We start from the raw sequence: 70,084 nt of genomic DNA, 5'->3' as shown, positions 1-70,084 counted from the left end.
TTTTGTGTATATGGTATGTGTGGTGCATGTGATGTATGCGTGTGTGTGTTGTGTGGAATGATGTATGTATGTGGTGTTGTGTGTTTTGTGTGTGTACAGAGTTGTGTAGTTTTATGTGTGTTTGGCACGTTTTATATGGAACTGTGTGTGTTGTGTAGTGTATGGAAATGTGTGGGTTTTGTGGGGTGTGCGTGTGCCTATGTGCCTGAGTCTACAAGTCTGAGGTCTCCAAGGAGCCCAGGTCTCTTGTCCCTCCCTTCTCTACAGGAGTCCAGTCCTCCCAGCCCTGCACCCTCGTCCTTGTGGTTCTACTGGCCCTCTTCAGGCTGTCCCCTCAGCTCTGCGGTCCTGAGCCGGGCTGGCGAGGGAGGCCAGGGGTCATGAGGATGGAGCCAGCTTGGAGCACTGAGGTCAAAATCACCACGCGCCAGCTTGGAGTTTGTTCCAGTCACTGGGTTCACAAGCTCTGAGTGCCAGCTCATAAAGCTTGTAAAGGCCCCGGTGACAGATCAGTGGGTCACACACCCAGCACAGCACCGCCCTGGGCCGGGGTGTGCAGCAGCACACTGCTGGGGTACCTGCTGGGAGCCGCCGAGCTGGGCTGCAGTGCCGGCTGTTGCTCCCTGAATGGTGCTGTGTGCAGAAACCCTCCAACCTTCAACAAAAACACCTGAGAGTCTGAAGAAATAGGAGCGTCAAGTGGCTCCAAGTGTACACAGCCACTGTAGCACCCGCGGTCAGGAGTCTGAGTTCTGCAGCGCGGCCACGAGCTTTTCCCCAAATGTGACTTCAGTCCCTCACCCGCCTTGCTCGTCCCACTTGACAGTTACAGATTTGTCCCCTCCGACCTGAGTCCTCATTTCCTGCACCCTCTCCACCAGGTTCCACTAAGCCTGCATACCATGGGGTCATCGTATGACGAGCTTCAGACCCTATTCGGCGCCCTAGAAAAGTTCTAGGGAAAGGCCAAGGGGAAGAGGGTTCACAGGTGGAGCTGGTGGTGGGAATGGGACCTGGGGCGGGGGCGGGGAGGCAGAGGCCACGCCAAACAGCACCATGCAGCCAGCTGCACCTTCTCAGATATGCACCTGCCTGGTGCTTGACACGCATTGATGCGTGCTGCATTTTATGTCAGAGTGAATCAGTAAGTTCTAGCAATGTTTTAGAAAGTGTGTGTGTGTGTGTGTGTGTGTGTGTGTGGACTTCCTCACAGATGGTCTGCAGGCATTTAGTCTTCCTGAGCCTGATCCCCTTCCCGAATGTTCCCAAAGGCCACAGATGCACACATGGATGGGAACATCTCCTTTCCTCTCATGCGTTCCCCTGCACTGTCTGCGTCCTCACTCCTCGCCCTCCCCATCCACCTCTGCAGCCGGTGACTGTGCCCACCTTGAGAGAGCTCACAGAGCTTGGGGCCCCTCTCTCACTCTCTCCTTGACTTGAGCATCTTATTCCTAGGTCCCCTACTCAGAAGACATCAGGATAGTGACTGAGGACTGGGCAGGGGAGAACGGATGTAGACTCTTACGGGTTTGTGAGAGAGGTCCCAAAGCTTTCAAGGAAGCCCATGAGCCCCAGGGGCCCCACGGAGCTCTGACCTCATCCACCCAGCCCCAGGCTGGAGTGCTGGCTTAGAGCCCGGATGAGGCCCCTGAGAGATACGATGTGTGAAGGAGGTGTCAAAGTCCACAGCCTTCCACTGGGCCGAGCTCGGTCCTGCAGTGCCTTGCTTTCCCCAAGCTTCCTATGGTCTCTATGTTTCTCTCCCTTGCAGACCCCAATCCTTTTCACCCGCATTGTCCCTGGCCTCATCTCTTCTCTTGCAGGTGCCATAGTGGCCCAGAATGAGAGTCCATGGCAGGTCACACAGCCCACTGAGGAGCTCAACTCTGCTGGATATGCATAGGAAGACTGGCTTCCTGGGGGCAATTGCGATCAGGACAGCTGTATTCTGGCCCCAATCCACCAGGAACTCCTCCGCTGGACTTGGCCAGGTCAGTTACCTTTCAGCCTCCTGATCCGCAAACCGAGGTCGGCACGTCTTCAGCTCCCCCGTTCCTCTCTCCACTCTGTTCCCCAGGCAGTCTCCTCTCAGCCTCCGCGTGCAGGATGGCTCAGACCATCATCCCGTCAGAGAGCCTGGAAGCTGCTCAGACCATCATCCCGTCAGAGAGCCTGGACACTGTCCATGGCTGCTCTGGTGTCTGAACCTCCCTGGGAGTTGCTCTTCTGGGTGGAGGGGAGAGAGAGAAGACCAGCAGGACACAGGCACACAAGGCTTCCAATCATCTTCCAGCTCTGGGTGGAGAGAGAGTGAGGCTCCCCGACATGGCGATTCCTAGAGCTAAAGCCACAGACAGGAGAGGGGACAGGGTGGATGTGGGCTGGCTCTGCATTCCAGGCCAGCGGGCCCAGACTCACAGTTCCAATGCCACTGTTTCTACATTGCAAGAACCATGTGGTCTCAGCCACGGGGTGCAAGGGACCACTAAGCTCAGAATAAACAATATTATTGGGGTTCAGGAGATAGGACGTGGCTGTTGTGCCAAATCGCATTATGTCTGCCAAAACCTGCAAGTGAAGTCCTTTCCCAAAAGCACGCGCTCGTCCGGGAACAAGAGCCTTCCGGAGCAGCAGGCCTGCTGCGGCAGCACCTTATCGTCCATCTCCCCACAGCTTGTCCCCACCTGTACTTCCTATTCTTTTTCTCTCCCCACCCCAACAAGGTCAGTGAAAGGGTAGCAGGTGATCAGAATCTTTCAAACTCTACTAACGTGAGCAGGCACCCAAACACCCCACCAGCTCCGTCATAAAAACCAAGCCAAACGGAGACTTGTTGGAGAGAGGGGTGAACTGTGCCATGTGCATGGACACATACAAGCCATGGGAGGGACTCTCCCTAAATGTCTGGGGCTGAGGGGTCCAGGACAGAGACGCAGGACAGGAAAGGCCAGAACAGAGGTGGACGGAACACACTGAGGGGGTGGGCCACAGGGTGCTAGCCTCCTCTCCCTGCCCACGGCTCTCTGATGGAGCAGTGGCAGGGAGGAGGTGACTGGGCCCCATGCCCCTGGACTGTCTGGCAGCTCCAAACTGGGGCATGAGGGGCTGGGCAGATGCCGTGGCAGATACCTGAGCAGGGTGCGGTGGGAGGCTGAGACTCCTGACGGTGGAGAGGCAGGGGCCAGTGGGGGCAGGTGATAATTTCTAGCTGGGTACAAAGGAGGGACTGAAGCCAAACAGTATGTTCCCCCAGCTGACTTCTGGGCAATTCTGGATCTACGTAGGCACCCAGAGCATGAGGTCCCTTGCCAGCCGCTTAAATAACAGGAACTAGGACATTTAAAACAAATCTTAGCCCCCACCTCCCCTGCCCCCAGTGTACACTAGGTTCCTGGGCCGGGGACACGATGACCTTCTGGGTGCCCCATCCACGTGGAGTGTGGACGTCAGCAGGCGCCATTGGGATGTGTTTCTACATACATGCACGGGGCCGCGTGAGGTGCGGTAGGGCACAGGGTGTGGGCATTCGCTGGAGTAGACAACAATCTCTGGGTAGGGATCTTCTCACCCAATCATCTCATGGTCACAGAGCTGCACACTGTGCCCCCTCACGCCTTCCCTTTGTTGCTTTGCTGAAACTCCCAACTCCAGGAGCTGACTTTGGAGCGTCTGAGGGCCCTGTGAGTCTCCCGGCTGCCAGGAAGTGCAGGCGCTCTTTTGCAGTGAGATGTGGCCTAAAATCCTTGCACACGGAGCAGAGTCCAGAAAGAAACCATCAGAGCACAGAGCTGCCTGGCAGAGTCAACCTTGAAGGAGCTGGAGTGTGCTTCCTGTCGCGGCAGGTGGCTGGGGCAGTGAGGAAAACACACGCTGGCCAGACGTACTCAAGCGTGCGTGAGCTTAGCGTTGCACTGAGCTGCCTCTGAGTTCCCCTCTCCATGTCTGCCTCTGTTGCAGACTTCGTGAGAAGGGTGGCCCCTCCCACACCTGGCTCTGGATCTATCCACCTGTCCACATGCTTGATGGAGCCCTTGTGGATCGGCTAGTCTTGGTCACCATCCTGCTCTGTACTGGTAAGATCTGTGGTTGCAATCAGATAATCTGAGAATCAATTTCCTTGTCTGCAAATGGAACACTGACCTTGCTCTGTTTACCGTATGGGGCTCATGTAAGGATGAAAAAGATAATGGGCATGAAAAAACTTTATTTACTAAAAGTGGAATGGAATGCAGGGCTTGTTTGCCCTCACCTTCGCTTGGGTGGGAGTATTTGAAATGGAACACATCTAGGAAACAGCTTTGTGGTGGAGACACCAGAACTGCTGTATATCAGGGGCTGCAAATCTTGTGGTGTAAGCGCAGGCCCTGGGGCCAAGTAAGTGCAGGTTCACAGCCAGACTGCTAGTTACCGCCTGAGTGATCCCGCGCAAATCCGTCCACCTCTCTGAGCCCGTTTCCTAGTCTCCAACATGAGCACAGGAATAGTCGCTTGACCTTAGGCAAGGACCTCACCCTCTGGGCCTTAGTTGTCCGCAAAGTGAGGATAAACACAACTAACTTACAGGTTCCAGGGAATTAGGTGACAGGTGTGCAGAGCACCTGGTCTATAGTGAAGGTAGAGTCACGGTCTCTGGTCTTCTCTTTGGCTGTTTTTCTGTCCTGGGGGGCCTTCCAGTGATCCACTTACCCTCCTGTGAGCAAACCATCCATCCCCTACTCCACGCACCTCAGGCTGCTGCCCCCACTGCAAGGTGAGCTTCTGCATCATCCACCTCGGAGACCTCACCTTCTTGCTCCTGGAGAGACTGTGTAAATCTAAATCACTTCTTCATTTTTCAATTGAGTAGGGAAGAAATGGTGTCCCCCTACACCAGGCTCCCTAACCAGGTCCATCCTGCTCTAGCTTGGAAGATGCTCCAGACGGCCTGGCTCGTAAACCCCAGGTATCCCTTGCAGCTCAGCTCAGTGCTTGACCCGAGCCAGCTGGGCTGGTCCCTTGGTGCTCCCACCTGTCTCCCTCCTGCCTGAATGTGAAGCATCCCTCCCACAGTGTCAGCATCTTCCTTGCATTTGCCGGCTTCCTTCACTTGCACGGTCTCAGCCACATCATAATCTTCTTTCTCCCCCATCAGAGCACCTGGCCAAGAGTGTATGTTACACAGTGCTTTGAGAAGAGTAAGCTGTGCCAAAGAAATTGCAAGTCATTTAGTAGATGTATTTCCTTTCAGAGGCCCCAAGGGCAAAGGTAGGACGGTGTGCAACAGAGGGGCCCAGAGGGTGATAGGCTCAAAACAAGGTGCCAGGAGGTGAGTGTATGGGTGTGAGCACCCGCTGGGTGTGGGGGGTGTTGGTCAACCCCCAGCCCACACACAGGGAAATGGCCATCCAGAGACCATCTGCTCTTGAAGGATTTATTGGCCTGGAGACAAGGAGGAACGGAGCAGCAGCTGGGATGAAGTGTGGGCTGTGGTGTGTGCAGCAAAGGCACCTGTGTCCCCAGCCACACCCACCCGCGTGTCCTGAGCTCCCCCAGTCCTGGCTGCTGGGGACACGGGGTGGGGTGAGCCATCACCAAAGGGAGACCCAGACGCCATGGCACCTGCCATTCGCTTCCCTCTTGCCCACCAGATTTGTGCAAAGAGGGACAGAGAACGGGAAGAGACAGATGTCTCCCTTGGGAAAGGCAGCTGTCTTTCTGGATGTGGACTCTGTGGGGAGCAGGGAGGGGCCCGAGGGCCTATAGCAAGAGGGACTGCTTTCTGAGAGGGCCTGGGAGAAGGAACTTGCTATGGGGAAGGGGAGGGGGTGAACCTCTCCACAGCAGAGACATAAGATGGCCAAGGAGGACTGTGCCAGGTCACCTTCATGGGGCCAAAGCTTTTTTTTTAAGAGTTTACGTATTTATTTGAGATGTTGAGAGGTAGAGTTACAGACAGTGAGAGAGAGAGAGAGTCAGGTCTTCCATCTGCTGGTTTACTCACCAAATGGCCGCAATGGTTGGAGCTGGCCCGATCCAAAGCCATGAGCTCTTCCTGGTCAGGACCCTGGGCCATCTTCCACTGCTTTCCCAGGCCTTAGCAGAGAGCTGGATTGGAAGAGGAGCAGCCGGGACTAGAACTGGCACCCATGTGGGGTGCTGGTGCTGCAGGAGGAGGATTAACCTACTGTGCCACAGCACCAGCCGCAGAAGCTTTGAGTATTTTGGCTCTCTCTGTCTCACCTTCTCATGCCTGAGCTGGAAAGCAACACCTGCACAGGGCTGGGGGAAAGCAAGAGGAGCAAGAGCACAAGAAAAGCAGCCCGGGGCAGGCTAGGAGAGTGCAGTGACCCCTAACATCAGTCAAATGGCAGCCACCTGAGTGCTTTCACAGGTGTGCTGCTGTTTTACTGTCACAGTCGAGTCAGGCAGCCAGGTCGGGGATTCTTGTCATCGAATCCTAATGTACAATTCCCTCAGCCAACACCATCGCAGAGCTGGGGACTGAAACAAGGTGTGCACAGACACCTTAGCCGCCAAGGGCCCTGGATCTCGGGGGTGGCACGCAAAGGGCTGAGGAAGGAAGCAGCCGCTAGCTGAGGTGGCCTCAGGTTAACCCAGAATGCACCAGGGCCACTTGTCATGGAAGCCCACGGGTGTGGCTGGAGCGAGGATGGCAGTGGCACTGCATCTTGGAGGCACGGCCTGCCAGGCCGCTCAGCTGACTCCAAGGCTTGATCAGGAGGGAGACAGGAACGCAGCTTAAGCAGAAGGAAGGAGAGAAAGCTTCGCTGATGAGAGAGTAGGTCTCAAGAATCCTTAAACAGAAGCCCTGTCTTGGATACCTGGCCTTGCTCTGGTTGAGTGCAGACACACACGCTCAGTGTTTGCAGCTGAGGCTTGGCCTTGCATAAGCCCCCGTTCCCTCGGGCCCAATGGGCCATAATTGCTGCCGCCTCCAGCCCAGGGATAACAAAGAAGAGGTACAAGCAAAATTAAGGTGTGTCCAGTCTTTCCCCAGGTGGCTCCTGCCTGGCTGCCATCCCAGGGCACGGGTTGGGGGGTGGGGTACACTGGCCCAGCCTCTCCCTGTCACTGTGACACCATAAGGCATTACCTGGTCAAAGTATTTCTTTCCTTGCTCATTTCTCATATTTTCCTCATTAACCTTTAAGAAACAAGTAGGCCTGGCTCAGAGGAATAAATGATCCTTGATCCCGCGTCAAAGTTTTCTCAGCTTTTCCCTGAGTGATCTCAGGTGTGCCAAGGGGCCAGGGTTTGCCCTTCCTTCTCCAGCTCCATTGCTCTGCCCCGTGTTGGCCATGCCATCCTGCCCCAGGGACCACCCAGCCTTTCCTCCCACCAATCCCTTCTCCCTCGCCCTCAACTCCAGTACCCCAGACCTTATCTTGCATTTCTGCAGGTGCAAAACAGGGGGAGGGGCACTGACCTCTGCCCTCTTTCCCAAGGCTACAAGCAGACGCATTCCTCAGGTGCAACTCCACCATTCTGACCAGGATCCCGAACCTTGTCAATACATACTTTGTGAACACCTGGAAGGGGACCTGTTTTTAAAGGCCAGTGGGGCTGGTGAGAACAAACCATCAGTCCCATCATTCCCTTGTCTCTGGCCACTGAACGGACTGAAGTGACAGGCACATGGTGACTTTAGAAATTCGGGGAACACTCCTAAGGCAGGAATATGAGTGCTTCTTTCACTCCCAGCCTCAGGAGCCCTGTACAGGAGCCTGGCAGCTGCCTGCTGGGACAAGAGCTACCATCAGGTCTAAGCCTTGGGCCCCCACTTTGAGGACCACAGCTGCCTGCGGCACCGCGATGTCTGTGTGTTCTCTCTTCCCTCCTACTTGGGCTCCTGCGGGCAGGGGTGGAATCTTGCAGATCACCTCTCACGGAGGGTACTGCACACACCCAGTGACTTCAGTAAGCCCTATTCGGTGGATTTGCTGCTGGCAAGCAATCTCCCTCTCTTCCTCCTTTTTTCACCTTCTTGTCCCCCCTTCCTGTCCCTTCTCCTCTTTTGTCCTCTTTTTCTTTCTCTCCCTGACTCTCTCATATACCTATAAGTATATTTTAGCTGGAAAATTGATCAATAATTGCATTTGCATTGGTTTTTAGCCTTTTCATGCATGTTATGTGCTCGTCTTTATTACAATGCCAGTCAAAAACAGGTACTTTTACTACCTTTAGGAGGTAGAAAAAATAAGTGAGGTATGTGTGTTCAGTGGTAGAAGTTAGATTAAAAACAGGTCAATCATTCATAGAATCAGTTAATGAGTATATACCTCACAATAGATTGTACCAGGAATTGTGCCAGCTACTGGGAATACAATAGTCAATAAGATGGACACTATCTTTGTCTTTGTGGACCTTACTAACACGAAGGAAAACAGAAGCTTCAAGAAGTAAATGTAGGGTGTGTAGCAAAACAGAAAATACAGGTACTCTGGAAACACAGCAAGAGATCTATAATCCAGCTCTGGGGTCAGAGACCTCCCTAAAGCATACACGCACACGAGCACCCACGCACAATAATTGTGGAATCTTTAAGTGCAGGCCAATAGGGTAGACAAAATGTTACAAAGCTGGAAGGCAGAAAAGGAGAGGTGGAAAGTCCAGAAAAAGATTATTTTGGTAAGAAACCTTACTTTTCTGTTGTTTTTCAAAGGAGATGTTTTAGGGAATAGGACTTGATATACACTTGTTATGAGGAGGGGGACAGAAGTGTTGAGCATGACGCCTAGAACCCTGGTCCAGGCCACTTTGCTTACTGAGCTGCCATCTACTTGGCTGAGAACGCTGCCAGAGGAGCAGGTTTGGTGGGGGGAAGAAAAGATGTTTGATTTAGGACATGCCGACTTTGGGCTGCCTATGAAATACCCAGGGAGTGCAGGCCAACAGATAGGTGTCCAAGCTGTTCACACCTGGTGCTCAGAAGACAAATCACAACAGAAGACAGGGGGCGCAGAATCGTGAACTTCCATGTGGTACTCTGTGAAGGCAAGTGGGACTACCCAGGTGCTGAGGAAAACAACGAGGCTTTTGGACCAAAAATGTGTAGGGATTGGTAGAAGAGAAGCAGCCAGGGACACAGGAATTTGTAGCACTAGACATGTTCAGAAGTGGTGAATAGTCTGAATGCTATAGAGTCCAAGCAAAACTAAGATTGTTCAGTGGGTTTACCTGCAGGTAGGTAACCTTGACAAGAGGAGCATCAGCAGCGTGGAGCAGAAAGGTTAGACCACAAGGGCCTGAGGAATCAGTCGGCAGCCAGTAGACAGTGAAGTCCAGCACTAGGACTTAGGAGCCTGAACAGGGAGTAAAACTGGAAGTATAACAGCGACAGGGTTGAGGGACAGTGTTCTCAGCTTCTTTGAGAATGGAAAAGAGCAGAGCATGTTTCTCTGCTAACAGGGGTAGTGCAGACAGACTGGAGGTCTGGAGGAGACACTGCAGAGCGCTGGGGTCTGAAAAGGCAGAAAGAGAAATGGATCTGGAGCGCAGATGGGCCATTCCCTTGACATAGGTGTGGGAGCACTTCCCCTGGGGAAGAGGAGGAAGAGAAATCATAATGACTGAGCACTTAACAACAACATGTCACCAACATCTACCAGCACGTGTGAGTGTGCATGTCGGTGTCATCCCCACTGTTCAACACTCAGTTCTGCATCGTGCATCTGAATGAACCTGCCTATGGTTTCACAAATCCCACTGATCACTGGGATTCAGGACCACAGACCTCTTAAAAGTTGTTAGGACTTTTTCATGGGGATATAATGGGCAGGAAAGGGTCAGGGACAAGAGAAAGGTTGCGCATGAGACCCTATAATGTGTGCTTGGACACACGGTTCTAACTTTCCTTCTTACTGAGGGATGGCCTGTATTCTATTGTTGCTGTTCACAAGTCACCATAGGAGCAAAGGGAAATGGCAGTGGAGGATGGCGACTGCAGGACACAAAACAACAACCTGTTGCCTCCAGGCCCAAGGACAATTAGAGGCCACGAAGCACTTGCGGGATCAAGCAGGGAAGAGATGATGGAAGAAATGACTGAGCCATTCAAACACAGGACACACAATTTATCACACATACTTAAAAAACACACCAGGAGATGCAAACACTTCAGACTCTGAATCTCACAAAGATGAGGCAACTCAACAACAACAACAAAGCCACCCGATTCAAAACTGGGCAAAGAACTTGAATAGACATTTTTCAGAAGAAGATACACACATGTCTATTAAATCAGCATATGAAAAGATACTCAATATCCTTAGACTTTAGGAAAAGACAATCAAAACTACAGTGAGATATGACGTCAGACTCAATAGGAGGGAATGTAGAATAATACACATTTTTCATGAACTTTTCATAAAGGAGTCATCTTCAAAAAGGTCAAAGAAAAAGCTATGCATGGATTTTGAGATTTTTTACATTAAATAAGCTTATCCTTTAATTCCAATTCCCCTGAACTTTTTGAAGTACCCTTGTATAATAAAATATTCAGCCTTAAGAAAGACTGAAATCTGAATAAGTACTACAACATGGATGACTCCTTCAACACTATGCTAAGTGCCATAAGCCAGACTCAACAGGACTATCATGGCCTCACTTATATGAGTTACCTAGTGCAGTGAAATTCATAGAAAGGAATTAGGATATCGGTTATCAGGGGCTGGAGACAGGGGTCAGTGGGGAGCTATTGTTTAATGGCTATAAGAGGAGTTTCAGTCTTGGATCATGACCAAATTCTGTAAATGAACAATGGTGATGATTATACAATATGAATGTTCTTAACGCCACCAGATGGTACATCTACAAATGATTTAAACAGTATATTTTATCTGTATTTTCCTACAATAAAAGAAAATGTGAATAAAGTAAGAATATAGAATCTTTCTTCTGGAGGTTTTGTAGTTGAGGTTTGATTGCTAGTATGGAGAAAAATCCTACAAGATGCCAGGAAGACGGGAAAGTCCACAACCTCTATATCATGCTTGGCTCTTCTCACAGTAAGCCCTGTGGAACCAGGCAGGGCTTTCTACTTCCCAGTGCCCACATAAGACAGAAAAAAAGATGGTCCAGACATTAATCTAGCATCCCTACCTCATGTCTTTAGTTACCAAGTCCAACTATGTTCAAAAAGATACCCCTTTTTCACAAACTGTGGAACTCCCAACAGTGCAGATGTGTGGACAATAGGTGAACATGCCTATCTCCAGACATGCTGATGTGAAGGGTGAGATGAGTCAGGTCAAGAGTAACAGGGATCCTGATCAGAAATGGTAGACTTCCTCTCCATCTCCTTCACCAAGGTCCAGTCCAAGATTCAAGTGTCCCAAGGTGTTTCGACGAAGGATCTCCCAGCCCCGGTGACTGTTGCTGCTTTGGGATGTGGTTCGAGATAGGGAGGGGGTTTGGAATGCCACAGAGGCTCTGGATAGCATCCCGCTCTCAACCGTAGAGGGCCGTTTCTCAGAAAGTTGTTCTTGTCCATCCTCCTTGTCTGAGCACTTGAATGCTTCCACATAGCGAAGCACTCGCAGAGGATTCTGGTCATGATGGTTCTCAACCCTATTGAGGGGAAAAAGAAAGGACTCAGCCAAGGAGGTGAGAGTGGACACAAGGAGATGCAGAGGTGAACACAGAAAATAGAGGATTCGAGGGAAAGGAAGGAGGGACCAGCGTTGAAGGAACAAGAGCCTCTAGGATCAAGTAAGGAGAAGGGGACTGGAGTGGAAGCTAAAGAGGTCAAGCAAGCAGGATTTGGAGGGTACTAGGACATGCGTTGAGTGTATGTGAGTGTGAGTGTGTATGTGTGTTACTAATGGATGGGAAGTGAAGGAAAAAAGAGAGGCAATGAAGAGATAACTGTGTCACAAGAGTGAGGAGATGCAACTCAGGAAAGACGTGAGGAGAGAGAAGAGCCAGGTTAGACGAGAGTGGAGCATGGAAGAGGCAGAGTTGACATAGAAGATACTGGAAATGGGGGTTGTCTGGGACAGGAGTAACACAAGTTGAGAGACCCATGCTCACACCTGAGCACAGTCACATAGACCTGATCTCCCCTGCATAGCTACCCTCAAGTACACAGAGCCTGCACCTGCTGCCAGCATTCCTCCTACGTCTCCACCTCAGCTCCGCCCCTCCCCCCAAAGGCAGAAGCACTCTCAGGATGTGTCTCCACTGCCCTGGCTCCCATGACTCTCACCCATCTGCAGTCGACACACACTCTGCTGTCACTCACCGCAGGAACCAGCGGTCTCCTAGTCCATACTCATACCCACAGATCCCAGAGCGAGGCCACAGGAAGCGAGGCATCTTCCGCTCCAGCATCACGGTGGTGGCCACAACCTAGAAGGAGGTGAGAGAGGAAGAACTCAGAAAAAGCCGTGAAGTTCACAGAGGTGCTGGAGCCACCAACAGAGAGAACTGCAATCTGGTCCCTGGTGAGATGAACACACCAGAGACCCGTGGTCAGGGCACTCTTTATGTGACACTGGCCTGGCCAGGCACCATGTCCACTAGGAAAGGAGAAAGGGCATTTTATGAGTATTTAGAATAGAATAGTTACCCCTACATTGCCATTCTGATTTGTGGAAAATGAGTCATTCCAAGCTAGTCTAATATCCTTTTTCATATGAAAGCCATGGACCAATGACCTTGATTGAAATAAAATGTTTAAGAACCTCTATGTACTGGAGGATGCTTCTCCAGTTCGGAGAGTTTGCAGCAAATTAAATATCCACATCTTAAGAAGGAAAGGTTGATTAATGATTGTGTACTTGGCGGGGGAAATTCTAGTAACATGTCCTGTGTTTTGTCCATTGCTCATTAACTTCCTCAATGAAACACAGAAGACAAGCTTATAAAATATGCTTGTGACACAAAACTGGAAGGGATATGTAATATGTGGAATGACAAAACCTATATAAAATTATCTCACCAACTAGAATGCTGGTTTAAGCCCAACAACTTGAAATTTAAGAAAACCAACCATGAGGCCCTATGTTTACATCTAAAGAGAGAGACTAAGGAAGTCATGTCACAAAGATGCCAGGATTCTAGTGGACCTTAAGCTTAATAAGAGCCAGGTATATATTTTCTAAAAGATCTGACCCAAATTTAAGTGCTATTAATAATAGTATTACATACAAAGTAAGGAATGGCATAACCCCTACTAGTACTATATGGCTCCAATCATATCAGGAGCCATTGTAGTTTTGAAAGCCATGATCTATTAGTACATGAACAGAAGGTATATTCAGGATGGGTTGGGACCAGCAGGAAGTCCTACTGGTTCATTGGACGAGACAGCAGTCCTTAAAATGGCCAGTTCTCTTCATCATGTTCTCTACTTCCTGTTTCTTTACTCCATACTTCCCTTGCTTTCTTGGTTGTACAAAATTCCCTTCTACATCAGGACTTCCAATATTCTATCTTCTGTTCCTGGAAAGCACTCTATTTCCATTGTAAACACATTTTACTGTTCTTGTGCTATATCACTCAGCCTGCTTTCTTTTCTGGTAACAACACATATCATTTATTTTAAAAATCACTCCTTCACCACTCTCAGTACATTGGTTAGAGCATGCTGGCTGTGCACAGTTCTCATTGGTTAAGTCTATCCTCTGCCAAGCCCCCACTTCATCACCACCACCAACCCCCATCACCATCTAGTCCTTGACCTTACCTTAAATTTAAAGATGGCCTAAACCCCCAACTTGCTGTAAGGAGATGGAATTCGGACTGAATTTTCAGGGAGAAAGACACTCTCTTAAACCCCACAGCACTGTCCAATATCAGGAGAGTCACAGGATACAGCACGAATGGAACCCATGGAATTACGTGAGGTAGTGCACCTGCTCATCCTTTCGGGCATTTAGAAATCCTCTCAGCTATGTCAATCACATAATAAAAGGGCATGCCTTAGAAAATAGTCCAGAGAAAGGGGAGCAGAAGAGAGAAACTGACTTGGGGATCTAGCCAGATATCCCTAAAGCTAGTTTAATTCTCTAAATTTTCCACTTACAGGTACTAACACATTCTCTTCTCTCTTTTTAGAGAAATGTTTGAATTTGGTTTTCTGTCTTTGCAACCTATTTGATACAAACCCTGACCTCCTCTACCCTTTCTCATCAATCCTCTCAACTGGCTAATTCTTATGTATATTTAGGGTTTCAACTTCTTAAAAATTATTTGATTATTTGGTTATTTTTATTTATTTGAAAGACAGAGAGACAATGAGAGAGAGAAAGAGAGACAAAAAATATTCCATCTTCTGCTTCACTCCCTAAATGCCTTCAACAGCTAGGGCTGTGCTATGCTGAAGTAGGAGACTGAAACTCCATCCAGTTCTCCCCTGTGAGCACCAGGAACCCTGGTACCTGAGCTATTATTTGTTGCCTCACAGGGTGTGCATTAGTCAAAATTTGGAATCAGAAGTAGAGTTGGGACGTGAACTCAGGCACTGTGATATGAAATGCAGGTGTCCCAAGAAGCATCTTAACCACTGCGTCAAACACCCGCCTCTTAGGGTCTCATCTTACATGTCACGTTCCCTGAAAGCAGTTGCTAACTTCTCAGATTCCTCTTCTTAGCGCCCAGACCTTCTCTGTGGCACTTGAACGACTGCAATCTCACAGATTTCTGTGGAGTCATTTGTTTAAAGTCTGTCTTTACTACTAAGCTCTCAGCTCCATGAGGGGACAGATTGTATCTGTTGTGTTTGTGCTGTATCCATAGCGTCCGGACATTGCCCAACACAGAGAGTCCCTAATGATTATCGCTAAATGAATGAAAAGTTTGAGGGGATAAATGAGGGATGCGTTCAAACATTTGAATGCAACTCATATGGAAGGATGTGTTCTGTGTTACATGAGAGGAGAAAACTTGGGTCAGAGAACAGAATCATAGGAAGACTGCGTTTCAGTTCAATGCAACACCAATGGTTTCTATAACAGAAACTTTCGAAATAGGGAAAAACTGCCCTCCTCCAGTCACCTACCCCAGTGTACACTGTTATATTATCAGGCATTAAAGAAGATACGGAAGGGCCCTCTGACCAACAGGTGATTGTTATGTTAATTAAGTAGGGTGTTCACCACAGGATCACTAAGGGTGATTTCCAACTCTAATATTTTATTAGCCTATGATGATATAAAAGAGAAAAAATGATTTGCAGAGGCAAACAGAAGATAAGTCCAAATGCAAAACCAGAATATAGAAGAATAGAACAGTTCCCAGGGCACTTGAGGATGACTCCTGGATCAACTTTTCACATGTGATTGGCAGCCCTATTTTCTCTGCTTCCATCCTCCATCCACCCACAGGTAACTCAGACTCACATGAAACTCTGTGGTGATATCCCCACTGGGATCTTCTATGACTCCCCTAAGAGTGGTCCACCAAAACTTAAAGATTGAGTTTTCTCTGCATCCCCTGCCCTTCAGCAAGTCTAACACTAGTAAACTCACCTGGGCCCTCCAGAGCTCATCCCGCTCCTGGGCCACCCGCCAGTGAGTGTCGCCCATCATGGCAATGAACAGGTTGAGCATGAGCAGTGTGGCGATGATGGCGAAGGCGGCGTAGGTGATGCAGTACATGAAGGGCAGGTCCACACTGTAGTTGGCGGGGCCGTCGATGATGGTGAGGAACAGCTCAAAGGTGCTGAACAGTGCCGTGGGGTAGTCAGAGAATTCCCCCAGGTTGTTAGGGTCCTCTGTCTGGAAAGTGATATGGAACGCTGCTCCCCACCCCAGGGGGAGGACATGGAGATGGGGAAATGGAATTAGCACAGTAAGTGGTTAGCACTCACTCCACCTCTGATACATTCGTCTCCACACTCCACATGTACACACAATTATATATCCATAAATGTGGTCAACTGTGAAACTCTCCAACCCTAAGATACCCTATGAGGAAGTTCATCACTCTGGATAATGATCATACTTAGCGACTTGTCAAAAAAAAGTATGCCTCTGTGTGTGTATGTGTGCAATAAGTAACCTAACTGGTTTTTACATTTCAGAAAACCAAATATTTAACAGTCAAGTTGTTACAAGAATGCATGGAATCTCCAACAATTTTTAAAAGAATACGTGGAAAGCCTAAAAGGAGAACACCTTTTTATCTTGATGGCCTCTGGATAACCATCTACTCTGAGATTCCCTGGGTGAGCCTGGATCACCACAGAAAGGCATCCTTGTGCAGTGTGCAGCCTACAGAACGGGAGTGGGTATTGTATACTACTCTTTAAAGGGCTTCTCCACGTACAAGAACAAAAGCATAAGGTGGTTCCAAAAGCAGAAATAGGGTCTATGGCAAATCATGCTTCTTTCTTGAAGAAAGAAGCAAACACGATGACCAGTAAGCGATAGTTTGGGGGATTCTGGGTATGGAATGTCTGTAGAAGCTACTCTGTTATCATTACTGTACTTCGTGTATTTGTAGTCTATGCATGGAGGCAAATAGAACAGGGTGTGAAGAGAAGGAGCACCTAAAGGCTCAGGAGAGTGGAATTCACCAAACAGGCAGACTGTCAGAGCTAATCTTGTCATACTTTACACGTTGCTGTATTTTTCTCATCAACTGTTTTGAGGAAATCCTCCATTAAACAGGGCAATTCCTGAGGATAGTAACAGAGTCCTCTGTACCCTGTCACAGTCCTTTGAAATTGGTTTGGGGTGGTCTTCGAAGCCCTTCTAGTAGCTCTTGTCTGGTGGATGATCTTTGCAGACACTGAAGGCTGAAGTTAAGTCGCTACCTTTTACTCTTCAGATCTGGGCTTCCTCTTCACTCCCTCCATTAAAATTGCTTCTACTAATTACCATTCTATCCTTTGGCTCTTTCTCTACCTGTTTTCTCTCCCTGTGCTGTTCCTTTCTTTCACTGCCTGGTACTCTCCCACTGGGCCTTGACTGAGTTCCTGCTTGTCTCAGTTCTCCAAATCTCTCTCCAAAAGTATTCTTTCTCTGTCCCTTGTGATAAAATGATTTCCTGATCTCTCAACCTTAAATGGCCATACATAAAAAAGGGACACTTCTATCTTACTGAATGCTTTATGTTTTTTCTTTTCAACAGTAAACACAGGAGAGATATTCTTCACGTTGTCTGTTTGCCCACATAGTTTTCAGATCTACAACTGGCCAGTCTTTTCTGTTTAATGTCCCTCTCTCTCCAAAGACTTTTCTCTGTCTCTACTTTAGAGGTCTTGCAGATCTATTAGTCAACATGAATGTTATTGGCCGAGAATCCATGAGTCTACCTTCTAGGTCAATCCATGTGGCCTTGACCCTACGGATATTAGTGGGTGCCTTACTTAGACTTACTTCCCAACAGGAAAATAAGCACACAGATAACAAAATGGAGTGAAAATGAGAACTTTGAGCAGGAGTGAGAGTGAACTTTCTGGAGAACTGAACTCAACGATCTAATGATGATAGAAGTAGCGCTTTTACCTGAGGCAAATCCCAGGATAACCACAGCCATTAGCCAGCAGAAACGCATTAGGTCTCCAAAAATCATCTACCGAAAATAGAGGAAAGGAACAAAGGTGGGGTGACCCTCTACTGTCTCTGGTCAGCTGTCATTAACAGATCAGGGGTCCCATACTTCTACCAGCTTTATTCTGAGCAGCTACTCCTGTCTGTACCTACCCACCCCTCCCTCCAGGAAAGTCCTGTAGCTGAACCAGAGGAAAGTTGGGGAAACACTGACCTTCTGGATCATGATGGTGAATGGGCCTAGCATCTGGAATCCTCGAGCAAAGTACATGACACTGCACCAGCCCAGCACCAGGGCAAAGGATAAGGGGACCACCTCCCCATTCATGTTGGTGAGCCGCATGACCATGGTCAGGAGCACCAGGGAAGCGTAGGTGATACTGGGGGCGGGAGAGGGGAGAGCAGGCAGTGAGAAGTGGAATAGGAATATTCCAGGTCCCCTACAGCATGGTGGTGACTTGGTGGTATCCCACATATATCCCACACAAGCTTGATCTTAACACCTAAAACACACATATAGTCATTCACATGAGCCCATTGGAGAGAAATTCCCTGTGTGAGGGTCACCTGGGGCCTAAATCCCATAGGATGAACTGGAGACCTGGAGCAATTCTGAGTAGAGGCAGAGGGCTAGAAGGAGGAGACACTCACATGATGACATGGAAGGGTCCCCCGAGGATGGTCTGTCCAAAATAGCGAGAGGCACCAACTCTGAAAATGTCTGGGATCTAGGAAGAGGCCAGTGTAGACCTCAGCCTGTGGCCTCAGGTGGATGCCCTCGGCCAAGGTCCCACCTGCACTCACCTCTAGGAGCAGAATGATCACAGCCCCTGTCACGGTCACCAGCTCTCCCACCAGTCGGATGTTATCCTGGTGAGTCACGTAGGCCTCCTATGGGGGATTCCAGGATGAGAATTTTTGATGGGATCCCCTTACTGCCACCATCACCATGATCCCCAGTCTACTTTCCATATGGCTAACTCTGACCAGGGCATGAATCTAATCATGAAAAATTTCATGTATGTTCATATGCTAATGGCTTGAGCTGCCATCCAGCAATGTCATATATGTGTGAGAGCGTTTTATGATGTATGTACTGAGCTGTTGAGGACACATTTCAGAGCATTGGGTAAAGAAGGCTAAACCAATGGGAAGAGAGTTTAGTGCCTTGGGATGGTTTCACCTATCCACAAAGCTCAGCTTTTCCAAACTCACTGTGGCTCCCAATGGGTAGAACACACTGTCAGTGTATAAAAAAATATTGAGGTTCCAGGATGGGCCCAGCCATGACCAGTTAGCTCTCGTGAGACCTTGAACATGTTGTTGAAGACCGTAGAACCTGAGGTTTTCTCATCTATAAAATAGAGACATTAATGCTTAGCTCCCAGGGTTACCATAGAGGTCACTTTAGATGATGTATTTGGATGGACTTCATAAATTATAAAGCACCATAAACACAATAATTGTGGTTTTAGTATGATTTGGCAATATAGAATAGGGCAAAAATGGGGCAAGAGACACTATATGGATTTTACTTCTGAAGAAGGGCCCCTGCTCCTCTGTCTTGAGTAGCAGACATAGAAAGAATAGCGCTAGACCAAGGTAAGACGAAGGCCAACCTACTTCAGTGAAAGTTATTACACAGGGGTAGTAAGAGAATTCAACGTCAACAATCCTCAACTTTTTTTTAATTGCTGATCTGTGGACTCTCTTTCTGGAAAACTGTTCTTGTATACACAATTCCCACTATGAAATTGTACAAGTAAATTCAACACATTCATTCATTTTTAGGCTGCTTTTAGAGTTCTTTTTTGTCCTTAGTTCTAAAAACTATCCATGAATTCCCTCTTTTTGGTTCATGGACTGGCTGTTTATTTAATGTTTCTATAGCATCTGACTGTTATTGCAAAACATGCCAACTCCTTTTGAGAGTCAGGCAGTGCTAAGGTTCAGATATGCTTTGAGTGTCCCCAGGTGTTCATCTGTTGAAATTTAATCTCCATTGTGAGGTATTCAGAGGGTGAAAACTTAATCCAACTCTGGTGTTTAGAGGTGGGGCCCTTGAAAAGTGATTGGGATTGGGTAGAATCATTGGGGTGAGGCCCCCAAGGCTGAACACTGGAAGAGTGGAAGAGATCAGATGAGACACACATGTGTACCAACTATCTCTCACCATGTGATATCCTGCACCACCTCTGGACTCTGCCAGCAGGAAGTCCATTATCAGATGCAAGTCTTCAACCTGAGTCTAAAGCTATGGACCATAATAAAACCTCCTCTCTTTACAAAGTCACCAAGTCTTAGGTATTTTGTGAAATAATGAAAAATCAACCAATACAGGTAGTAAGTAAAACAATAAATGAGAAATATGTTAACTTTTGAAACAAAATAACCTTAAATATGGAAATAAGGTAACTACATTCATGCTACATATATCTGCATAAAATTTTTGTAAATATTAAAACTTTTTATTTTGGTTGTGTATGTCTGAAAAAATGCTACCAACCTTTCTCAGGAAGAACAGGCACTTTGCACAAGTTGCCTGGGAGGGCTGTGAAGATCAGAGTGCCCCTAGAGGCCAGCAAGGGAGTGTCACCAGTTGTTGCCTCTAGCCAAAAATGTGAAACCATGACTAACGGAAACCATTCAGAACAGTTCTGGTCACCAGAATCCCCTGCTGGCTTCCCCTCTCCAGCTCCTCTGCGTTTTCAATGGATTCCTTCACATGCAGGCACTCCTCTGCACAAGTTCACCAGCGAGTGATCACATGGTGCAGAAAACCCAAGCTTTTGCCTGAGACCCGCCTGGTCTGTGACTGCCCTGGAGTGGTCGCCTCTAGCACTCTGTCCCCAGGAGTCCCCTCCCTTACTCCAGGCTGCAGAGGACCCAACAGCTCCCTTACTTGCTGCCCACCAAGAGCAGCAGAGGTATTTTGTAGGGTTTTGTTGCTGTTTTTTTCTCAATTACTCTCTCTAGAAAACAAACAAAAAAGTAAGCACATGAAAGTTGCAGTGAAAGTAATGAGAGTGTTGGGCTTTTAAAACACTGCTTTTCTTCTTATTTTAAGGGGAACTGTTGTGTTTCTCATTGATACAGAATGCTACCTCTTGGGTTAGAATAGATACCCTTGCAAGATTAAAAAAGAGTTTAGTGTTTTTAAAATGGAAAGGGTCATTGAACGTTCATGGTTGACTTTCTGATGCCTACCAAAGTGATTCTCTCTTTTTTTAAAAAAAATAATTATTTATGTATTTGAAAGCAGGAGTGAGAGAGAGAGAGAATCTTCCACCTGCTGGTACACTGTCCAGTCTCTATAATAGGCATGGGATGGACTAGGTTGGACCCAGGACCCAGGAGCCTTAACCGGGTCTCTCAGGTAGGTGGCAGGGGCCCAAGCACTTGCACCTTCTTGTGCTGTTTTCCAAGGCCATCAGCAGGGAGCTGTATCAGAAGTGGAGCAGCCAGGAAACAACCTGGTGCCCATATGGGATGTCAGTGTCGCAGGCGGCAGCTGAACCCGCTATGCCACAATGCCAGCTCTGGGGATTCTCTTTTAATCAACTTCCCTTGAGCCTCTGGAATTAAACCTGAATGAATTTTCCTTTTAATTTTTAGAATTTTATTCTTAGGGGATTTTCTGTCTATATAGAGAGGCTGATCAGCGGTTCTCTAGATTTGCGGTTTTTATGAAAAGGTTTTGGGATCAAGATCAAGGGTATGCTTGTTAAACTGTCAGAGGCCATTTTCTCAAGTTCATTTTCCCTAGTCTCCCCGTTCTCTCGGCAATGCAGCCTTTACAGCACTATTGCCTTAGGGGAGACCCCTGGCACCTATCATCCTGTTTACCCTGCAGTTATCTCCCCCTTCTTCAGTGCACCCCGCCCCCCACCAGGCTTCTGAGCTGGGTTTTCTCACATGCCATTACCATCACATGGTTTTCTGTTTACCAGCATTCCTAGCTGTTCAGTGCCTTCAGGACGCAGGTGACAACGGAAGTGTTCTAAATCATCGCACAGAAATTTGCTAGACAGTCCCTACGCTTGATTAACAAGCAGAGAGAGAAACACTATACAAGCAACGTGGAGGTGACAACAGGGATGAGGAGCTAAAAGAGGTAGAAACTGGTTTTCCCAGGGAATGAGGCTTGGGCAGGGAGGAGGAGCAGCCCAGGATGCGGCTGCTCTTCATCATCTCCATCATTTGATTCTGAAATCATATGTGTGTGTGTTCCTTATATTAGAAAAACGCATTGTGAGACAAGAATAAAAAAAATACTACGTAGATTACCAAGTCTGAGGTACAAACCCTTGCTGCTCTGGCCCTGTCCTTACGTCTTCAAGTTCTGTATGAGCTCCAGCCGCACAGCGGGTGGGGTTCTGGATTCCTAATTCAGGCCTCCCTGAAGTCCGCACCTTTTCCTTAATTACATTTCTTTGAGAAGCAGGGAGAAAAAGGTGAACCCAGGAGGGTGGAGGCAAGCAGGCAGAGAAAGTTCCCCTATGGTGACTCACTCTCCAAATACCCACAACGGGCAAGGCTAGGGGCAGGAGGGATTCAATCCAGGTGCTCCCCTGTAGGTGGCAGGAACCCAAATACTTGAGCCATCACTGTTGTCTCCCAGGGTCCACACGGGTGGAAAGCTGGAGTGAGGAGCTGGAGCTGAGAACCCAATCCAGACACTGAAACTGAAATGCAGGCACTTTAAGCACCAGGCTAAACACCCTGTCCTGCGAGCATGCTTTATATCCTGTCTTCCTCCTCTCTGTTGCTTGGTGCCTCCAGGCTCAGGTCAGGCCAGCACTCCTCCTGGGTCTCCTTTCCTGCCCTTGGGTGCCTAGGGAAGGAATCTCTCCTGGTGCAGCTCTATGCTTACAGCCACCCCTAGCACACTGAAGTGCCTGGGTACTCCCTGTCTCACCCATAGTCCCAGACATTTCATTGCAACTTTTGATCCACAAAGTATGACACTGTGGTAGAAACTCAACCAATAAGAAAGAAAAGGAGGAAGGAGGGCCAGGGGAAAGCAGGTGCAAGCTGAGTATTACTGCATGGCTGCTCAAAGGAGATAAAGAGAAAATCAAGGAGTGGAAATGGGAAAACCTCTTTGGAGGCAAAAGGTGAAAAAGATGACAAATAATTGGGATTTTCTGGTATTTCCAGATTCCTAGCTCAAGCTCACCTAAATTGCTTGGCTAACAATGCTCTGAGAAAATACTCCACCCTAACCCCTTTAGAAAATAAATATCTTCCAGCAATGACTGGAATTTTTTACATCACACATTGCCTGGAAATTCTGGCGTTGTCAACAACAAAATCCCCTGCAAAGAGTAGTCATTCACACTTCATGGAAAATGGGGCCAATGAAATTGCTCTTACTTACCAGATGGCTGAGCTCGTTACCTTGAAGAAAGTGGCCCAAGAGGGCAGGGACAGCAGGGCCCGAGGCACTGCTCCGTGCAGGGAAGTCTGGGGGCATGAGCAACCCCTGGCATGAAGTGGGAGGGTCTTAGGGCCAGCTCTGGCCCCCAGCTACACCGTCCCTCCTTTTTCTCCCCAAGATCTCTGACTTACAAAGAACTGAAGCGCCAGAAAACACCTGCTGTGGCTTACTGGAGAGTTACGCTGCTTCTCTAACTGGACAGGGGTACCCACGCAGGGTGCCCATCAGAAGCAACTGGGGAATTTTGATCACAACACGTGCCCAGACCAACCCTGGGTTAGTTTGCATCATTTGTTTTGTTTTCCTGAAAAAGCTCTGTAGGTGTATCTTATAGGTATCCCAAGATGAAAATGTCTGGACCATAATTAGAGGGGGAGCTCCTGGCTCCCCTGTAAGGCCACTTCCATGTCCTTGTTGCTGCATTTTCTCAGGAAAATGAACTCGGGAAATTTCTACTCTCATCAGAGGTGTCCTTAAAGTAAACCTTACCCTGTGTTGCATAAGCCAACCATTGGAAAAAATAGGGTCAATTATCAAAACTAGAGATTAGATAATAGTTCAGAAGCTAGGGCTGAATCACTTATATACGATCCTGTACTCAGCATTACAGTGCTCCTCCTCTTTACAGGGAGAAATTAAAGGTGATCTGATAAAGGTGAGCATAATGGATTCTAGCTAGCTCAACACCAGAGATGTGAATTTCTCATGCAATGGATCCCCTCAGAAAGAATGCTGAAATCTAACACATCACCCTGGAGGGAGAAATGGCCTACCTTGGTATTTAAAGGGAAGAGATCTGAGCCAGGCATTTAGCCTAGTGGTTAAAAAGCTGGTTAAGACCCTACCTCCCACATCAGAGTATCTGCATTCACAACCCAACTGTGATTCTTGACTCCACCTCCCTGCCAGTGCAGTGGGAAGCATGGCTAAAATAGTCAGGACCTTGCCACCCAACTGGGAGATCCGGATTGTGTTTCTGGTTCCCAGTTTTGGCCCTAGCCCACCAGTGTTGGTTCTGCCCCTGCTAGGAGTGCCTTTTCCAAAGTGTTTAATATCTCATGACCTCAGAGTCACCACTTTAAAAAAATAGATTTCTTACTTGAGAGGTAGAGTTACAGACAGAGAAAGGGAGAGACAGAGAAAGGTCTTCCATCTGCTGGTTTTCTCCCCAGATGGCCGCAAAGGCTGGAACAGGGCTCTGATCAGAAGCCAGGAGCTTCTTCTGGGTCTCCCATGCAGGTGCAGGGGACCAAGGATTTGGATCATCTTCTACTGTTTCCCAGGCCTTAGCAGAGAATTGGCTCAGAAGAGGAACAGTGGAGACACAAACCAGCACCCATATGGGATGCTGGCGCCACAGGTGGAGGCTTAGCCTACTACACCACAGTGCCAGTCTCAGATTCGCCACTTTGGAAACAGTGACAATTCGATTTACTCATTAGAACATCTATCATATAATGCTTTGTCATCTAGAAGGTGAGCCACAGAGTTGCATCAGTCACTTGGAAGCTGGTTGGAAGTGCAGCTTATGGTTAGCATGTACATTTTAACAACATGCCTAGGTGCTGCTAACTGCCTGGGAGGTGCACAAAGGAGGCACTCAGTAGCTACCATTTTCACCTACACAGTCCCCTGCTTTTCCTCATGACTTCCGTTGCTGTAGTTTGCTGCTTTTTTCCATAGGGAGTTGGGGAAGACCCCGTATAAAGTTGTGTAGGACTGGAGATCACTTGGGCTTTCTAATAGCGGTGATGCTTCAGGTTGTCCAGGCTGATGAAGGCTAGCAATAAGACAGCTGAGCTCACTAACTGGCATGCATATGACTGAAATGCATGAAGAGGTGGGCATTTGACACGGTAGTTAAGTCACTGCTTGGGATGCCTGCATCCGTATCAGAGTGCCTGTTCAGAGTCCCAGCTACTCCACCTCCGATCCAGCTTCCTGCCAAGGCGCATCCTGGGGGGCAGCATGTAAGAGCTCAAATGCTTGGGTCCCTGCCACCCACATGGGGGGCCTGGAAGGAATTCCAGTCTTCTGGCTTTGGCATGGCCTAGTGTTGACTGTTCCATAAGTTTTGGGGAGGGAACCAGCATGTAGAAGACCTCTCTCTCTTTCTGCCTCTGTCTTTCTGCCTTTCAAGTTAAAAATGAATAAAAAGAAAAGGAATCTCCTTCAAAAGTACTAAAATAAACTAACAAAATGGATGGAAACCTGTGCGCTCTCCCTCCCTTTTCGCATCGGACTCATCACAGGCAGTGGTGACTTTACCTTCAGTAAGTCCCCCGGTGCCAATCCCTTCACTCCACCTTCTCATCGCTTCCCTAGAGCAGCCCACCATTAGTTCTTGCTTGCTGAGCTGTCTTTCCCCCTTCAAGAAGACTCATTTTTCTAAACGTAGACTCTGGCCAAGTCCCTCCTCTGTTTAGGAGCCTTCTGTGCTTCTCACTGACCTGGGGATAAGGAGTAAAGTCCTCCAGATCGCTGGCAAAGGCCCTGCATGATCTGTAGAAGATCACCGGAGGCACCCTGCCCTCCTCCCCACCCTGGCCAAGCTCCTCGTGCCTAGTTCACCTTGCAGTTCTTAGACCTTGGGTGCAGGCCTTCCTGCTCCAGGGCCTTTGCAGATGTGTTTTCTCTGCGTACAGCTCCCTTTTAGCCCGAATCCGCTGAGCGCTCAGCTCCATTGCCTTCCCGGGAAGTCTTCCCTGACCTCCCAGAGGGACTAGGCCCCTGGGAGAAGCTCTCTTCACACCCTGTCCTTTTCCTTGTCATAAGAAGAAATAACGCCAATGATGGAATCACAGGTTGTAAGGAAAGAGCCATTCATATGGGCATTTGATGAATGCCAATCAGTGATCCCCAAAAAGGCAAAGGCTGTGTGTGCCTTGCTCAGACCATTATTATTGAATGTAAGAACCCTGTTCAGTCCTTTTGAGACTGTCAATGATTACTTGTTTAACAAATGAATTGGTGAAGTCTTTCTAGGAAAGAAAGGGGCAAAGGAGAAGTGACAATGGGAGATTGGAGCCCTCCTTGCTGAATCGTGCACAAAGATGAGGACCTAATTCTCAAAGACTGGGGCTAGATGGATCTCAAAGACAGAGGGCAGCAATTCTCAACCCTGGGGGCTGGTGCTGTGGCATAGTAGGCTGGGCCTCCGTCTGCGGCACTGGCATCCCAGGCAGGTGCTGGTTCATATCCCCGTTGCACCTCTTCAGACCCAGCTCTCTGTTTGCAGCCTGGGGAACGGTGGAGAATAGCCCAAGTGCTTGGGCCCCCACACCCATGTGGGAGACCCAGAAGAAGCTCCTGACCCCGGCTTCAGATTGGCTCAGCTCTCTCCATTGCAGCCATATGGGGAGTGAACCAATAGATGAAAGACCTTTCTCTCTGTCTCTCCCTCTCTCTATCTGTACCTCTACCTCTCAAATAAATAAATAAAATCTTTAAAAAAGTGCCAAGACCAGGGCCTCAGCTTCAGAAACTCTGATTTATTAGGTACAGAGTATAGCAAATGAGCTTGCCTTTCACCAGCTTCCCAGGTTTCTAATGTTCAGTCTTAGTTAAAAGCCACAGATCTAACAGGAGGAAGGATTTACCTAAGGTCAAACAGCTATTTAATTTCCGAGTTAGGACTAAAACCTGACTGCCTGACTGCTGGACTCTGAACTTTATCCTCCCCGGGAAGCTCAGCAGAACCCGTATGGTACAGCATGCTGCTCTGCCTGAACCGAGAAGGAATTGAACAAGGAGGAAAGGAACTCTAATCAATAGGGCTCTTGGGAAACTCTGGAAAAGCAAAATGTGTATGGCTGAATGATGAGGCGTGTCAGAGGTATTAAATCACCCCGAACTGGATAAACCAGCACCGTCCTTACATATGCCAGCGTCAGTGCAGTTTGCGCTGCCTCGTATAGACAGCGGAGTGCCCTGAGATGTGCTGCTCCTACACGTCCTACTCCCCTTACCCGGTCTACACCAGGAACACCCCTCAGGCCCAAACGGAGGTGCACGGACCACACCCTCCTCCAGAGACCCATGTCTCCCTCTGACAGTCATCTTCCCAGGCAGCCATCTCCACTTAGGGAGAGTTGGTGGCTCTGGAAACACTAACTGTGTACGCACACACACACATGCACACACACACACAGAATCACAGGAACAGGAAAGATGGAGTGTATTTCTAACCAGGAGCTCATTGAGCTTCTTGGTCCTGTTCTTTCTCATGCGTACCTACCACTGACTTGGTCCTAACACAACTCAGGGTTTTTGCCTCTTGAATACAGGAAGTTCATGTTCTCTTTCTGAGACCAACCTTTTTCCTAGTAGGGGACAAATACACTTACGGCTGTTCTATCCTGCAGAGTATACATTTCCAGCCAACCAGCATCCACTTCTCTCTCTCTTTTTTTTTTTTTTGACAGGCAGAGTGGACAGTGAGAGAGAGAGACAGAGAGAAAGGTCTTCCTTTGCCGTTGGTTCACCCTCCAATGGCCGCCGCGGCCGGCGCGCTGTGGCCGGCGCACCGCGCTGATCCGATGGCAGGAGCCAGGAGCCAGGTGCTTTTCCTGGTCTCCCATGGGGTGCAGGGCCCAAGCACTTGGGCCATCCTCCACTGCACTCCCTGACCACAGCAGAGGGCTGGCCTGGAAGAGGGGCAACCGGGACAGAATCCGGTGCCCCGACGGGGACTAGAACCTGGTGTGCCGGCGCCGCTAGGCGGAGGATTAGCCTAGTGAGCTGCGGCGCCGGCCAGCATCCACTTCTCTTACAAAATTCTTCTCCTAGCAGCCCCAATTTGTAAACCTCCTGTTGGCTACTTTTAGCTCATAGGATAAAAATAATTCTAGGAATTCATGTAAAATCACTCCCAAAGGAAGCTCTATTTGTTGAATTTACATGTTCATGTTCAGAAGCATGCATTAGAGTCTACATGTTCCATTACACATGAAGGAAATTCTTCTACTTCCAACATTTTGTCTCAGCCCTCCGCACCAGCCCAGGTCTCTCTGAGGGACACCACAGAATGGCAGACCCACAACATCAATGGGACCTGAGAGATGATTTGCTTCAACCCGCTGTGCAACCCAGACATATGGCAGATGGTCAGGCAGCCGACACACTGTCATCAATGTGCCCACACGGACAGTCCACTGAAGAGGTTGCAGGCTAGAAGGGCTGTCAGTGTTGCTCTAATGGACCAGAAATGGACTCCGGGTGGACCTGAAGCACAGCTTTTCTCTTCAGATCAACAACAGGGTTTCCCTTGAATATCCCTCAAGAAAGGGCTGTCCCCTTTTCAATTACAAGGAATTTCACAAATGTGAAGGGAGGGTTACAAATACCAAGCATTGTTTCAAAGTGTGTGAGAGGAAGTCCACATCTATCTGGCAAAATGCACCTTGCTCCGTAAGCTCCCTCCCCACCCCCTTCTCCTGCCTCATTCCTACTGGTGTGAACAGGACCTTGCAAACGCTGGAGCTGGGGGGTAACGTCTGCTGGGAGCATTCGTCCGGTCTCCAGAGCCATCACTTTGCGCTACAGCTCCCTTTGCCCTCTCTGAGAAGAATTACCTGCAGCAGCTTCTGTTGGAGGATGGTGATATCTCTAGGGTCAGTGCGGTTGTCGTCACGCAACTTGAGGGGGCGGTAGATGCAGCAGGTGGTGAAGCAGATCATGTACAGAATGTATAGGGAAGCCAGCACGCAGAAGTAAGGTCGCCCGTATTTCTTCCACTTGAAGCTCACCAGTTCCTTCACTGGCGTCTGCTCCAGGATCTGCCGAGCCTGCCGCGAAAGGAGAGGGTGGCTTGGGGAGACCAACGGAGAGAGGAGTGCTGAGCTTCCTACTGGGTCCCAGTGGGGACAGGGTAGCGATATGCCACCATCATTCATTTAGTCAGTCATTTCTTTGAAGCAAGACAACTAGTCAATTTCTACTATATGCTAGCCCTATGCCAGTGCTACAGAAGCAAACACAAGCCACTATAGCAACATTAAACTTTAACTGATGAGTAGTAGTTAAGTGAAGGCAGAATTGAGAAAGAACATTCTGTGAAGTAGCAGCAGTCTCCAGGGCAGGAGAGTGTGGAAAACCCTTGCCCGTTTGCAGATGAGGCATGGCTGGGGGAATGGGAGAATCCATAGGGAGTGGAGGGCAGAAGTTACAGTGGGTGAAGTAGATAACAGCCAGACCGTTGTGCAACAAGAATGTCAAGGCAGGCAGTTTTAATGACATGGGAAGTAGCCGGGGAGTTCAAGCAGGGAAGTAAGTTGATTTGCGGTAGAAGTACCATTAGAGCAGAGAAAAGCCATAGGACGCACAGCAGGTAGTAGGATGTGGTGATAATCTAAGCCAGAGGGGATGGTGCTTTGATATAAGCAGACGGTGAGAGATTAAAGGTATAAATGAAAGGGGATGAGGGATGAGATGAAGTGTCAAAAAAATTAGAAAGCACAGCCAAAGGTCTTAACCATTAGCAAGAAGAAGAATCTTTTTCACTGAAGCTGGAGGGAAGGAAAGAGATAGTGGGCAGTTCTCAGATGCGGCTGGCAGTCCAGGGCAGGAATTGAGGTGGCCATGGACAGCCAGCCTCTATTTGTGCCATAAGGTGGGAGTTTGGGTTTCCTGATGTAACTAAGGGTGAAGGTGGTGAGGAATAAAAAAGAGGGCTAGAAAAGAAAAGTAGCTGGTACAAGACAAAATTCACTGAAATCAAAGACCAAGGAGGTGTGGTGAAATCCACACAGAGGGACTGGGGCTTCAATTCCTAACAAATTCTGCTCCGAGTATATCTGTTGCCAGAAATATTCCCTGAGCAAGATCACACGAACTGGGCTCTTTCAATCATCCTTCTATTCGTCAGCCTTACCCATCGTCAGTGCTATGTTGTTCTGTGTGGAGTCCTAGGAAATTGTCACGTGGAGGATAAACACTAGACGTCACACCTTGCCACAACTTTGGAAGTGGCTGAAAGCTGGGAGCACTTTCTATTTTACGTCACAGTCTTCGGCAAGTCTTTTCCCTCAGAACACTCAGCACTGCATGCATGATTTATGCACGGCTACATCTCTGGAGGGCTGTCTTTGCCCCTCGTCTTTCCAGTGCCTCCCCAAGACCCAGCGCTAGCACTTCCACTCTAATGTCTTCTCTAGCCCAGCCCAGCCCAGTTAATCCTACGCTACATCTGCTGCCCTGTAGAGAGTACACACCCCCTTATGATATACATTGCACATCATGACAGTCATTGTGGTCAGGGGTCAGAAACGGAGGAAGTTGGCTGCCAAGAATTGTGCTTATTTATGTATTCTTAGTTCCTGAGACTCAGCAGGTACTCCGTATGCTGAACGAGTGAATGCTAGCAAGCAACTCCCATTGCAGAATTCCTAGCCGGAATGTTAGGAGGAGGAAAGGAAGCAGAGCGGAGCAGCGGGAGTGTGCAGTTCTGAAGGCAGTGTTGCCTGGATGTCTTAACACAGGACCTAAGAGACTGTTCTCCCTCCTCCTACGCTGAGGCTGGGGAGTGTCTGGAGCCCAGGCTCTGTGCAGACACCAAGTCCCCTCACATGATGGCCCCTGTTCCCCCTTGACAGCCATACCTCTCGCTTCTTGGAAGAGACCACGAGCTCTAGAAAAGACAGCTCCTCTCCCCAGGAGTCGATCTCCGTGAGGTCATAGAGCGTGGAGGTCAGTGGCCCACAGGTCCACTGGACGTGCTTCCGCTTCTGCATCAGGTGCTGGAACATCTGAGGGACACAGGCAGGTGGAGGGCCAATGGGCAAGAAGCTGCTGTAGGGGGAACAACATGGCTGCACTTGGCCAGTCGCTCTCCCTGGGGCAAACAATGGTGAGGAATCGGGAAACCTCTGCTTGTATAAGCTCTCTTGAGGGGAGAGTGATCTTTCTTTCCACAAACCCATAAGCTCTGGCTACCATGGCAGGTATTCTAAGGTGAGCCTCAAATCCTCAAGATGTTACTGATACAGTAGGAAGTAAGAGTTCTCCACCCTTTTGGGGATTTGGGGGACAGGGGTCCTTACGGAGCCAGCACAGGGCTGGGGGTGCCCTCACCACAGTGTTGCCCTCCACCCCTGCCAGCTTGAAGGGAGTGAGGCCCTGGTGGTTGGGCACGAGTTCCAGGGACTGCAGGTGGTCACTGTGCTCATCGTAGGACAGCAGCAGGTTGTACATCTGGCAGGCAAAGGTCTTGTTGGGCTGCAGGATGAGGATGTGCAGCACCGTGTTTCCTGGGGGAGGACACGAGGGTTCATGTGGACACTGGCCTGAGTCCCCGGTGGCCCCACCAGCTCCCTGGGGCCAGCCTCTTCCTGCCCCACTCCCACACCCTTGCAGCATCCCAGCCACCGCCTGTCCAACTCTTACCCAGGGAGTCCTGGGCCCGGATGTCGGCTCCGTGCTCAATGAGCAGCCTCACGATCTCCTCGCTGCCCACACAGGCAGCAAAGGACAAAGGGTGCTCTCCTGGGGACACAGAGGGACACATGCAGGAGGGTGCAGGACAGAGAGCTGGTCTGCCCCAGGTGACTGCCTTCTGCACCCTACTTCTCAGCTCAGGCTTGGTTAGAGACCCTTGTCCAGCTGGTGCAGAGATCCATGGGAAGAACTGGCCTCTGGATTTAAGCCCTTCCTACTACATGACAGATGGAGCTGAGAACAGGGCCCCCCTAAGTCTACCGGCCCTCTGCCCCTGCCCACCTCCCCATCTCTCCATGCTCTCCGCCCAGCCCTGGCTCTCACCGTAGTAGATGAGGTTGTGGGGACTGCGGCGGAAGGCAGCACCTGTAGCTCTGGCAGAGACGCTGGCCCCACGAGCAAGCAGTGCGCGCACCAGGTTCAGGTTCTGGTTCATGACAGCGATGTGCAGTGCAGTCTGACCTGGCCCAGAGAGAACCGTTTGCCTTGGGGTCTGTCTCTGTGCCCAGTTCTCTCAGGGGCGCTACTCCCTCAAGGCCCATACAGGAGATCCCTGGCACTCCCTGTACAGACTCCGGGCTTGGGCTCTGCAGAGTGTCTGGGGACTGAGGGCCTCAGTCCCTTAGGTGTCCAGATCAATTTCCCTACCTCTCATCTATTGGCAAAGGTGGGGGATGACTGCTGTAAAAATAATCACTGTAGTATTGCTATGAGAGAAAGAGATAGAGACTTGGTTTCCCGGGCCTATGGGAGGACATAAAGGAAGTCATTTTTTGACTGAAGTGAGCCACAGACGCTCAAAGGCAAGCCCAGGACTCCATAGCTTGAGGCAGCCTTCCCGCTCAACTCTCCATCACTACTACCAAGCCCACCCTTCGGAGGCCTGTTTTAAGAAATGACAGACGATCGCCCCTTCCCGTCTGCACTCTGAATTAACAGTCTCCTCACCTACAAATGGCTCACACAGGGCGGGCTCCTTGGCCAGCTCCGGGGCGGCCTCCATCAGCAATGTGGCGGCCTCCAGGTTGTCATAGAGGGCTGCGACGTGCAGCGCCGTCTCCCCCACAGCTCCTGGATTGGAGAAGGATGGGAATGGAAGAAGGGGTTCCGAGACTCCCAAGGCCCTTTTGTGAAAACCGTCCAAGTCCTGGGGTGGAGGGGCTGGTACTTCTGCCCCAGCCTCCACCCCATTAAACTCAGATCCCACCTCTTTGTTGAAAATCACAGGACTGGTTCAGCAGAAGTATCTTAAGGAGACGCAGATCATTTTCCTTGGCTGCCTGCAGCAATGGAGAATCTCGAATCCTGGGGGAGGATGGCCACGGGTGAGGTTGAGGCTGAGTCAGGACGCCAGCAGCAGAGTGGATCAGACCATCTCCAAGACAGACTCAACTCTCATACAGTGTGCAGAGTCATGTTGGAAAGGCTTGTCCACTGGACTCGAGGGGCTGGAGGCAGACTTGGGCAAGGGCTGGCCTCCGGACTTCCCCCATGATTGGGTTCATGATAGCTGCTCCATGGGAGTAGGCCTGGTGCAGAAGGTCCACAGCGGGGACAGCCTGGGGTCTGGAATGCTGGCTGGGGTATCCCGGGAGGAGGTCCCTAGGCCTGGCTCATCTCCTCTAAGCTGAGCACGTATTTCTGGGACCTGAAGAGCTAGAACAGTGGGATGAAGGGGCATTCCCGTCAGGGTTGCCTAGGGGCGAGGCCTCCTCAACCTGCTCTCTTCAGCCAGGGGGAGATAGAGAGACCAGAACAGCCAGGGATAGGACAGGTCGGCAGACCTTACGAAATCCAAAATCCACAGTATTTGTGAGCTACTAAAGTTCTGGCTTCTCTTTTAGGCTGTTTAGATAGACACCCCCACAGGGGGTGGAGAGTTTGGGAGCTGGGTAGAGGAATCTGTGCCTTTTGGACTTTAGCTTTAGGTGCTTAGATGCAAGGGCCTAAACGTCTCTTTATAACTGAGGAGGAGGGGAGCATCCGGCAGCCCGGCACGGGAGAAGCCTGGTCGCGATATCCACCCTGTGGGACCTCTGCCGGTTAATCTTTGTTTCTGCCCCTGCCTGGATTTGAACTAACCCGAGATAAAGCTAGAGCCAATCCTGCTAGACACAATTGTGTTGGCTCCAAAGGGGGTGTAGGGTCTGCAGGTTGACGGCCATGGAGGAAGAGAGAAGGCAGCAGACTGGTGAGTGGACCCCTGGACGTCCTCCTTCCCCTAAACTCCTTATTCCTAGTAACCCCAGGGGCCAGGGGAAGAAGATATTTTGTTTGAAGAAGAAGTCTTTATCTGAAGGTCTGCTCAGGTCTGATTAGGAAGGTGCTCCCAGGAGTCAGCCCCTGCCCTGTCTATCTCAGCACCAATTCTGATGGGCCATGGGTTCATGGCCAGCCCAGAGTGACCAGCACTGGGATTCTGAGTTCTCCCTTGTCCTAAGGCCACTAGACAAAGCCCCTGTCCCTCCATTTCTCCAGTTCCACTGGCCTTCGATAAAGGCAGGGCCTCCTCTAACACAGGAGATGGGGAGGTCAAAGGTCCCATGGCAGGGCCTGAGGTGGGGGTGAGTGAGGAAGCACAGAACCAGCCAGAGGTTCTCAGGGCTGAGCCTGGTGTAAATCTAAATACAGAATTCCTTGTTCAAAATTGCTGCGAATTTCAAGACAGTGACAGCAGGGCACTGAACCAAGCACAGGGGCTGATGCCTGCTCCCCTCCCCTCCTCCAGGCAGCTCTTGGATGGGAGGCACGTGGCCCCCCTTGGCAAATCCCTGCTCAGGCCGCTTTTCCTGGGGCTGGAGCTCAGGGCTGCCTCAGGTGGACCAGCCCTGCCTGAACAGAAAGTGCCCCAGAGCAAGCAGAAGCCTGCTCAACCTACTGGGCTGCAGGGCCTGGCACTCTGCACACAGTAGGCTCACGAAAAGTGGTTGAGCTCAGGACTCTGCAGGGTCACCTGGGTTGCCCTCCTCAGCTGGTCAGCTCCCAGTGTTGCAGGAAACTCTCCTCTGCATTTTCAGGGAAAGCAACTTGTGTTCATAGTGATGCTAATTCCTTAGTCTTTGTTCTACCTACAAGTCTTCCAAACAAGGCACTTCAAAACCCAAAAGCTGCAGCTGGCCTTGTAGAGCCCACAAGGCCAGCATCCCCTGTCAGAGTGCTAGTTCCAGTCCTGGCTGCTCCTCTTCCAACCCAGCCCTCTGCTAATGTGCCTGGGAAGGAAGCAGAAGATGGCCCAAGTACTTGAATCCCTGCCACCCACAGGGGAGACCAGGATGGAGTTCCGGGCTCCTGGCTTCATTGAGATCACTTGGGGAGTGAACCAGCTGATGGGAAGTCTTTTTCTCTCCCTGTCTGTCTGTCTGTCTCTCTCTCTGCTTCTTTCAAATAAATGAGATAAATCTTTAAAAACATCCCAGATTCCTACCCCTTTCCCAGTCATCCACTGCCCAGCAGCCTGCTCCTGCCTGCTCACACCACCCATATACTTCTGCGTCTTCTGTATGGTCCTTTTTGGTCCCCTCCCACCCCCTTTCCACAAGGTAGACAGAGGAGAGCCAGATATGTCATTCAGATCTATACCCAAAGTCTCCAATGTGGCCACAGCCCCACCACCACTAAGAGGGGCCAGCTGTGGTTTTGCAATGGGTGGCCAGAAGGGAAGGGGATATCCAAATGATGGGCATGGGATTCCTGGTGCTATATCAAGGGAATATCCCCAAATGGCTGAGAGCTGTGAGGATCAGTGCAGAGGAGGGCACAGTATCCCAGGGGTCCTACCTTTCCTGTTGTAGCATATTGACCCGGTCCCGGTACTGTTCCCAGTCTTGTTCTCCAACCGGCCAGGAGATCAGAAGTTTCTGCAGTTGGGCCCAGGGCCCCTTTGCCTTGGGTGGACAGGCCCCCATGTCTGCTCCTTGCAGGCACTGGCAGGTTGTGGGAATGTGCTAAGAGGAACAGGTCTAAGATAGTAGCAGCTGAGGAGGAGGCAGAGCCGGTTGGGGTCTGGACTCCCTTATGTGTGTGCAGCGAGAATGTGCGGTCTTGTGTGCGTGCGTGTGTGTAATATGTGCATGTGCACTGCACCAAGAGCACTGGCTGCCTTGCCTGCTGAGAGGTGCTTTCCTTGGAGGGGAGGAGCTTGCTCCAGAACCTACCCTGGGGGCACAGCTGGGAGGAGGAGGGAGGGACTACACCGTTCTTGGCAGTGGGCTGGGGCAGCTGAGATGGGAGAGGCTGAGGGGTGGGGCTGAGGAATTTGAAGGGGAACAAGGATAGAACCTGGGAAGGTGAGTCTCACAAACAAGGTGCCCAGTGAATGGGATGCAGGTGAGTAGGAAGCGAAGTCCCAGGCTCAACAATAAGGCAAGTCCAGGGCTAAATTCTGGTTCCTTTTCCTTATAAAGCGGGTGACCTCTCTGAGTCTTTTAACTCACAAAACCGGGATAGCAATTCCACGCTCTCCTGGAAGTGTTTGTAAAGCACATCACAAGGGGCTGCTTCTGAAACCAAACCCCCATAATGTAAAAGCAGGACCCAGCCTCTTGTTTGTCTCCCTTAGCCCAAGGCGTCCTTGCCTACCTTTATCAAAAGGAAATCACTGACTTAAGGGAGTTATCCAGCCTTAAAAGGTTCTAATCACCAGACTCAAGGAATCATTTGCTTCTCCAATTGATAAGAACCTTGATGGCCAGTGTTGTCCAGGGGTGGTTTGTATAGGGGAATTCCAGGTCTGGACAGAACGCAGCTGCCACCTTCTGGTTACCCCCCAGACCAACCAGAGACCACCTGGCCATCATAAATTCCCGAAAGAGCACGGCATGACTGGCCAATCAAATGAAGGCCATGAGTACCACTGACCAACCAGGAATGTGGACATGCACTGATCACATTCCTCTCAGCCTCAATTTCAGTCTATAAGAATCTTCACCCCTAACTCCTCGGGTAGCCCCAGATTTAGGCAATAGCTGCCTGGCTCCTTGCTCTGCACTTTGACAACAAATACCTAATTTCTTCCACCTCCCCGATGTCACAGATTCGCTTTCTGTGTGTCGGCTGGAGCAACTCAGTGTGGGGATTCTACAGCAATGCCTCCATTGGAGTGCTGTTCGCGACACTTCTCTGAGCCCTACCTCTTTGACCTCAGTCTTGTGATGAACTCTGTCCTCAAACCTGCTGCCCTGTCAGGTCGTACTTCACAGCGGAGTGTCTGCCCCCTCCCAGGTCACCCCTCTCTGAAGCTTCTCATCCCCCTCCACCCTCCTGGAGGCATGAGGACACAGATCAGAGTGGACTCACTGGGTGCCCAGAGTTTCCACGGTGAGAAGAGAAAGAAACTGAGCACAGAAATCCTGATTCCTGTATATGTGTTCAAACAGCTCACTACACCCCATGCATTTGTACAGTTAGCTTGGGTTCCGTGTTTGGGATTCTTTCCAGGAATGAGACAGTAGGAAGAATGTGTAAAGACAGCATCTCATTATTTTATTACGTGATAGTTTGTATTCATCCTCAAAGAGGTACTGATATCTGTGAAGGAAACAAGCCCTGCCTGCTCTGAGTACAGAGAAGGAGTGATCATCCAAAATCCACGGCTAGTGGCTGAACTGGAACTGGCTTTGAACTCAAGATCTCAGCTCTGAGTGACTGTAGGGCTTCTTACTTCTTGGGAGCCTTCTGGCTATAGGGATGTCTCCATGTGTGGGACTGTCCCCTGGGGGTCCTCACAGGGTGACTGCCCCCTTCTTTTGCTGTAAGAAAGACCCACTCCAGAGATTGAAGAATGGACAAAGCAATCTTTAAGGAAGGACAGGAATGGTACAGAAAAGAAGTGAGGAATGGAAAAGGAGGCACCTGCTATGTGGAGGAAAACTGTTCTCACCCAGGCAGTGGGGAGGGGGTCACCTTGTGGGAAATTTTTCTGCCTTGCTGGGGGTTGGGGCTGTGTGGGTGGTAATGGTCTCTGGAGCCTGAAGACTTACAGTCGAAGGCGATGGAGGGAGCGATAAGGTTGAGGTGGGGGTTGTAGATGTGCAGATAAGCAGGGTCAGGCCGGGAAAGGAGCACCTGCCAAGGAAACACTCAACCCATAAAGCCAATCCTCCAGGGGGTGGGAGCCGGAGGGGCTGGTGGGGGGTGGTGGAGGCTGGCCCCAGTCAGAGCCGCCCAGAGCAGGTGTGTGGGGCTCACAACCAAGGACATCGACCCTGGGTATGGGGGGTCCGATGTCACCCCTACCACTGGCCTTCTCTGCCTGCACTGACCTCTGCAATGTGAGGGGCACAGACAAGGAGCCTGGGTGGGAAGCCAGTTGTCCCTCCCATCCCAGCAGAAGGCTCTGGATTCAGTGTCTCCTCTTCTCTCCCCTCCCACGCCATCTCGATACCCTGCATCACCAGCCCATTTTCCCTTTGTCTCCTCCCTTTCTTCTCAGCCCTCCCTCCGCTTTCTGCAGACAAGGACACCTACTGAAACCACACCACTATGATGTAAAAGCAGGACGCAGCCTCTTGTCTGGCTCCCTTAGCCCAAGGTGTCCTTGCCTTAGTACACTGACTTGAGGGAGTGATGTGGCTGGCCCTACAAGGTTCTAATCCCCAGATGCAAGGAGTCATTTGCTTATCCAACAGGTAAGAACCTTGATGGCCAGTGTTGTCCTGGGGTGGTTTGTGTAGGAGAATTCCAGGTCCTGGCAGAGTGCAACTGCTATCTCCACATAACCCCCAGACCAACTGGAGCCCATGTGGCCACCATAAATTCCCTAAAGAGCACGGCACCACTGACCAATCAAAGGAAGGTCAGGAGCACCACTGGCCAACCAGGAGCTTGGACACGAGCTGACCATGCACCTCTCGGGCCCAATCTCAGTCTCTAACAACCTTCACTCCTACCTCCTCAGGGAGCCCAGGAATTAACAGCTTCCTGGCTCATTGTTTGGCAGCATCACAACCTTTCTACCGCAGGAGGCAGCTGTCCTACAGATGATGCCCGCAAGTCTAGTGCATATTGGTCACACCAGCCAGTGCCCAGGAGAGCTCACTCCCCTTAGTGCCAAAGCACCCTGACCTCTTCTTTTGACTTGGTGAGGAGCAGGGGAAAACATAACGTCTGGATTTCCACTTTTGGGAAGTACTCTCCCACTCCCATGCTCATAGCTCTCTACAGAAAGGAGTCGGGTATTACACTTTAAAACACTGGTGGGGATTATTGTCAGATGGTGGAATTACTACACCTTTTTATTTTTTGTACTTTTTCCTATTTTATACTTTTATAACATTTTGCTGCAAGGATTTCTTTCTTTCAACACAGGACATTAACAGGTGGATGGGAGGAAATGGAAATAATGGTGGTCAGTATGACTTGGTTCTTCCCACTCCAGCTGCCCTACCCCAAGACACTCCCTCCCCCGCCTTCCCCGCCTTCTACCCTTAGAGCTGGGGAGGGCTGCTCTCTTTCCAGGGAACCAAGAGTCTCGCTCCTCCCCCAAAATAGCCAGGAGGAGATATTTCTTTTCCACTGAAGCATGTTCTCTGGATCTGCAGGTCAATGGGTGCAAGGCAGGGGTGAGCAGGGTCACCCGCCTATTTGCATCTTTCTGTCCTCACTGTTAAGTGACCTCCCATCCTGCTCCTGGCTTGAATCATACACGAGAGATGCAGGATAGTCTTCGTGTGAGTGTGCTCTGCTAGCCAGGAAATCACAGGGAGAAGGGATCTTGTGCTGTGTTTTTATCTGCAGTTCCCCTTGCAGGAAGGGATGTGTCGCTGCATTCATTCTTGTCCCTGTGTTTGCATGTTTCATCCAGATGCAGCACGCATGGATGAGCAGGGTGATGTGAGCTGGCTGCAGTGGTTCAGGTATGATTAGACTCTTCCCACCTGTCCTTGCACATGTGTATCTCATGGCGAGTGTCTGTGTCTGGTTCTCCATGGAAGGCTCTGTTAAAAAATGAAGAGTGGAGCTGGCACTGTGGTGTAGAAGGCTAAGCCTCTGCCTGCAGTGTCGGCATCCCATATGGGCACCAGCTTGTACCCTGTCTCCCCTCTCCCCCCACAGCCATCTCTATACCAGAAAGCACGTAGTGATTAGCCACTCCCTCTTAAGCCAACAAGTCTGTTCACAAGGTTCATGGGTAGGATAGGCATCCTTTATTTGGAATACTCAACCTCCTACCATACCTCTTCTCTGCAAGCTCTAACTTATACCAAGCAAGGAGCTTTTCCCTCTGTATCTAAGAGTATAGGACAACATTAAATGAAAGAGGAGGGGGCAGGCTTTTTGCCTAGTGGTTAACATGTCCCTGTTTCATATCAGAGTGCTTGGGATCAATTCCCAGCTTTGCTCCTGACTCCAACGTCCCGCTAACAGACATTGTAGGAGGCAGCAGGTGATGGTTCAAGTAGCTGGGTCTCTGCCACAAACATGGGGCATCTAGACTGTATCCCCAGCTCCTGGCTTTGGTGCTGGCCTGGCAAAGCCTCCACCACTGCAGACATTTGGGGAGAGAACCAGCCAATGGGTGCCATGTCTATTTCTTTCAAAAGAAAAATGAGGACAGAAGGTATTTCAGCTTGGAAATACAGGATGTCAAAGGCCAGGAAAGGGGGTTAGCTGGGGGAGGATAAGAAAAGAATAAGAAAGTGGGCCAGTGTCGTGGTGTAGTGGGTAAAGTAGCTGTCTGTGACACCTTCATGCCATGTGGGTGCTGGTTCTTGTCCTGGCTGCTCCACTTCCAATCCAGCCCCCTACTAATGGTCTGGGAAAAGTGGCTGAGGGTGGCTCAAGCACTTGAGCCCCTGCTATGCACATGGGAGACCTGGATAAAGCTCCTGGCTCCTGACTTCAGCCTGGTCCAGCCCTGTCTGATTGCAGCCATTTGGGGAATGAACCAGTGGGTGGAAGACATCTCTCTCTCTATATATATCTCCTTCTCTCTGCAACCCTTTCAAATAAATAAATATATCTTTAAAAAAGAAAAAGAAAAAAATGAGAGAATTATTTCTGCTGAGGCAGAGAGAAAAAGTACTCCATCTTCCTGTACTTTTTCTGTGTCTCTTTCTCTCTTAGACACACACACACACACACACACACACACGCACACAACAGAGGGTGTGTCCTTTCCCATCATCCCTATGCCACTCCCCTTCTTCATTTTTAAGAAAATTTGCTTTTATTCCTTGAGAGGTAACAGTTTCAGACAGAGAGAGGGAGAGACAGAGAGGGAGGTCTGGTTCACTGGTTCACTCCCTGAAATGGCCGCAATGGTCGGAACTGGGCCAATCTGAAGCCAGGAGCTTCTTCCAGATCTCCCACATGGGTGCGGGGGCCCAAACACTTGGACCATCTTCCCCTGCTTTCCCAGGCCACAAGCAGGGAGCTGGATCAGAAGAGGAGCAGCCAGGGTACAAGCTGGTGCCCATATGGGATGCCGGCACTGCAGGCAGAGGCTTAGCCTTCTATACCACAGTGCCAGCTCCACTCTTCATTTTTTAACAGACCAACCCAAGTTTCTCACCCAGGACTTGAGGGTACTGGCTTCTGCTCTGCTTTGGGCTTCATCTGTGGAAGCCACTCTCCTTGGAGAAAGGCTATGTGGAAGACTGTCTTATTTAGAATCAAGATCCTGCGCTGTCCTTTGATGTCTGGGTGATCTTCAGTGAAAGGTTACGTTTTGCCAGGTTCCTCACCTATCTAATGGGCGTGGGAACACTACCACCTTAGAGTCCAGCTCTGTGTGTATCCAGTGACGAGTGGGTGTTAAAGCACTTTGCGAACTCTTAAGTCGTATCTGCTGCTGCCTACAGGCTGATCCACTATGGTCATTCCCAGGCCTCTGCCAGCTACCCTCCATTCTCTTGCCTGGCCATGGAATGTGCTGGTGAGCTAGAATGTGGGTCTGGCCCAGGGCTGTGATGTCACAGAGCACATGAGGTCAGAGGTCCTATGGAAGAGAAGCAGAGAAGACGGCACTGGGAAAGGGTGAGGGCCAGGACAGGGACGGGGCAGGAGGTGGGGGCGCCTGCTGGGCAGCGGGGAGCAGGGGAGGTACCAGGTGGTGGATGGGCACCCATGACTCCCCTGGGCTCCCAGCTCTGCAGGACTGCTTTCTTGGCAGCCATCCTGTTGCTGCTGTGGATGGGGGAAGTGAGGACTCAGAAGGGAAGCCCAGACCCTGATGGGAAGAACCAGGAAGAACAAATATCCTCTGAAGGTAGGCAAAGAGGAGGGCACAGTGTTTGGAGGTAAGGGTCAGACCACCGATAACTGACGGGGCAGGTAGATGGAACAGAGACTTGGGTTATAAGACGCAACCATGCCCCCTCCCCCCCATTGTCGTGGTGTGAAATAACAGTATCAGGTAAGAGTCTGGAGCAGGCGTTCTGAGCCAGGGACACACTGTGGGCCAGTGGAAATGGCATGCAACCTCTGCCTATGGGAGGAAGATCTTTGGTTTTCTTCATGTTTTAAGTTGGTGCCTCATTCGCTAAATGATGTAACACTTTGGAGGAGGCAGCTCATGTTGGAAATGAGGTGTGTGTAAGTTTGAGTGGGAGTTATGGCTGAACCCAGATCAGAAGCGTCCTTTGGATGGAGCATCGGCTGGGTGGTCAAGGTCAAGCGAATGTGGCAATCGGGCAAAAGCCTTTGGTTCCCCGTGCCCCCCTATTCTTTCTTTCCCCTTTCTGGTCTGGGTTGGGGCTGGGTTGGGAGCAGGTCAGATCAGGGCTGTCCATCCCTGCCCCTCTCCCCTGCTCCAGACCAGAACCAAGAGATGTATGAAGAACGCTTCGTGGCCTCATCGGTGGGTGAACTCTGGCAGGTGGTGGACATGGCCCAGCAAGAGGAAGACATGACATCAGAGTCCGCAGTTATCCGCGACCACCTCTTTGACCTAGCCTTCTGCTTTAACCTGGCCAGCATCATGGTTTTTTTATGAGGGACGCTGAGGCTGAACTGGTGGCCTGGTTCCTGGATGAGGACCTGAATGTCCACCTCCGCTTCATGATCGCTTACTGACCCCACCTCCCCAGCGGGCTCCAGGTCACCACTCCCACAAGAGACACACACATGGCTCCCTGCCCCTTCTCGCTGGCTGCGTCTCACCTCAGGGTACAGCATGAGAGACATCTGTCATCGCCACTGCCTGACTGCCTCCCCACACCCACAGCTTCATCCAGGGCCAGAGGCTCAAGACTCATCCCACCCCTCCCCCACACTTCTCCTGGCTTTGTTCAAGATAGCAGATTAGGGGGAGCAGACAGTGACAATAAAATAGCAATAAAATCTCAGAAACAATTGGGAGCACTTTCTGAGATTTCACCCACGCCCTAGGTCTATGACTGGCCTGTGTAACTGCATAACTGCTGATCCACTGGCTGAACTTCAGACCCATCAGTTCGTCAACCACTGGTCCCTTTGCTTACGGTATCCAAGGAACCGTTCTTGGTATTTTCCCCTCTTATCTTTTCTGACTTCTAAGAATAGAACATAGTAGGAAAGAGTTACCAAAAATAGGCATACACCAAGTATCAGCTTTTATTTGGGGAACGAGAAGGGAGAGGAAAGAATTGCCCTGACTCCCTGGCAGGCCCAGGAGGGTTTGCTACATTTGCGTTGTAGTCTTTAGGCAGCCAGGTTACCAGAGTTGGCAGCGGCTGGAAGGGTTCAGGAGGGTACCACGTGGACAGTGGAAATATCTGGCAAAGGCTGGGATCTGGCTCAGGGGTCCATGGATGCGAAGACTGGGAGGGCTGTGAATATCCTGGGAGTCCTGGGGGCTGGGCTCCCTACACATCACCTGATGAGGAAGAGAGGCCAAGGAATGGTAAGAAGTGGAACAGGTTATGACAGGGCAATAGGGCAAGGCAAGCCTGGTGACCAGGGGCTTGTGAGGGGGAGGAGTCAAAGGGGGAGCCAGTGCAGGACGCTTAAGGGCCACACGGAGTATTTGCCATCTGCAGTTCATTTCACCTGGTGCTAGGAGTCCAGGGATGCCTGGGCTGTGTAATGATACATTCGTAAGTGACAGAGAGGTGAGGGACTCTTTAAACCTGGTGGGGACTCGGAGATTGTCTGCTGAGAGAGCACAGGTACTCAAGGGAGTTATGTCAGGCTGGAACCACACCTGGGAGTGAGGTCTCAGGGGAGAGATATGGTACACAGCCCACTGCAGGCCCCTTTCCAACAGAAGTGTATGTAAAGGTCAGGGCTATCTCATGGAGAGGGACACGGGAGCAGAGTTTTTCTTCTTTTCGATGGAGGGGTGCTGAGTTTGGTAGAAGAACCTAAAGCAGCCTGGAGGATGGTCTGAAAGGTGCCAAGTGAGAGTGGCTGTGGCAGAGGGTTGTGGGTATTTGAGGAGGGTGCTTGGGGAATGAGAGTTTTTCCGAGCTAATAGGGTGGAAGGCAGCAGCTGCCTACCTGGGCGTAGCTTCGGAAGAAAAGCTGATGGGAACTGAGGTCCTGGTTGGGCAGGGTGGTCTCCCCACGGTGACGGATCAGACTCCTGCTGTATGCCTGGTGTGGGTGTAGACAGAGTGGCTCTTGGGCTCCAGGCCCACAAACACTTGGATTTATGATGTCTTCAATACCCAAATCCACTGCTCGTCCCTCTTTACCACACCTGCACTGGCACACTAGTCCAAGCCAGAAGGAAGGTATTTGTCCAAATACCTACAAATGTCCTCTCCAAAATGGGGATCTTTGAAGTAGGAGAGGGATCCCCACGCCTCGTCTGTTCAGCTGGTGAAACCAGACCATGGTCCTTGGCAGGTGAGTTACCTGGAACGCAATGGAAAGCCCCCCCACATCTGCGGCATTCTTCAGGAACGTGGTAGAGCCATTGAAGGAAGTTCTGCCGGGTAATGGGAAGGCAGCATAGTGGCGCTCCAGGCACAGGGACGCCTCCTGCAGCGCACGGGTGTCACAGTTCAGGCAGCCCCCGGGGAGCACTGTTGAAAATGGGACACAAGAGTGAACTGGAGGGGCATGGGGAGGCACCACAGGCTCATCTGGCCCCCGGGGCACTGCAAAGTTGCCGCAGTCCCCAGATAACCTTCCTTTCTCCCCTGTGAGGACTTGCTTTGGGGTCTCTGTGGCCCCACCTCCTGGTGGTCCCTGTTACTCACAGAGCTGGTAGAAGATGTGCAGAAGCTTATGTGCCATGATGCTGCCAGCAGCGCCAAAGTTCACGGCTCTAGAGAGACAAGAGCTTGTTGTACCCCCGGAATCCTTCAATTCCCCCAAACACAAGTCCTGTCCATCATAATACCAGTCAATCTGGGAAGCTCCCTGCCCACCCAAATGGAACAGCCAGTACCTGGGGTAACCGGGGTGGAAGAAGGGAGGCTGGAGGAGTCCCGCCGGGAAGACTACAACATGGTCAGGCATCGAATAGTAAGCATTGACTCCCCAGGGGGACACCTGCCATCTGTGGGGAGGACACACATGAACACAGCTCCATCATGGACACCCCCCAACCCAGGCACATGCATTCCCTCACAGCTACTCCCAGTGTTTCTACTGCCTGCCCTGCACCCTGGCTTGATTCCGTACTAACTGTAGAGAGTTTGTCTCTGGGAAGGGGTATCTGCGTCTCCCCTGCTCTCACACCTGTGGTGAGGGAAAGGCTCCAAGAAGCTCTGGACAATTCTAGCCCGGAGGGATCGGACACAGCTCAGGACGGACTGCAGGAAGCTGGGTCCAAGTTGTATCTGTGAAGGAGGCAGGAGGAGACGTGGGCACACAGAGAAATATACAGACGCACACTGACATACACGGATGGGTACGTTTGAACCCAAACCAGTAAGTTTTACCTGCAGACACTCACCACACCTCGTTACAGATAAGCTGCACATGGATTAGCACAGACAAGCACACACAAGCAAACCATAGAATACATGCATGCTTTTGTGTGTGTGTGCACTCACAGGCTTACATGCCTGAAAAAAGTCCATTCTCTGCCAAGACTCATACAGTGGACACCCCCCATAGAGCCCAGCCAGCACCGGGGCAGGGAAGTGGGTGGCTAGAATCATCCAGGAACAAAGGATTGTCTGTCAAAGACTCAGTGAGCCAGAGAGGTGACAACAGGACTGAACAGGGGCTGGAAAGGGCAGGGACCCACGTCGCTGTATCCTTGTTTGGCCAGTTCTGGCTTCAGGGCCCATTCTGGGGCCCCTATCTTCACCTGCAGGTGGGTGACCTGGGAAAGACACACAAGGTAGCAGAGAATTAGCATTCTCTCTGAGTCTGCCAGAGGGAGCTTTTCCTGTTCACTGCCTGACCCAGCCTTGGACATTGTCACCGGATGTGCACACAGCACATACAGCATCTTCAAAACACTCCAGGAACATGCACGTTAGCTTTTGCTTTCATTTCCCGCAACTTCAGAATTCGCCCTCGTGTTGGCTTTTGCACCTGTGGTCTCCTCCAATCACCATCCCCTGAGCTAATTCTCGCGTCCACCCCTACATTGCTCCCACACTGGCCTTTGCCCCTGCCCTTACCCTGTCCTGGGCCTCTTTCCTGGTCTCCTCATTCATCCAGGGAAGTCTTTTGAGGCGAGCAATGAGGGCATCCTTGATTGCAGTGAATAATTCCATGGCCTGTGGGGTGAGGGTCAGGGATAGAAAAACAACATCTGAAGCAGCCTTGGCCCTGGCCCTACCCAGAGCACCTGATTTTAGGGAGAGGCCATGATCCCAAGGAATGGCCTGGGCTAGAGTAGCTAGCAGAGAATGGGGGTGGGGTGGGGTGGGTGGGTGGTGAGAATGTTTCCTATGTGATCATAAACCTCCAGGGTACAAAGATCTGAAGCAATAGAAAGTCAGACTCAAACACTGAAGGAGGAGGATGGTTGCCTGCACATGGAGAACTGATCCCGATGGGGTTCTCACTCTTGAGTGGCGGCTAAGAAAGCAAAGGAGGGAGGACACTGGCATCCCCTTCCCTGCTCTCAGGGCCTTGTTCACCCCCTTTCTGAAGGCACTGTTCCCCTTTGCCAGCAGCCTAAGCTCTGTAACTTCCCAACAAGGGGGCGTCTTCTCAGCTTCGCAACCTGTGTGTATTCTATTTTTCCAGCTACCTACTGTCTTATCTATACTCTTTCTTTTTGATATTTCCTTGAAAAGCACACAGACATAGAGACAGGCAGCTCTCCCATCTGCTGCTTCATTCCCCAAATGCCTGCAGCTGCTGGGGCTGGCTAGGCTGAAGCCAGGTGCCGGGAACTCAGGCTGGATCTCCCACTTGGGTAGCAGGGACACAAGTACGTGAGCCATCGGCTGATGCCTCCCAGGAAGATGGATCAGAAGCAGAGCCAGTACCTGAACACAAGCACCCTGACATGGGGTGCAGTTTTCCCCGCATGTCTTAGCCGCTATGCCAAATGCCTGCCCCTATGTTCCCCATTAGTAGAGAAAAATGAGCACTACCAGGAGTCTGGGCTCTGGCATCAGACTTCCCGAGTCTGCTCTTCAGTGCTGAGTGACCTTGAGAAAGTCATTTAACCACTCTGTGCCTCAGTTCCCCCTCCTTTAAATATGGTAAGAGAAATTAAATCACACAGTACATGGGAAGTACTTACAGAAGTCCCGGGCATGTGGCAAGTACTCAAAAAGTATTCATTAATTATTTATTTGAACTCCTCAGGAATACGTCACGCCATTCTCATGTCATATCATGTGTTGCTCAAAATCTTAGATAAGCGGGGAGGAGCCTTATGGTTCACAGAGTCCGACTTTCTCATTTTATGGTTGAAGAAACACAGGACCAGGGAAGTTGGGTGACGTGTCTAAATTAGTGGGTGTTGTGGATGCTTTGTGTCTCATAACTGAACTGTGCTCACCCAAGGGACAGAGTAGCCTTGGGTTCTCTCTCTCCATGGACTCTCGCTCTCCAACCATAGGTGCCACTGAAAAGAGCAGTGTTCATAGAACTAGGGCAGGGTGGGCCAGGTAGGAAGGTTGGAGGGACATGGGCTTGGAGGAACTCTCACATACGGCACTTTGGGTGCTTGGGCCAAAGGCCTCACGAACAAACAAGGCGGCCAGGGTAGGCTCAAAGTAGGTTCCTGTCTCCTCCACACACTCCATCCATCGTGGGTGGGCTGGCTGCAGAGGAAAAAACTGGAATGAGTGGCTTTTTTCTTGCCTGTTTCTCTAGGTCAATTATCTCTAAACTTCATCCCCAGTGCATCCTCTCCATACCACACTTTCTGGCCTTCATCTCACTGTATTGCCCCATGGTGACGGTCAAAAGGGTCTATGTCCTCTTCTAGGATCGTCCCTGATCCTGGATAAGAAAACTGTTCTGTTTATTTCCTACTGAATTTGAAAATCCAGTTCCTGGGAGGTAGACCTGGGAGGACTAGAAGGTTCCTGGGAAGGCAGAGTGGAGAAGTCAAAGCTCTTGCCCATCTGTCCCCACTCACCACACACCGAGCTTCGGGACCCCAGCAATGACTCCCTGAACAGAAATCAGGGGCAGTGACTGCCTTCCCCCTCCAGCCCCTCAGCCCACTCTCGGCATGGGCTATTGTGTGTTACAGGATTTCATAAAGAAGAAGATTACCAGGAACACGGGGTCACAGCTGTCCTATTGCTTTCTACAAGAGAACAAAGACCACATGTACAATTTCAGAGCTAGGAGACTGTCAGCCAAATCAGGGAGAATAGGATGAGAAGATGAGGGTCATTAATGTTAGAGCCGGCAACTCAGCAGGGCAGAAGCAACTGAAAGCTGTTTTTTTTTTTCTTTTCTTTTTAACAATGAGATCTAGAGAATAGAAAATACACACATGGGAGGGGGAAGTGGGTGGGGGGAGAGGCTGGAAAAAGTTTCAGTGGTAGGCTTGGATAGTTTTGAAGAGCCAGGAAAAAGGAGTAAGGTCCTGCCTGAGGGAAGCTGAAGTGGGACTTAACAAAAACCAGGTACTGTGGTGCCAACCTGGGTTTGGTGAGATGAAACCAGAGACTTCATTCTGGTCACTTATTTACTTCCTAAAGATTTGCTGGCAGGGGAGGCAGAAAGATTAATGCTCTCAGCATGAGCTGGCTTGGTCCTGAGGTTGAGAGGGTTTTGAAGTGTCTGGCTAGGGGAAAGAGAGGGGAGGCCAATATGGCGGCTGTTGAAGAAGGAACCCCTAAGCCTGCTGTCGTGGGAGGTTGCTCCAGACCTCTCTGACTACACCTGCATGCTCGAGCCCACATCACGAAGTCTCTCTCTCACGGGAGCGAGGGGCTCAGACGTTCTGTGGTGTACGATGAGCTCTAAAACACAACATAAAAGTGAACAGGAGTGGAGAAGAAATCTGAGTTCGATGGCGTGGACTAGGACAAAGACAAGGTCATGTGAGGCTCTGCTGACCACCGTCAGTGTCCTTCCCCCTCCCCACAAGTTTGGTTCTGGGAATATTACTCAAACAATTGTGACAACCATGGCTGTGGCCGGCAGATGGGGAGCCCACCTGAGGGCATGACGTGGACTTGCCTGCCTTTCTCACCTCCTGGTGCCTAAATTACTCCCTGAGTCTCTCTGCACTTCTGCAACGTCTTTTGCTCTGGGATTCAGCTTCTGGAGAATGCAATTCTTTTTTTCTTTTTTTTTTTTTTGACAGGCAGAGTGGACAGTGAGAGAGAGAGAGAGGAGAGAAAGGTCTTCCTTTGCCATTGGTTCACCCTCCAATGGCCGCCGCGGCTGGCGCGCTGCGGCCAGCGCACCATGCTGATCCGAAGGCAGGAACCAGGTGCTTCTCCTGGTCTCCCATGGGGTGCAGGGCCCAAGCACTTGGGCCATCCTCCACTGCACTCCCTGGCCACAGCAGAGAGCTGGCCTGGAAGAGGGGCAACCAGGACAGAATCCGGTGCCCCGACTGGGACTAGAACCCGGTGTGCCGGCGCTGCTAGGCGGAGGACTAGCCTAGTGAGCCGCAGCGCCGACCCTGGAGAATGCAATTCTATGGCTGTCTGTCAAGACGTCAAATGACAGAGTATACCACATTGATCAAAAAGATGGACTGAGAAACAGGAAAAAAGGTCTTTAAAATGCAGAGGATGCATGGCATACTTCAAACACAAGATAATAAGCTGCCTAAGGTTAATTTTAGGGCACTGAAAAAGGTGCATATATAGCAACAGGTATAATAATTATTGAGAAAGGACAGAAATCAGGGACAATTCCAGGAGTCTGGAGGGCCAGGGTGGGATCACGGAGGATATATAATGCCAAGATAATGAAGACCCCTCCAGTTAGAAGGCTTGTCCAATGGTGCATAGCAGGAAAGGTGTCCTGTGGTGACACAATTGTGAGCTACAGCTCCACATCAGAACCACAAGATGTGGTGGACTGGAGAAAGTGGATCTGGTCCAATCTGAGCTGCATCTACATCATGTAGCCAAAGTGAATGTTTGCCACTCTTAGAGGCTGGCCCCATGCTGCCTGGACACACACACTCTCTCTAACACACACACACACACACACACACAGGCTTGAAATATAAATATTGGCATGCCAATTCCTAATATTTGAATGTTGATAATTAATTCAAAGTTTGCAAAAGACTGTAAGGGCCAATAAGATACATCTGCACATTAAATTCATCCTCAATGCCACCACAATATTACCAATAAATAGAGAATTCAGGATTGACTAAGTATGAGTTATTAACATAAACCTTGTGCTTCATCTATAAAAAATGAGAACAATATCTGTTCCAACTTCCTCACCGATTTATGTGAAATGATACCTTGAAAGTATTCTATATATTCTATAATACTTCTATGCTATGTTTACATTATCTTGATTTTTATGAAGACATTTGATAAGACCACAAATTAAGTTCCAGTGAATTAGATGGAGAAATCAATGCTGAATGATAGCACGATTTGGTTGGATGCTCATCTGGCTGAACCATAACTGGACATCAAGGATGAATGACTAAGTTCATGTGACTTCCCCTGAGAATCGTAACTGCTCCCCACTAGCCTTCCCTCTCTTCACTTCTCCTTTTGCTTTCTTGATTACACCACCTGTTTTACTTATTGTCTTTCTTCTGGCAATAGCATAAAGTGCTTAAAGACAGAAATATGTGCTATTTTGTTCACTGCTGTATCCCAAATGCCTAGAGAGGTATCTGGGATAGTCAGTAAGTATTCAGTAAATACTCATGGCATAAATGACAGAAGAATCTGTAGTGAGGTTTTCAGTAATATGATCTGACGCCTTTCACTCTTCAGGATCTCAACAGTAGGGTGGATGAAGATTCATTGAATAAAACTGTAAATGACCTAAGATTGGAAAGGAAAAGTAACAGAAGGGATGATTGAAACAAAGGTTAAAACTGCCTGAACAAACTGAGATGTTGGGTTGAATATAAATGATTCACCTTTAACTGATATGAATGTGGAGTCCTGCTTTTAATTCCTAAAACTCAGCTTCATGAGTTTGGCAAAGAAAAACCTGGCTTAGCACCAGTGCTGTGGCATAGAGGGTAAAGCTGCCACCTGTGGTGCTGGCTCCCATATGGGCGCCAGTTTGAGTACTGGCTGCTCCACTTCCAATTCAGTTCCTTGCTAATGTGCCTGGGAAAACAGTGGAAGATGGCACAACACCTTGGGCGACTGCACCTGCATGGGAGACCCGCAAGAGACTCCAGGCTTCAGGCTTCAGATCAGCTCAGCTCCAGCTGTTGTGGCCATTTGGAGAATGAACAAGTGGATACAAGATTTCTCTGTCTCTGTCTCTGTCTCTCTCTGTCTCTCTGTCTCTCTCTGTCTCTCCCTCTCTCTGTGTAACTCTGCATTTCAAATAAAATAAGTCTTGAAAAAAAGGAAAACCTGGCTTAATGCCATTTTCATTGACTGTGTATTCGAAACAACAAGAAGGTGGTCAGATAATGGGGTGGAGCAGTCTTTCAAATTAGAATTCACTCAGAAGAAAATGGTCAAAAGTCTTTATTTAATGGCCATTGACTAGAACCAAAAATGTTGACCAAATCAAGGGCAAAACCTTGGTGTTGTCTTTGATTCTATTATTCCACTTATAGATAGTCAGGAAATCACATTGCCTACCTTAAAATACTTTCTTCTAAAACATTTTTCAGATCCCACTCCTCTGCATGTGCGCATTTCATGCAGAGAAAAGCAGAAGTCCTTAAAATGACCTCCCCGTTGCTCCATGGCCCTCTCTTCCCCTCTCTGATTCACTCCCAATATTATCCTACTGTGTTCCAGTTGCCCTGGTTTCCTTGCTGGAACAAGCAAACACCCAGGGCATGCACCAGCAACAGTAGCACTGGGCACAGCCTTGCATGCAGGCCAAGTTATCTCTTCTTCGCCAGAGTCGCCAGGAGGTTTGCTCATACTGCATCAAGTTTCAGCTGCCCTGCTCCATGGGATGCATGACCCCTATTTCTCTGCTAGAAAGCCTCATCCCCCCAGTAGATATTGCTCCTGCACAACCAAGCTTTCTCTGATCATTCAAACCTTCCCTGATATTTCCCTCTTAGGAACACCAAGTGTTTCTGCTGTCCCAACCAGAGTTCTATAGGATCACAGTTTTACCATTCCATTTAGTGTACAGCCACGTTTGTGCTATGAGGACAGAGTTGAGTTAATTTTTATTTTCATTTGATTTAGTTTTTAGCAGATATTTGAAGATACAGATCTTCTAAGAACATGATGAGATTCCCTTCCTCCCTCCCTCCCTCCCCTTCTCCTTCTCACCCTCTTTCCTTCTCCCAGCCTTTTTTTTTAGTTAAGATTAGATTACATATTTTAAATTGACATTACAGTAAAAAGACTTAATATTTCACTGAATAACATGTTAAAGCAAAAAGACTCTAGGTTGGTAGGAATATAAACAATGGCTATAAATAATTGAATGGAAATGATATGTGATTACTTTAAAATTTACTGTATCAAGGTAAAATGGACAAAATTGAGTTATAACAAACTCTATGGAACACAAAACCAAACATGTTTACCATGGTGCCCTTTGGAGAAAGGTTGGCTAATCCACTGTGGCACTCTCTTATTTCTCAATCTTGCACAGTATATGATTAAAAACATGACCTCATGAGCCAAACAAGTCTGTTTTTGGCATGTGTTCCTTCATTTATGAGCTACATGATCTTGGGAAAGTTACTTGTTTTTTCTGAGCCAATTTTTGCACCTGCAAAATGGAGAGTAAAAATCTCAGTGCTACGAGGAGTGTTAGATAAAATACTCTGTGCTAAATGCTGACAAACAGTGACTACTCAGCGTGCACCGGGTACTAACGCTGCTCTTATGTGTCATATTGTATTCCAGCTGTGGAGGGCCCGGTGGCTTCTGCAAGGTCACATAACTATTTGTTGGCAGAGTGTGATTCAGTTTTAAGCCCAAGGACATTAATGTACCTTAATGGAAAGAATAATGACTTCAGGATTTATAGGCCTCTACATTCTTTGAGCATGAGTCTCAATGTTAGCACCATTACAACACTCCTCAAGAAGTGCTGTCAGGCCATGGTGCTGGGATTTGCGGGAAGCTGTTTGTGGCCAGGGATTTTGTAACAACCCCCGTCCCCAAAAAAGAGGATCTGGGTCTCTATTCTGCTTCCTCTGAACCTAGAGACAGGCTGGGCAGAAATTTCTTGAAGACTTATCCTCAAGAAGTTTCTTGAAGGTCCTGAGGAGGAATGATTTTTAGCACAATGAGTAAGCAGAGACCTTGGAACCAGACTACCAGAGTTCAAACCCTCATTCTACCAACTTATTAGCTCTATTAGCCTCTGTATCTGTTCCTGTTCCTTAACCTTTGAACTCACATTTACCCACCTTTAAAACGAGGATAAATTAGTACTCATGCAACATCATGGTGCTGTGGGGGTGAAGACAGCTCACAGACTAATGGACTTAGAAGGGTCTGGCACATTATAAGCTCTTAATAAGACATAACTACATCCCAGTCCCTGTGAACACATTACCCCTCTCTGAATTCTACAGAAAGATCAGGCTGGCAAAGCAGAGTTTCTCCAAGGCAGACCATAGACCACAAATTACTAAGGAAAACAACCCAATGATTTTCAGACTAATCGGAGGCCTTACTAAGGATTGGCTGTATAAAGGCACTAGACACTGCTACTTGCCTTTGGACTCGTCAAGGGTCTCAGCAAAGGAGCGTCTTTGCATCTTGGTCAACATGATAGATGCTGGCTAACAAAACACACTTTTTTTTGACAGGCAGAGTGGACAGTGAGAGAGAGAGAGAGAGACAGAGAGAAAGGTCTTCCTTCCGTTGGTTCACCCCTCAAATGGCCGCTATGGCTGGTGCTGCACCAATCCGAAGCCAGGAGCCAGGTGCTTCTCCAGGTCTCCCATGTGGGTGTAGGGCCCAAGCACTTGAGCCATCCTCCACTGCCCTCCCAGGCCACAGCAGAGAGCTGGACTGAAAGAGGAGCAACCGGGACAGAATCTGGTGCCCCGACTGGGAGTAGAACCCAGAGTGCCGGCACCGCAGGCGGAGGATTAGCCAAGTTTGCTGCGGTGCCGGCCAACAAAACACACCTGTTACAAAGCCCTCTCCTGAGATGTATCAGGAGCTTCACCACAAAGCCCATGTGTGGCTCAGTGGACTCACCCCTGCCCTGCATGTCAGAAGTCAGCTCTTTATGAACCACTTTGAACGTGGAATCACTTAGACATAAGGAAGGCCACTGCTTGCCATATCTGTCTCTTATCCCAAGAACACCTAAGCTCTAGATCCGGGTCCTCCAATCATAGAGCTGAACAGATCACAGACAACTGGACAGAGTTTAAGGGTAATGACAAACGAAGAGCAATCCTCAGTGATTTCAGATTTCATATTTAAACTCTAATATCCAGCAAACAGCAGAGAAGTGGCCAGGATATGTGAGCCTACAAGTCTGATATCTGGATAAGCTCGGTCTTCCCAACCTGCCTGCCTCTATGGAAAGCTCGGACACGAGGGCCCTCCACGCTCATTCCCCCTTCACCAACAGAGTGTGCCAGCATTCACCCCAATCTGGGAAAATACATCCCTCTCTGCTCACCAGAGGTGGTCGCTCTGTCAGCTCCCGCAGTTTCTGGTTCAGCGATCTGCGTGCCTCCTGGAATTTGCTATCCAGGGCTGGAGAAAGAGTTCCCACCAGCCCCAAGATCATGTGGCTCTGCAGAAAGTTCCTGCAAAGGCAAAAAGGACCCCATACATGTCCCAGGGTTCTGGGGAGTCCTCAGTAAAAAGTCTCCCCTTAGGTAAGTCATCTTGATCCTCCTGGGGCAGCCCCTTTTCCTCCATGCGGATAAGGAACAGCAATTTTGACATGCAAACAAGCCGAGAAGATCTTTTTTGGGTGTGGGGTAGGATGGGTTCGGAGAATGACAGAAGGAACTAGATAACGTGGCAGCCTTCTCAAGTGCCAGGGGGAGAAAGACCAGGCTAGGTGATGGCTGGACAACTCAGATATAAAACAGCTCCGTCTAGTTCCACACCCAGAGGTCTCAGTGCATGTTAAGATGCTTCTCCTGAGCACCACTGCGTGGTATTCTGCGACTTCTCCTGGGCAGGAAGCCACTGGCTCAGAGTGGTGACCACACAGGTAGCAGGGAACACAGCTCAGTGTAGAGCTATCTTTCCACGGCCCCCACCTTGCTCGACTTACTGATCCCATCAGAATGCTCTCAGGATTTCTTCCCCAAGAAGGCTCCCGAAGCCACTCACACCACCGGGAAATGGCCCCTCCCACAACTTCATCCCCCAGAGCACCCCTGCCTTCTCCAGCTCCGGCTCCCCGTCCCACGTGCCTCCTGCTCCTGCCCATAGCACTCGGCTGCAGGAAAGACATAAATGCCCTCGGCTGTCCCCAGCAACTGAGCCGTCCCCAGTGACTGGGCCTTCCAGGTGGAGGTGCTGTGCCCAGCAGACCGTGTGTCTGGCTGGCCCTTGTATACTTCAATTCAGCTGTTCTCCCTTATCCTGAACACCTGTCTGCCCCTTTCTGGTTTGTGCCCTCTACTCCACTCCATCTCTGCCCCAAGATGTGGTCAGTGCCTCTCTCCTTCCCAGTAGGCCCATCCTGGCCTGCACTCCCATGATCTCATTGGCCCCTGAGACCTGTGAACCATGGGCTCTCTTCCCGTCTCCCCCACCCCCAGTCCACTTGGGACAAACCTGTGTTTCACCAGCAGCCCTTCTACCAGCTGTGACATATTCTTCACGTACTCCAGGTCATGGACCACGAGGGGCTGTGAGGGGCTCAGCAACATGGGTGTGAAGGTTGCTTGCAAGCAGGACAACCAGTCGATAGCAGGGGCCATTTCCTTATAGGAGGGACACAAGGCTGAGGGGGAAAGGAAAGGAAGAAGAAGGAAGGGAAAAGGGCTTCCCCTTGGGTTTGAGATAAGAGCAGTGACAGGTGTGGGCTTGGGGAGCGGACAGAGCCAAAAAGAGGGATGGAAGGATTGAGGGCACACGGAGGAAGAGGGCAGGGTGAAGAAAGTCTGGAGGGAGACCCTCATGCCCACAGGCCCCACCCAGGACCCCAGTTCCAGGCACCTGCAGTTGGTCAATGGTGACTGTATGGAAGAGCTTGCCCTGTGCCTGCCGCTGCTCCAGGGGCCTCAGGAACTGGAACAGCCGGGAGGTGATGGAGATAGACAACGAGGCGTGTTCTTGCACCTTGCCTGGGTCACCTCCCAGCAGGGTTCCGAGCTGATTCAGGTAAGTCAGGTATTCCCGCACAATCTGGGGGGAGGCAACCTCAGCCACGGGAGCCAGAGGCCCCTGGCTTCCTCCCGGCCTCTGAGGACAGGGCCTTGGTCCACACATCACCTTACCTGGGCATAGATCTTCTGTTCCTGCTCTTGCTTGAGGGGCGCATCAAACTCTGGCTGGTCTATCTAGACATAAGAGAGGCTGGAGAGAAGTGGGGAGCGAGGGCGATGGAGAGGGCAGGTATGGGGTGGTGGGGAAGATCGCATCTGGAGATGGGAGTAAAGAGTAGGCAGAGATGGAGAAGAGACAGAGTCCAGACATGGAAATGTGAAGACAGGGAGGATGACAACGCATTTGGGTGTACTCCACAAGACAGAGCGTAATAACCAGTGTCCAGAAGGGAACTATTCCTTATGCCAGGTCTAGAGTAAGGGAAGCATGGGACACCCATCTTGGGAGAAAATGTAAGAGGTACCAAAAGATGATCAAAATAAATATATTATTTTTAAAAATAAAAATTAATGCAAAGTCCATAGTGAATTAAATACTAAAACCTTATCATAGATTCCCCCAAAAATTCAAAATATATTTTTGATCTATTTTGAAAGACAATGGATGTTTTCAAAAAATTCTTCAACATATTTTTGATTCATTTTGAAAAAACACCTGTCTTTAAAAAAAATCAACACTGTCCATTGTAATCCATAAATCGTACTTTGGAAATTTATATTCATTAAATAAAAGTTAAAAAAAATAAAATAAATTCCAGTTCAATAAGCAAAAAAAAAAAAAAAAAAAAAAATCAACACTGGGCCCGGCGCTGTGGCTCACTTGGTTAATCCTCCGCCTGTGGCGCCGGCATCCCATATGGGTGCCAGGTTCTAGTCCCGGTTGCTCCTCTTCCAGTCCAGCTCTCTGCTGTGGCCTGGGAAGGCAGTGGAGGATGGCCCAAGTGATTGGGCACCTGCACCCACATGGGGGACCAGGAAGACGCACCTGGTTCCTGGCTTCGGATCGGCATAGCTCTGGCCATTGAGGCCATTTGGGGAGTGGACCAACAGAAGGAAGACCTTTCTCTCTCTCTCTCTCTCTCTCTCTCGCTCACTGTCGTAACTCTACCTGTCAAATAAATAAATAAAAATCTTTAATAAAAAAATCAACACTGATTTTTGATTTCTTAAAAATTATGTGTTTTCAAAATATTCACCATAAAGTTCTATTCTATTTTGAAAGAATAAATGAGCTTTTTTTCAAAAAATCTACAATGAACCAAAATTCGATATTTTGTTCATCATAGATTTCTGCCTTGATTTTTATGTTTAAGGATATTCTATTTTAACACTATTTATCTCAGTACTGAGTTCTGGGGATCTTCTAGAATTCTGTACCCCAGACAAGTACCCACACATCTCACTTCAGTTCTGACCTTAGTGTGCCTTGATTCTATTCCAAAGATTTTAGGTCCTACACTTCTTTTTTCTCCACTTTCAATATCCCATTTTCACCTGAAGATATGTACTTTTACTCTACCTTGGAAAAATCGCCACTTGATTCTTTCATCATGTTGTTTGTCCAAGTTTAAAGAATGCAAACGTGTCAATGTCCATTGTTTCAACCTCCACACTGTTCTGCTGAACTGCAATCTGTGTCCATTTCCATTACTGTCTTCTGACTACCTCGGGTTTCTAGGATTGTCTTCATGTTCTTCATTCTCTGAGCTCAGAGATCCTGGAATCAATAGTGGCTCCTTCTTCCGGAAGCTGCTGCCTTTCCCTTTGTGTCCAGCCATCCATGCTGGTCTAACTCCCACCATCCAGACCTTTCTTACTCTTCGGGGGCTCCATTTCTGCCCCTGCACCCTTCATTGGCTGCTCCCCCTGCGTCCATTCTCTTTGTTCTTCTTCCAAGAGTCCCTCCGAACTCCACTTGCCAGTAACCACCCTCCTCACATTCACAGGAATCAAAGCTATGGGGTCATATGGTGATTTCTCTGTCTCCTTCATTTGTATTCAGTCATCAACTCCTCTAGAAACTCTACAGACCATCGCCTACAGGATGAAGTCACCTAAATCCTTAGGCCTGCATTTTCCTTTCCATTTCTACCACTATTTCTTTTCTTTCTTTCTTTTCTTTTTTTTGACAGGCAGAGTGGACAGTGAGAGAGAGAGACAGAAAGAAAGGTCTTTCTTTTGCCGTTGGTTCACCCTCAGCGCATAGCACTAATCTGAAGCCAGGAGCCAGGTGCTTTTCCTGGTCTCCCATGTGGGTGCAGGGCCCAAGGACTCGGGCCATCCTCCACTGCACTCCCTGGCCACAGCAGAGAGCTGGCCTGGAAGAGGGGCAACCGGAACAGAATCTGGCACCCCAACTGGGACCAGAACCTGGTGTGCCGGCGCCACAAGGCAGAGGATTAGCCTATTAAGCCACGGCGCCAGCCCCATTTCTACCACTATTTCAGGACCTTTTAGTTTCCGCATCTCCAGGTTGACCTCCAAAAGTGCTGACTCAGCTGAAGCTCTACGCGCGCGCGCGCGCACACACACACACACACACACACACACGTCATAATGTTTGAAAGGCTTCAGTAGCTCTGTTTGTCTATTATGTCAACAGTTATCACGTTTACGGCTTTTGCAGACAGAAATAATCAGGCCCAAGGTGAGGTCTTCAGCCTTACTGTTACCTCCCACCACACCCCATCTGTATATCCATATTCTTGTTTAAACAGACCATTCTTCTCACTGACACCACAGAGAAATCACATCATTGCAGGTTCTTCCCTCACCGAAGACTTTCCTTCCAACCTTTCAACACCTTTCAAGCTTCACCTTCACCCACAAACATCAACTATGCTCCGAGCCTCCCCTCTGAGCTTTTCTTTAACTAGTTCAGATCTTAACTAATGCCCTCAGGCCGCATGGGTTAAACTCTTGAGCATACTGTTTAAAATTAAATGTTAGCATGGAAAGAAGGGGCCATCAAAGGAGGATATACTTTTCTCTGAAGAGAGGAGAGAACTTCCACTTTGCATATGGCCTTGTCTAAAAGCTGATGGAGTTTGTGAACTCAAAAGGCTTCCATAGCCTTGGCAGCTCACGTCAAGAGCCTCGGGTGATCACTGACGTCATGAGTGTCAGTTGTTAAATCAACAACAGGAGTCATTGTGCACTTGCTCTCAATGCTGGACCTCTGTCCTTAATGAGTTGTATTACAAAAATTAACGGTAAAACTTGTCTTCAAGCTGTACTTTATACTTTGTGTGTCTGTGTGGGTACAAGTAGTTGAAATCTCTCCTTAGTAAAGAGTTGGTCTTCTGTATATAAAGTCAATCAAATACGAATCTTAATGGAAAATGGAACAGGAAAGGGAGTGGGAGGTGGGATGGGAGTGAGGGTGGGAGGGCAGGAATGGGGGGAAGAAACACTATATCCCTAAAAGCTATACATATGAAAATTTGTATTCAATAAATAAAAACCTTCAGAAAATTAAATTTTAGTGTACCTTATACCGATGATCAGTTGTTCTTATATATTCATCCTATTATGATCTTGTGAAATTTTGAGAGTAGGGGCCAAATATCTAGCATCACATTGCTTACCACAATAGCAATGGCTCCCCTATTCATTTTCTCCCTCAACACACACCTGGCGAGGGCCCCAGCTGCCTAGCCATGCACCAGGTCCTGAGAACAAAGGTGAATGAGGTATGGTCCTGTTCTGAGGAGGCCCACAGTCATCAGTACAGAGTGTTAACTGCTGAAAGCACGAGGAGATGAGGGCTTCACCTAACTCATGGCTAGGGTGTCTATGAAGACTTCTTGAAGAGACAGCCACGGATGTCAGCACTGAAAGAATATGTTAGCATTTTGCAGGCTGAGTGTGGGGCATTGTTGCAGGCAAAGGAAGCAGCACATGCAAAAAAAAAGAGGGATATTCTCAGAGCTACCAGTGAGTCAGCATAGCTGAGAGTCTAAGGGGGCGGGAGGCAGCAGAAGATAAGGCTGGAGAAGTGTACAAGGACCAGATCATGAAGATACTAACAAGGCTTGGCTGAGGACTACAGACTAGATCCTGCTGACCTGGCAAGCCACTGAAGGCTTTTAAACAGACAGTATCTTCATTAGCTCTCGGTTTTAAAAGGTCCCTCTGGTGAAACTAAAGAGTAGAAGAGACCAGGGCAATCCCGAAGCTGGGAAGACTAGCTACGAGGCTCTGGGAATAATCCAAACTAGCAGTAGGAAGACTGCATCTGCTGCAACCTCTCAGAGATGGCACTGCCTCTCCCTTGCCCACCGTCACCGGGTTTCTCTGACTCTCATATCAGCAATTTTCCTTTCAAATGGGAATATTCTCTGCCCTGTACACTGGTCTTGTCTCCCCAACCTAAGAGATGATAGGTTAGAGTTCGAGGAGTGCACCTGTGTTTGTGCCAATCCATCCCTCACCTGGATAACTGGTGTGTGTGGAGGGGCCGGATGCGGTTGCAGATAGGCTCTGAAGAATGGAAAGTGGCCATACCGACTCATTAGAAGCGCCAGAGTCTGGTTAAAGTCTATGGAAGTCCAATTGCCAGAGATGTGCCAGCCTCCAAGCTGAGAAGAAGAGAGAGGAAGCTAAAATGTTGGTCTTTGTGAGCTACCCTCATCGTCCTGATCCTGCCTTCTGCACATAGCTGATAACCCATGATTTCTGAGTCCTTGGATCCCTCCAGGACTACATCTATTCTGCTTTCTCTGCCCTCACCCACAGTCCTGAGCCTTCCACATGGCATTGGCATGTTCTGTCTCTGGCCAGAGGACCCATAGGAAAGAGGTCTAGCCCCTACAAAAAATGGCAGCCCAAGCAGGCATTATTGGTCCTACACGTTACGTATCGACTAACATTGTTGCCCCCACTTTCCTTACCTCCTCAATAACTTGTCTGAGGGGCCCAGTCCCTGCGTCTTCAATGGCCTGAGTGTCCATACAGGAGCTATAGAATTGGAAGGCTTTTTCCTCCCCAGAGCCTGGATGCCAGGAACCTGGGGCTTCTAGAAAGGAAGTTTTGGAGAATTAATGAGTGGAGGCCGGTAAGCAGACAAGTAAAGAAACAGAAAGGGAAGACTCATAGGGATATAAAGGGAAGGGGAAGAATGGAGGTAAGGAAAATTGGGAAGATGGGAAATCAACTCTATTTGGAGTGGATCAACCCAATAAAAGAATAAGACCAGGATGAAGGAGTATGGAGGAGACAATGAGGAAAATAAGATATAGAAGAAAGGAAAAAGTAAGTGGGATATAGGTAAAGAGGAAAGTGGAGAAACAGAAGGCAGTAGAGAGATGAATGGAAAAATTAGAAAAAAATCAGAAAACTAGAAAACTTTGCGAGATTGCAAAGAACACTCTTAATGGAGGGCAGGTGTTGTGGTGCAGCAGGTTAAGTCACCCACAACCTATATCAGAGTGCCTGGTTTGAGTTGCAGTACCTTTACTTCCAATCCAGTTTCCTGCCAATGTACCTGGGAGGCAACAGATGATGGCTCAGGTACTTGGGCTCCTGCAACCCACTTGGGAGATCCTGATATAGTTCTTGGACCCTGGCTTCAACCTGGTCCAGCCCTGGCTGTTGAGGGCCTTTGGGAAGAAGCAGAGGATGGAAGATCTGTGTGTGTGCGTGTGTGTGTGTCCCTCTTTCGGTTATTCTGCCTTTCAAATATATAATCTTCAGAAAAGAAAAAAGGTAAAGAAAAGAAAATTCTTAAAAAAGAATTTAGCAAACAAGAAATAGGACAGCTCTCTTAGTCCAGACTCTCCTCACCCATTTATTCCAAGAAACAAATAAGCAGACCCATTAGAATGACCCAAATTCACTTTCACATGAATCCTCCTCCATTTAAAACTCAACCTCCCTCTCCCTCCAAGTCCCCTGGCAGCTCTGTTCCATGGTGGATAACAGAATTTCTCTTGAGCTTATTTTTTCTTTTCATCTCTGTGCCTCAACTGAAATTATCTCTACCCAGAGACAGCCTACCTCCCACTCTTTCCCCATCAAAACAGCAGAGCAGAGGGATTCATTTACTTCTCTCAGCTCCAAATGATACCATCCGATGCATTCTGGAGTTTTTCTTGAACTGGAAATGCGTAGTGTTTTATATGCTCTTATTTCCAAACCCTCACCACCATCCACCAGCTTCCTGGGACACCTTTCTAACTGCTTAGATGTCCCCGGTTCTTCCTCGTGGCTTTCCCTGAAGGGCAGTCTGCTGTTTTTCCTTCTTCACAGCCTTCATGCTAAAGAGTGCCCTTTCCTACCAGAGCCATTTAACTTGTCTCTCCTCTTCTTCCAGCATATCCTTTGTGCCTATCCATATTCTCTCCCTGGAGCACCACCAGTGATGAAGCACCCCTCTCGTATCTCACCCTACTCTTCCATTTCACCATCATCTCCAATCATCCATTCCTATTATCCCATGTGTTCCAGAACAACCTGCTTGCCACAGTTCCAGGTGTCAGTGAGAAGCCAGAGATCACCGGGCTAAGAAGAGGACAGGGTAACACTGACAAGGAGGCGTTGGGAAATCAACAGGGTTTGAGGGCTAGAGGAGAGTGCTGGAGAAAAGGACTCAAGTGTGTGATGTGTGGAGGAGATATTGATGGAGAAAAGAACATGCGACAGAAACTACAAATTTAGGGGAAATAACAAAGAAGCTTGAACATGCTAAAAGGAGAAGTCATTGATAAACAGAAAAAGAAGGGAGGTGGGGATTACATAAAGCAAAGATACTAGAGGGACCAGAAGACATAGAAAAAGGGAGGCAGATGAGGTGAGTGGGAGTGGCGACAGAAGCAAACTCAGGCCGTGCCTTGAGAAGCCCACTGCGGATGGGTAGACCAGTGGATCCACAGCCACAGAGTTTGGGCAGCTGGGATTGTTCTAGGCTCCGAGTCATCCCTTCCAGACAGAATCTTTCCAGCCTCCTTTCCTCACCTAGTATTCTCCGGAGTCGGCTCTTGTTCTCCTCTGCAAGATCCCGGAAAGAATTGCTGGTGCCATTGGCCTTTCCACAGGCCAAGCTGAAGAAGTCAGTGCAGGCGTCCACACCGCTGTTCCCAGAGGCCGTATAACGGGCCAGGAGATCCAAGCACACAGGTGTGTCACAGGGGCCTGTGGGGAACACCTCAGAGGTACAGAAGAGGGAAAGAGAGGAGGGCTCCCCCTAGGGGTAGGCATAGGAATGTCCAATGAGGAACAAAGGAGAGGGAACAGTCACCAAGTTGGTCACTGAAGGGTGTGCCAGAGTTCAAATGAGCAGCTAGTAAGTCAGCTAAGGAGCTAGTCATAATCTAGCGGTGGGAGCACGGGCAGTGGTGCCTGGCTGAGTGAGAGCCAGCTCGGTTTGGGGCCTACGGGATCTTGCTTACGAGGGCCACAGTTCCGGAAGATGAAGACCAAAAGCACAGAAGACCCAAGGAGCAGGCTGATAATCAGCACAGCCAGCAGCACCCGGCGGGCTGGTGCCCACGGTCTGTTCCAGTCAGCAGGCTGGCCCTCATCTGGAGAGCTCTGTGGGAGGAATAGGAAGGTGGGAACACTCAGCGGAGGCTGCTGAGAAGGGGAGGAGGAGGAGGAGGAGGGAGAACAGTCAGTGTTCAGGTCCCTCTGCACAGAGCTCACTCTCCTGATTCTCCCTAACCCCAGTCTCACCGAGACCCCTGGAAGAGGAAAAAACAAGGTTTGTCACTTGTCTTGGAGGAGGAGCGAGCAATGTTTGCAGGACGTCAGAGCTAGAAGGAATGAACCCCAACACGCCACTTACCTCCTGGCTCCAGGGAGTCCCCATTCTGCTGTCCTGGCTGTGTCCCCGTGGCTCTCCCCCACTTTCCTCCCCACCCTCCTGAAGTGAGCGGAGGAGGAAGGAGGAGGAGAGAGAAGCTGGTTCAGGAAGGGGGGATGCATTAGAGTTTTATCAAGCCATTCTGATGCCTTCTCCTGTATACCTCACCCCATTTTCATTTCAGGGCAGTGTTCAGAGAGAATTCTCTAAGGACCCTCTACCGTGGATGTATGTTTCTCTTTTTCTCTCTCCCTCTCCCTCTCTCTCTCTCTCTCCCTCTCCCTCTCCCTCTCTCTTCTCGCACACACACACCACACACTTCACCTCCCTCTTGTTCTCTCCCATCTCCCCAACTGGAGCAGGTGCACCCCCACCCCAGGCGTCTGACTCCAAACGAAGATGTCCTCCCCAAGGGACTTGCCATCTGTCTGTCCTTCACTTTGGCTCCCAAAGTTCTTCCTGGTTCAGTGCTAGGTGCTGATCCTGAGGACTGGGGTTCGGGAAACAGACTCCCACCTGCCCCCACCCCAGATCCTTGTTCCTGGAGAAGGGGCACTGCTGCCACTCTAACCCTGTCTCCAAACACACACTATTCGCCTCTGGGCGTTGGGCGCTTATCAGTGGGGAGACACCCAGGCCTCTCCTCCTCCTTTATCTGGGCACCTCAGAGTAGAAGAGGGGGAGCTCTCACTCCCCAGCAATCTTGCTCCAGGGCTGCTTCTCTTGTCCGGCTCTGTGTCTTTGCTCAGGAAGTCCCTTTACTTCTAGAACATTCTCCTCCTCCCTCTTTCCTCTGGAATCTCTTGGATCCTTCAGTTCCCAGGTCAAATGTCACCTTACCCAGGAGGCCTCAGAGCCCCGTGCTCATTGTTCCTAAGCATGCTTAATTGCTTGTCTAGGTGCTTCATAGCCCTGCTGGCTGCACGCATTAAAAAGATCACCCAACTAGGAGACTCAAATCTGCTAATTATTAGCTCTGTGACAATAAACAAGCCTCTTGAACTCTCAAGTGGGTGAGCAAGCTTTGTCGTCTGGAAAATGAAGGTAATATTTTCCCATGCTTGCCTCACAGGGTTGCATATCTTCTACAGAGAAATGGGGCTCAGAGGTTTGTTAAGCTGCAGCTTGGATGTTCATCTCCTTGTTGATTGAAAACCGTTTCATGGTAGGCGCAGGGTCCCTTCTTCCTTCACCATCCTCCCAAGAAGTTTTATCCATATTAATAGGAAATGAATCACATTCCAAGCCGGGAATTGTTTCCCTCATCCCACTGAGCCCTCGCCTACAGTCTCAGCGAAGCAAGCACATTTCTGAGAGTAAGTGTTTCACCTCTGTCCCCTGACTCCCCATCCCAAGGCAAAGTGAGATTTACTAGGCCAGTTAACCTGACGACAATGTTCCTTGATTAGGTCAGTGCTGTGCTAGACTCTGGTCCAACTGCTGGGTGAGAGTGGCTCTGCAAAGATGGCCACGGAATTTACGAAGTGGAACACGGATACTGGGTTGACTGGGACTTCATTACAGAAGGGAAGACAGAAGCTCACGCATTAGAAAATAAGGCTTGGGGAAGGTTCTAACAGAAATAAATAATATCTAAGAGCTGGTATGATGCTAAAGATCTGTATTGATTTGATAAAAGACTAGTGATGGTGTCTCCTTTGGTGTTAAGAGGAATGGTGCTGGGACCACGGTAGTGGCGAGGGAGCAGAAAGAAAGAAAATCTTTACTGAAGAAAATAAAATCATGGAAATGGGTTGAATGAGAGAGAGGATTGGAAGAGAGTCACAGATGAGCTCCAAGCTGTATCCCTGGGTGTCTAGGAGGAAAGTGATGCCAGTGATGGAAACAGTGGGGTTTGGGCTGAGGGCAGGAGTGGGGATCGACTGGAGGCAGAAGCAATGATTTGGAACTTCAGAGGTTTTTCATCCATGTGGGTCCATACCGCTCATGTCTACCCTCCTACACTACCTCTTCTGCCCCAGGAAGTCAGTGTTCTACCCAGGAACTTCCAGCTTCCTGTACACACTCGTGCCCTCACTCCACTTCTATAATCCAGTCCCCTGAACTGCTGGTTCTCCAGGAAGCTGATCGCAGAGGCAGCTCAGACTAGATAACAACAAACAGAGGCAGCAGTGTGCTCTGTGGCATTCACTGCAGCCGGAAGTCTGTTCTCTCCCTCCCAGATAAGCTGAGCAACCACGGAGCTGCGGAGTTCAACCCTCCCTGCCCACCTGCCTCCTGCAGGCAAAAGAGGGCTGTTCTGGGAGCTGCCTCCTCCTCCTTATCTCCCCGGCCTCCCCTGCATGGAGTCATCACCCCCAGCCATACTCAGTCCCATGAGCACAGCAGCCCTCACTCAGAGCCAGGCAAGTCAACAGCCACAGGTTCACGAGCAGGACCCACAAGTATCTTTGTAGATGACACTGCCTCCCAGTTGTCCCATTTTTTTCTAATTCCAGGATCTATCATTTGATATTACACTATCAAAATAATAACAGTAATAATAACAATAACGTAATTTTGACTGAGCACTTTTGATGTGTCAGGAATGTGCTAGATGCTTTGTTTACATATTTTTGCCCTTCAATTTTTGAGGTAATTCTGTAAGGGAGAGAACAGCTATTATTTCCCCCATTTTCCAGATAATAAAGATGAAGCACATGGGAGTACAGTAAAGTCACCCAATTTTAAAATCAGTAAATAGCAGAACTGGGAATTGAGCCAAAGCTTCAAGTAGTGAGCCTTTCAGTTACTCAGCTTCTCTTTTCAAATGTTTCTTCATCATCAAAATATTCCTTTGCCCAAACTTTTCTTTTAAACCTCTTTCACTGCTTGGTCTGGTTATGTGATGGATTTTGTTATTCTCCAAACCCTCTAACATTCAGTTGTATCTTCTGAAGCCCAAGACCTTTGTTGTCAGCTACTATAACCAGCTACCACCTGTAGCACCTACACGGAGGACGGGGCAATTATCTCCCCAGTGTGACACTCCCCCATGCGTGTTGCAGTGGCAATTCCCTTCTAAGATTACCCCACTATGTTATAACAGCTAAGAAGCTACCTCCTGAAAAGCAATAAACCCAATCATGAATGAACCCGAGTATTACCCCACTATGTTATAACAGCTAAGAAGCTACCTCCTGAAAGGCAATAAACCCAATCATGAATGAACCCAAGTATTACCCCACTATGTTATAACAGCTAAGAAGCTACCTCCTGAAAGGCAATAAACCCAATCATGAATGAACCCAAGTAATCCGTGATGTCGCAAGCAAAGGAGAGAACTTTGATAGGAAGATGAGGAAGACACATTTCCCTGGGGGTAGGTTTGGGTCGTTCTAATTGCCCTTCCAAAGTAAGCCACCCATGAGAGTTAGAGATGACCTTTGGGAAAGAAGAACTCGTCAGTTCAGCAGTCCACAAAGTAAGTTTTGAAATATTTTAAGTGCTAAGTGAACAAGCCTCTTTAAATATTTTAATTTTGAAATACTTTTTTTGCTTAAATAGAAACATGACTAGAGAAAGACTAGAAGCATAATCAGTTAAAAATATATTAAACAGATAATGGTTGGGACCACACTTGAACATGACGAAAACTTGAAGGTAATGACCAAAGACTGAAGTTTGACATGTTTAGAGGTAGGCCCATTTGAGAGGACGATCCTTATCCTTAGTTTCTATCAGTATTTTTCCTTGCTCTCCTCTTCCCAATCCAACAGGTATCCAAGGTAGCACTCTGCACACAGTTGTAAGTTGTGTCAGTTGTATTAGGTCTCCTCAATAGGAATTTGTATAAGATCTTGCTAAACTCACTGCCTTAGTCAACTACTGCCATGAGAATGCCCAAGATTCAGTGAGTAAAAAATCAAGCATTTCTTCTCATGTTCAAAAATTGGTGTGCTATGTGTTGTTCAGCTGATCTAGACTGTGTCCCTTTGTGCTTCAGTTTGCATTTGGATTATTTGGATCCTAGATGTAAGTTCATGCAGTTCTTCCCCCATGTGTGTGCTTTGTGGGGTCCTGGCCAAGGAGCAGAGTCTAAGTAGGTCATGTTTTCCTATGGAAGATCACCAGAGTGGAAGACTTATGCCAATCTATGTAAGACAATTTTAGACACAGCTTTTATCATGTGTGCCAACATTCTGCTGGCCAAATAAGTCGTCGGGCCAACCTCAACATCCATGGACAAGAAGTGTACTTTGTTCATAATGGAAGAGGAAAGGTGGTAAATATTTTCTAAGTAATTAATCCAAACCATCACATAAACTTTATTGACAACCTCACATACTCTTTAGCTAAGGTGAGGGGTTTGGTTGTACTGTTTGGCAGCAGAAAACCTGGCACAAGGTATGAGACCAACAAAAATCTCCACAGAAATGAAGTGGCAGGAACCCAATGGAATCAGCCCCCCATGTGAGGAATGCCCATAAAATTGCTTACATCACCTAAGTGGTGGCCCTTGCTTTGTGTGCTCTTTAAGCACTGCAGGCCATCTCAGGTCACATGGTAAAAAGGCATTCTCTCATCTGTGAACCTTTAAACCAGCTTAGGTACTCAGACAAATGATCAAAATGCCACCTTGCCTTTGCAAAAACAAAAACTTAAGATTCTCATAACTTTAATAATGAACTTGACCTTCTATTTCTTGCTGGTTCTGGTTCTGACACTTGGTTGTTTCTCTGCTGTTAGCTCCAGCCCCTATCCTTTTATACCTGAGACCCGATACACACATACAGATTTAGGTGTGTACATACTCTAAGCATTTTGACCTAAACTCACACCTTGGATCCTTAGCTCCTGGTAGCCTGAGGTAAGATTCCATAACCATATTCAATAACCATATACCTACAGCTCTTTATTCTCAAGTCGCCACTCTGGCTGGCTAATTCCCCAAGCAGACTCTGAATAGGGATTATAAGAGATAGGGATCCTTAAGGCATCAAGAATAGAATGGCTCAAAATTAAGCATGAGTTTAGATACCAATAATCAGCAAGATATGTTGAGTTCAAGAACTATAGAAAAAATATAGTAGGAGTTGGCAAGAAAATAAGGCTCAGGAAAAAGTTTAATCACGGAGTGTGGAGAAATTTGCATAGATTGCTGTCAGCTACGTCTGTTCTCTTTGGAGTCCAAAGAATCACACTTATGCCTGGACTGATCCATTGATTCTAAGTTATAACATCTGTCACTGATAGTAGTTATTAGCTATTGACTGATAGTGTTGGCACAAAAAATAGGGAAGCTTATTTTGAATTAAAAAAATCATAAAAATGCATATATCTAAAGAGTTACTATAAGGCTAATCTTTGCAATGTTATTTATTATTAATATAAGCCCTAAGTGTCCCAATGCAAAAAAAATGGTTAAATAAAGAATGTGTTTCCAAACACTTCCAAATGAAATCATATTAAAATATCAATTATAAGTCAGCAAGGGGCTTAGTGTAGTGGGTAAAGCTGACTCCTGCAGTGCCAGCATCCCATATGGTACCAGTTCAAGTCCTGGCTGCTTCACTTCCAATCCAGCTCTCTGCTATGGCCCGGGAAAGCAGTGGAAGATGGCCCAAGATCTTGGGCCCCTGCACCCCTGTGGGAGACCCGGAAGAAGCTCCTGGCTCCTGGCTTCAGATCAGAATAGCTCCAGCTGTTGCAGCCATTTGGGGAGTGAACCAGGAGATGGAAGACCTCTGTCCTCCCTCCCCCTCCTCCTTTTCTGTGTAACTCAGCCTCTCAAATAAATAAATAAATCTTTAAAAATATTATAAGTTTGAGAAACCTGTTGCAAATATACAAATACTGTATGATTCCACTGATACGAAGAACTTAGAGTAGTCAAATTCATAAACGTAAAGTAGAACGGTGTTGACCAGGGGCTGGGCAGAATAAGGAGTCCTGTTTAATGGTTTAGAATTTTAGTTTTGCAAGATGAAAAGACTTCTGGAAATTCCATAACAATTCAAATGCACTTAATACTCCTGAATTGTATACTTAAAAGTGGTTAAGTGGATAAATTTTATGTTATTTGTATTTTTACCACAATTAAAAAATTTTATGAAATGAAACTGAGAACCACAGTAATATCTCCAACCCTAGGATCTATTATCTTAGGTGTGTATTCCTTTCCTTTCTTCACCCCAAATTCAGTTCTTTAAGGCCCATATCTCTGAACCCTCATATTCACATGCATA

General features: G+C 48.9%; 3 protein-coding genes across 4 annotated transcripts; 1 reads left to right on the top strand and 2 right to left on the bottom strand.

Moving 5' to 3' along the window:
• Positions 1 to 10,822: 10,822 nt before the first annotated feature.
• TRPV5 (transient receptor potential cation channel subfamily V member 5) lies at positions 10,823 to 35,377 on the bottom strand. The gene is given in 15 exon segments (NM_001082657.1): positions 10,823 to 11,571; positions 12,245 to 12,351; positions 15,474 to 15,742; positions 17,457 to 17,523; positions 17,716 to 17,881; positions 18,153 to 18,229; positions 18,306 to 18,392; positions 28,515 to 28,727; positions 30,540 to 30,686; positions 31,012 to 31,187; positions 31,324 to 31,422; positions 31,699 to 31,836; positions 32,323 to 32,445; positions 32,582 to 32,679; positions 35,152 to 35,377. Coding segments are annotated over 15 exon segments (2,193 nt in total). The 5' UTR covers positions 35,280 to 35,377; the 3' UTR covers positions 10,823 to 11,273.
• A 5,936-nt stretch (positions 35,378 to 41,313) lies between these two features.
• On the top strand, positions 41,314 to 42,307 carry SOFU1 (sperm-oocyte fusion factor 1). 2 transcript variants are annotated; one of them, XM_089328750.1, is made up of 3 exons: positions 41,314 to 41,349; positions 41,461 to 41,581; positions 42,129 to 42,307. In XM_089328750.1, exons 1-3 carry the CDS (start codon positions 41,314 to 41,316, stop codon positions 42,305 to 42,307), a joined length of 336 nt encoding a protein of 111 aa, XP_089184876.1. The 2 variants fall into 2 exon arrangements, with proteins under 2 accessions (XP_089184876.1, XP_008256322.1); XM_008258100.4 differs by lacking the exon at positions 41,314 to 41,349 and having other exon boundaries at positions 41,440 to 41,581.
• A 575-nt stretch (positions 42,308 to 42,882) lies between these two features.
• On the bottom strand, positions 42,883 to 63,989 carry KEL (Kell metallo-endopeptidase (Kell blood group)). The gene is made up of 18 exons (XM_017342677.4): positions 63,879 to 63,989; positions 63,484 to 63,625; positions 63,050 to 63,226; positions 60,988 to 61,112; positions 60,529 to 60,675; positions 56,207 to 56,269; positions 55,926 to 56,114; positions 55,542 to 55,690; positions 54,424 to 54,553; positions 47,373 to 47,483; positions 45,879 to 45,977; positions 45,497 to 45,574; positions 44,983 to 45,083; positions 44,690 to 44,800; positions 44,499 to 44,566; positions 44,152 to 44,321; positions 43,792 to 43,887; positions 42,883 to 43,168 (listed from the first exon to the last, which is right to left on the bottom strand). Exons 1-18 carry the CDS (start codon positions 63,900 to 63,902, stop codon positions 43,007 to 43,009), a joined length of 2,142 nt encoding a protein of 713 aa, XP_017198166.1. The 5' UTR covers positions 63,903 to 63,989; the 3' UTR covers positions 42,883 to 43,006.
• Positions 63,990 to 70,084: the final 6,095 nt, after the last annotated feature.

This window comes from Oryctolagus cuniculus, chromosome 3 (genome assembly GCF_051225735.1).
Source record: "Oryctolagus cuniculus isolate XC-2025 breed Fujian yellow rabbit chromosome 3, ASM5122573v1, whole genome shotgun sequence".
Lineage (NCBI taxonomy): Eukaryota > Metazoa > Chordata > Mammalia > Lagomorpha > Leporidae > Oryctolagus > Oryctolagus cuniculus.
This window is presented reverse-complemented; position numbering and strand designations above follow the sequence as displayed.

What these genes read in the sequence shown, in the direction of transcription:
- SOFU1 (XM_089328750.1), top strand. Translation starts at nt 41,314, where the DNA reads ATGGAAGAGAAGCAGAGAAGACGGCACTGGGAAAGG. An exon ending in GAAGACGGCACTGGGAAAGG is followed by an intron (nt 41,350 to 41,460) that starts GTGAGGGCCAGG and finishes CTGGGCTCCCAG; the next exon opens with CTCTGCAGGACTGCTTTCTT. An exon ending in AGAACAAATATCCTCTGAAG is followed by an intron (nt 41,582 to 42,128) that starts GTAGGCAAAGAG and finishes CCCCTGCTCCAG; the next exon opens with ACCAGAACCAAGAGATGTAT.
- KEL (XM_017342677.4), bottom strand. Translation starts at nt 63,902, where the DNA reads ATGGGGACTCCCTGGAGCCAGGAG. An exon ending in TCAGACAAGTTATTGAGGAG is followed by an intron (nt 60,676 to 60,987) that starts GTAAGGAAAGTG and finishes TCTTCTTCTCAG; the next exon opens with CTTGGAGGCTGGCACATCTC. An exon ending in GGCTTTCCATTGCGTTCCAG is followed by an intron (nt 43,888 to 44,151) that starts GTAACTCACCTG and finishes CACCCACACCAG; the next exon opens with GCATACAGCAGGAGTCTGAT.